Genomic DNA, 72089 nt, shown 5'->3' on the forward strand with positions numbered 1-72089 from the left:
GTGAAGAACTGTATCTTGCTAATAGATTTATAGCAAATGATATATCAGGACGTGTATAATTAGCAAGGTACATTAGTGCTCCAATTGCACTGAGATATGGTACTTCAGGACCAAGCAATTCTTCATCCTTTTCTCGAGGTCTGAAAGGATCTTTCTCCATATCTAATGATCTAACAACCATTGGAGTAGACAACAAATGACTTTTGTCCATATAGAAGCGTTTTAACACTTTTTCTATATAGCCTTCTGGATGTACAAATATTCCTTTGTCCAAATGTTCAATTTGCAAACCTAGACATAATTTTGTCTTTCCTAGGTCCTTCATCTCAAACTCTTTCTTTAAACAACTCATAGCTTTTGGGAGCTCTTCAGGAGTTCCAATAATATTTATGTCATCCACATAGACAACTATTATTGCGAATTCCTTTCCTGATCTTTTTATAAAAATACAAGGACAAATGGAGTTATTTGTATATCCTTCTCTAAGCAAATATTCACTGAGGCGATTATACCACATTCGTCCAGACTGTTTCAGCCCATAGAGAGACTTGTTCAATCTTATGGAGTAGCGTTCTCGAGACTCGGAGTTGTGCGCATCTGGTACATTGAACCCTTCAGGGAGTTTCATGTAAATTTCACTATCAAGTGAACCATACAAATAAGTTGTTACAACATCCATCATGTGCAAATTAAGCCCTTCATGTGCTACTAGGCTTATTAGATATCGAAAAGTGCTTGCATTCATTACAGGTGAGTATGTCTCATCAAAATCAATTCCAGGTCTTTGGGAAAATCCTTGAGCGACAAGTCGAGCTTTGTATCTCACAATTTCACCTTTTTCATTTCGTTTTCGTACGAAAACCCATCTGTATCCAACTGGCTTCACACCTTCAAGTATTCGGACTACAGATCCAAAAACTTGTCTTTTGTAGAGTGAGTTTAATTCTGCTTCAATTGCATCCTTCCATTTTGGCCAGTCCTCACTTTGTCTACAAATTTTGATAGACGTTGGTTCCTCATCCTCTTTGCCATTTATCTCATTTAGCGCTATATTGTATGCAAAAACATCATCAATGTCGACTTCGTTTCGATTCCATTGTATTCCATTTTGGACATAATTTATCGAGATCTCTTTATTTTCATGAGTTTCAGGTACCCGATCAATCTCTTCTAGAGATGAAATGTCTATTATGTCTGACGATTCTTTTAGATTTTCTATATCCTTGTAATATGGTGAACTGACTTTTTTGAAATGTTGCGGATAGCATGAGTCACCACCGACTTTTATTTTATCCAATTTATAGAAAGGCTAAAAGAACAGAAAAACCTTTTAAATAAAAACTGAGTTCGGGGGGTAATTTATACAAAGGGAAGGTGTAAGGCACCCTTTGCATCCATGGTTTTCCTTGGGCTCTTAATTGCTTAGCTCACTTTGTTTTCAAAATGTTTGAATTGTTTGAAAAGTGGGGTGCGAATAGAAACTTAAATAAGAACTTTAGCTTGTAAAAAAGCGTAGTATTTTTGAAAAGATTCGTTGAAAAGAAGTGGGAAAAGATTTTTGAATTTGAATTGAGCAAGCAATTAAAAGTTACCTACCCTAAGTTTGAAAAATCGTTCTTTTAGCTTTTCAAGCGAAAGGGTCTATCCATACCATGAGAGGGCAGGAAGTCTTTCAATTGGATGTGAAGGGTCATCGAGAAATTATCGTTCGCCACAAGACTGTCCCTTGCCATAAAAAGGGCAGGTAGTCTAAGGGAAGGATATAATAGTCATTTGATTTTCTTAGGCATCGTGCGAGGATACCTTAGCAATTGGGACAATCATCATGTTTCCGAGGCAACATCGAGGGACTAGATGATTTTTAATTTCTTTAGGAAACCTTGCTTTAGGTATCCTCGGAATCGAGGGACATGACTATTTAGTACAATTAGAGGCAACAGGCAACGAGAGGGGTTCCCCTAAAGTTGTGTGTGTGGCACAATCAAGTGGTTAACTTCAATTACATCTATCTTGTAATTAGTGATCTAAGTTATTTAGCAGGCTTGCACTCCCTAGGATTACTAACCATGGCAGAAAATAAAACAGTTAAAATCCTACGCTATTACAATAAACACCTGCGGGGATGGGGGAAATTAAAAGGCGAAAATAAAACCTAACCTATTACAATAAAACCCTTATAGGGTAACAGAAAAATAAAGGCAGAAAATAAGAAAGAACAACAATTAATTTACACATCTTCAGCCTTGATCTTCCTCGAACCTTCGATTGACTCTGAACATCTGAGAATTAAACGGACAATAATAGGGGTGAGTGTAGGAGGAATTCCTTGGCATTGAAAATAAACCCTAATTTAACCTACAAGGCAAAAATTAAAAGATAAAATAACATTTAAATAAGAAAAGGATTAGAACTTAGCTTTTTGATTGGCATGGCGCGTAGCTGACGGATCTTTGATTAACCCTGAAAATCTGGGTATAAAGAAGAGAAATGTTAGTGCATTAACTGATCTACAACCCTGGTTTACCGGGATAAATCAGGGTTAGAAACCATTAAATAATATAAACAATTTTAAATAATGGCAAAAATTACAGAAAAAAATCGAAAGTTTGATTTAATATATCAATTAAATAATTATTGGATTAAATCCTAATTATTTAATTGATTAAAAATATTTTCGTAAATAGAATCGAATTTTAGAATAGAAATAATCATTAATAAAACAAAAATTGAACTTTCGATAAAAGAAATAAATTAAAATAAACAATATAAAAAAATAAACTTTTATGAATATATAAAAAGATTTTAGACAATAAATATTTAATAAACCAAAAGAAAAATAAAAAGAAACTATGTAAAAGAAATAAAAAAAAATAGAAAACTTAGCTTTTGATTCCATGTGGTTGGTTGAGAGTCCATGGAATGATCCTGCAGCTTCCTGGCGTTGGATTTGACTGGGTGAAGATCGGATGGTTGAATATTGGGAGGCGTACTGTGGACTTGCGTATGTGCACAGCATTGGATCTGCAATAGAAATCACTCAAAGAAAATTATAAAAAAACAATCTGCAAGAGGCAGGGATCGAACCCCTGCCCTTGCACACGAAGACCTTTAAACGAGCCCTTTTGCCACTGAACCATGCTTCGCTTGCTGTCAACAGAACAAGAGCCAAATAATATATATCAAAACACAAGCCTTTTAAATTTAAAACGAAACATAGCGCGCCATCTACTGTTCCTCCCTTCCAATGATTCTGATTTTTCTTTGCTACGATTTGGCTTTGAGTTTGCTGCGAACTCCTTCATAGTTAAAACCTGTTAAACTCTATCTCAACGAAAACATCAAATAAATTATGTTTCATGATACGGTTCGACTACAAATCATCTCCCAAACTCAATGGTACCGTTAGTTTTGTCCAATTTCGCCTGCACCTTAAAGCCCCAAATCAAAGCTTTTGTGACCTAACAATGGTGGATCCTCATCCTTGCCACGAATCGCAAATCAACGTATCCAGAAACATTAGAAACAAGCGTCTTAGGCATACCAAGCAATCAAAACATATTAATAATGCACAAATATACGAAAACGAGATTGAGTTTGGTGGAGACAAACCGTGACCTTATGTGTGCGGTTCAGCGTGTTGTTCGTCTGGAAATTGACGTGAATCGTTTCCCCACTTTCCAAAGGTCGCGTTTAGATGATAGAAAGTCATTCAAACCTCCCACAATTGCAAAACGATTTTGTGTTTCTTTGAAAAAAGTGAAGCTCTGATAGAAGGCCAAATCGTATTAAGAAACAGCCCACATGGATGACAGGATTTGTGCCCAAATAATCACTTTTATTTTATAGTTTTTATTTTATTTCATTGTTGGGCCTGACCCGTTTTGACCCATTAAGGTTATGTTTGTATTTAAGACAGCTTGCCTCATGGCAGCAGCTTTAAGGAAAAATTCAGAATTTTATTTCTTTCTTGTTTACGTATTTTGTGTGCTATTCAATGGTGAATTCCTATATTTGGTAGTATAGTTGTTCAACCCTCTTTATCATTGGTGCTTTCATTTAATTGTTCTCATGGCTCCTCCAAAACCCCCAAACCCATCTTCCAAAGAAATCATTGATGAAGCTGTCCAAACAGCTTTACAAACTTCCACCCTTCATCTTAATAACGCTCTACAAGAGACACAACAGCAGCTTGATGAAAGGTTTGCCCTTGCATCGACGGACATGCAACAGCTGAACACAAGGATGGAAAATGATAGAGAACTTGCAGATAAAAGGTATGATTCTATGATGTCCATTCTTACAAAGCTAGTAGCTCAAAAAACCACCCAATCTACCCCCACTATTCACACAGCAGCGTCAGCATTCAGTATTCCTCAAACTACCTCTTCCTCATCTATGACCACATCTACAATGTCCACTATAATTACCCCCACACGCACCCCTAATAGAAACTCCACTATTTATTCCCAACCACCCACTCAACCCGCCGTCCCTAGTAGTTCTAAAATACCCACCTCCCAAACACCTGCCTTCATACCTTACAGCCATTATATTCCTCCCTTTTCAACAGCTCAGCACTTTGTTCCTTCATTGGGAATAGCAGCCTTTTCAACAGACCAGACCTTCATCCCTTCACTTGGGACAGCCGCTTTTTCCCCCAATCATTCCATCCCTACATTTTTTCCCCAGCAAATTCCATACACCCAACCGTTCCCGATTCCGCAATTACCCACTTTTCGCACCCCAAAGTTAGAACTTGCTGTTTTTGATGGGTCTAACCCCCTCGAATGGCTATTTCAAGCTGACCAATTTTTCACTTTTTATCAATTACCACCCGAAAATCGACTTTCTATGATGTCTTTTTATATGAAAGGGGAAGCTTTAGGTTGGTTTAAGTGGATGCACCAAAATAATTTATTGTTGGATTGGTTTTCTTTCACAAAAGCCTTAGAACTAAGGTTTGGCCCTTCTACTTTTGAAAACCATCAAGCGGAATTATTCAAATTGAAGCAGACAAATTCTGTTGTGGAGTACCAAGCTGCTTTTGAAAAATTGGGCAACCAAGTGGTTGGTCTATCGCATGAGGCTATCTTAAATTGTTTTATTTCAGGATTGACACCTGAGATTCAACATGAAATTGCTATTCATAAACCCACTTCCATCTCTCAAGCAATTGGTCTTGCCAAATTGATTGAGTCTAAGCTAAGAGAATGTAAACCTAAATATACAAAACCCTTTTCACCCAGCCCACCAGCCCGCCAAAACACCCAGCCCCACCTCACAACAACAAATGCAACTCACCCGAAACCAGTTTCACACCCTAATCCAACCCGTTTACCCATACGCCGCCTTTCAAACAGTCAACTCCAAGAGCGTCGCGCACAGGGCCTATGTTTTAATTGCGATGAAAAATTCATCCCAGGTCATAAATGTGCAGCAGGAAAATTCCTTTTACTTTTGGTTGATGATGATGACTCTATCATGGATGATCAAGTAGAAGCTGACCAATCTGTTACTAATACAGATTCAGCTGAGACCTATTTTCAACTATCCCCTCAAGCAGCTATGGGACAATTTTTCCCTAAAACCCTAAAGTTTAGTGGTTACATCAATGGGCTAACAGTTACAGTTTTAATTGATACAGGCAGTACCCACAACATCCTTCAACCCCGCATAGCCCAGCACTTAAAATTACCAACTACACCTATCCCAAACTTCTCGGTCATGGTGGGTAATGGTTCTAAATTGCGTTGCTCTGGCCTATGTCCCCAAGTACCTATTACACTACAAAATAATTTGTTCACAATCCCTTTTCACTTACTGCCCATTGAAGGCGCCGATGTGGTGCTAGGCATGGAATGGCTTCGTACATTAGGACCACTTGTGGCTGATTTCTCTATCCCAAAAATTTCATTCACCCATAACAATAATGACATCACAATCAAAGGGGATCCTAAATCGCTACCCACACCATCTTCCTATAACCATTTATGTCATCTTATAAACACAGATTCAGTAGCTTCCATCCATCTACTCTTATTCCAACCCTCTTCAAACCTTGATCAGAACACTACTGCCCCCACATTATTATCTCTTGACTCCTTACCTACCTCAATTCCCAAAAACATCTCCACTCTCCTTCACTCTTTTTCCAGTATTTTCCAAAAACCCCAAGGTTTACCACCGCCTAGGCTACACGACCACCACATACCCATTTTACCAAATTCTGCACCGGTTAATGTTAAACCATATAGGTATCCCCATTCCCAAAAAGATGCTATGTCTAGTATCATTCATGAAATGCTTCAAGAAGGCATTATCAAACCCAGCAACAGTCCCTATTCCTCACCTGTCCTATTGGTTCGAAAAAAAGATGGTAGTTGGAGATTCTGCGTTGACTATCGTGCTTTGAACGCAGTTACTGTTCGAGATCGTTTTCCCATCCCAACAATAGATGAGCTATTTGATGAATTGGGTTCTGCAACTATATTTTCTAAGATCGATTTGCGATCTGGATATCACCAAATAAGGGTAGCACCGGAGGATACACACAAAACGGCTTTCAGAACGTTTGACGGGCACTATGAGTTCTTGGTTATGCCTTTTGGCTTAACTAACGCTCCTAGCTCCTTTCAATCGACAATGAATGATTTACTTCGCCCCTACTTAAGACGGTTCGTTTTAGTTTTCTTTGACGATATATTAATTTACAGCTCTTCTCTTTCTGATCACATTATTCATTTAAAGTTGATTCTTGAATTGCTTTTAACTAATCAATTTTATGCCAAGTTATCCAAATGTGTTTTTGCTGTCCCTAAGGTTGATTACCTAGGTCATATTATTTCAAGTGATGGTGTAACCCCAGATCCTGATAAAATTCAAGCTATTCTAGAGTGGCCAAGGCCTCGCTCGCTCACGACACTCAGGGGTTTTTTAGGCCTCACCGGATTCTACAGACGTTTTGTTCGTAACTACGCCTCTCTCGCCGCTCCACTCACCGATTTATTACATTCCACTAAATTACATTGGCATACAGCAGCGGAGACCGCATTTACAAGTTTAAAACAGAAAATGACAGAAACTCCCGTCTTGAGGCTTCCAGATTTCTCCCAACTCTTTGTCATCGAAACTGATGCTTCAGGTGTAGCTGTTGGCGCAGTTCTTTCACAGCAAGGTCACCCTCTCGCATTTTTCAGCAAAAAGCTTTGTAACAGGCTTCAGGCTTCATCTGTTTATGTCCGTGAGATGTATGCGATTACGGAAGCTGTAAAAAAATGGAGGCAGTATTTAATCGGCAGGCATTTTCATATATATACAGATCAACGGAGTCTTAAAAACTTACTGGTACAGACAATACAAACACCGGAACAACAAAAATGGGCAGCAAAACTACAGGGGTTTCATTTTGATATATTTTACAAACCTGGTCGTGTAAATCTGGTTGCGGATGCTTTGAGCCGCCGACCAACTGAGGACAATGCTGTGCTGCTCTCCATTTCTTCACCAGTTCCACACCTCATAGAGCAATTAAAAACACATTACAACACATCTCAAGAAGGACAAGCTTTTATCACAAAAATACAAAATGACCCAACACTGCAAACCAAATTCCAAATCACAGAAGGACTCGTGTTTTATAAAGGTCGTATATTCATACCTTCTTCTGCAGATTTGCGTGAAGTATTGCTTGCCGAATATCATGCCACACCTTCCGCTGGTCATTCCGGTCTCCAGCCCACTCTGGCTCGCATCTCTGCTGCTTTCTTATGGCCTGGTATTTACAGAGATACAAAAGATTTTGTGAGAAGATGTTTAGTTTGCCAACAAAACAAATATATGCCACAGAAGAAACAGGGACTATTACAACCACTAAATGTACCAGAAATGGTTTGGGATGAGCTAAGCATGGATTTTATCACCCACTTACCAAATTCGTTTGGACACACCACTATCTGGGTGATCTGTGACAGATTGACGAAATTTTCTCATTTCATTGCGCTTCCAACTAACTTCTCAGCTAAGGATCTGGCACTTCGGTTTTCGGTTGAGATTTGTCGTTTGCACGGTATACCATCTTCCATTGTTTCAGACCGCGATCCTTTATTCCTCAGCCACTTCTGGAAAGAATTGTTCAAAGCACAGGGTACAATGCTGAAGTATAGTTCAGCTTACCATCCTGAAACAGACGGACAGACAGAAGTTACTAATCGTTGTCTCGAAACTTATCTAAGATGCTTCACGAGCGACAATCCAAAAAAATGGTTTCAGTACTTACATCTCGCCGAGTTTTGGCATAACACGGCTCATCACTCTGCCATTAACATGACACCCTTCGAGGCTCTCTACGGACGTCCACCACCATCTCTTCTCCGCTACACTCGTGGTCGCTCGAACATTCCAACCTTGGAAGACAACCTGCAACACCGAAAAGAACTTTTAGAAACACTTAAACTAAACCTCAAGCGCAGTAGACAGAGAATGGAATCACATGCAAATCAGAAAAGATCCGATTGTACCTTTACCGAAGGAGATTTTGTTTGGCTTAAACTTCAACCTTATCGCCAAGTCTCCGTCAACCGCCGGACCTCACAGAAGCTTTCGAAGCGTTACTTTGGTCCCTTCCAGATACTACGACGAATCGGCAAGGTCGCGTACCAACTGGATCTACCGTCATCGGCCAAGATTCACGACGTTTTCCATGTCTCCCAACTGCGCGCGTACCATGGCAAGGATCCGGCTTCGCACTTCGCTCCGTTTCCAACTGAGATGCATGCAAAAGATACAGAACAACCTTCAGTCTCAGACCTCACGAGAAACAAACCGAATATTTTAGATGGAGAAGACAACAAGAGAAAAGGGGAGTTTCAAAAAGAAGGACAAAGGCAAGAGAGTTTGGCGTGTACCTCTCAAACAAGAAAAGAGAAAGATATTATGTTTATGAGCAAACAGAAAAGCATCCAAAGTCATTTAAGTCCCACTTCAAGTACACCTCTGGCCAACGTATCTATCACAAACAAATCTGCTCCATCCATTACCCCACCTACCTCTATGCCACAATCTGGACCGTTGATTGCTGTAAACTCTTCACGTGACCCAACTTACTCCATGGCCCCAAATATCTTGGTAAAAGATACTGCAATTAATTTTCAGTCTCCCCATACTCCTTTACAGCCTGGCGCCACCTACCCTACTGTTACACAAAATCCAAGTCTGCCTACAGCTGTTTCCCACCGCCCAAATTTCAAATTCTCCACTATGGGAGCTGCATCCGCAAGTGGACCTTCAAATTGGGCTTTCCCCACCAACATTACACACAACCTTGAGGACAAGGTTGTTATTGGGCCGGATAGTAGTGATAGAAGGCCAAATCGTATTAAGAAACAGCCCACATGGATGACAGGATTTGTGCCCAAATAATCACTTTTATTTTATAGTTTTTATTTCATTGTTGGGCCTGACCCGTTTTGACCCATTAGGGTTATGTTTGTATTTAAGACAGCTTGCCTCATGGCAGCAGCTTTAAGGAAAAATTCAGAATTTTATTTCTTTCTTGTTTACGTATTTTGTGTGCTATTCAATGGTGAATTCCTATATTTGGTAGTATAGTTGTTCAACCCTCTTTATCATCGGTTCAAGTTTTCTGTCTGCAAAATCCTCCTCTCCTGTGTCTGGGAAATTTGCACATATATATTGGATGAGATTAGGTTAATGAAAATTTGTTGAATCTTCTTGAATCCATGATTGGTAGCTTGATTGAAATTGATTTGCAAATATTTCTAAACATACTCAATCTCAATCCAATCTCACCAATATTGTTATGCACAAAATTATATTGGTCATGAGGTATTATTGATGATTGAAATTGATTAATATCACATCTCCAACCAAATATTTGGTTTCTTCTTGATTTATCTTTTGATTTAATTTGAATTTAAATAAATAAAAATCCAAAATAAATAAAATAAATCATGGGAAAATGCAAGGATGGGCTTGGAGGTCGTGGACCATATTAGAAACCAATTTCCAACATAAAAAGTTAGGCCCACTTGGAAAAAATTCAATTTTAACCCTTATTTGTTTCATGTCTTTCTTCAAAATTTCACCAACTTCGACAAGTCGTAACTCCTTCAATTTTTATCATATAAAGGTGTTCTACGACTTTTTGGAAACCTCAAGATGTCCTCTACAAGCCACTTTGGAAGCTTTTTTTCACTTGAGGATTTTATCTCGATGATATTGGCTTTGACAAAAAACTGCTTTTGGTTGACTTTCAATAAGGACCTGTAATGTTTTGATCCATATCTCTCAAATAAAGCATTTTTAGACTTGGCATGTGAGAGACAAAATTGTAGAGAATTCAATTTCCTTCAAAATTAGCTTTGGATGGGAAATTTCTGATGTTCCATGTGGGAGTTATGGTTGGTCAAAGTTCAGTTGACTTTCTCCTATGAAAACCCTAATTTAGAAACTTAGGTTTTTGATGATTTTGGAGCTTTTATTGATGAATCATGATCAATCCTTGATCAAATGATGAATGATACTTCAAAATGAGATCGTTGACAAAAAATCAGAAGTCTTGACTATACTTTGACCACATTTGACTTTTAGGTCAAACTAGTCGACTGTTGATCATTTGAACTTTTGACTGAACAATCTTATGAATTGAAGCTTGAATTTTGTCATGAGGATACTATGAGTCATATGAGAGGCCATGGGGTCCATTTGAGGCATTATAACTTGATTTTACTTTGCAAAGATCAAAACCCTAGTTTAGAGGTTGTTGTTTAGGAGAGAGTACAGTCAGTCAAGTCTTGAGCGTCTGATATTCAAATGAGCTTGAGTATAAAATTGTGGTGAGCAAATTTTGGGGTATGACAATCCTCACTTGGGCCTTCTTAATTCTTAGCTCCCTTTCTTGTTCGAGGATTTTTATCTTTGGAACCGATTGGTCTACCACGCTTCAGGCGTGGTTGAGACTCATTAGAGTGTCCAACATGGATATCAATTTTTATTGGAGCATTTGCAGCTGGTATATATGATTTAGTCACACCTTTTGGATCAGTGAACGCATTTGGCAATTGATTTGCTAAGTTTTGCAGGTGGATTATCTTTTGAACTTCTAGTTCACATTGTTTTGTTCGAGGATCAAGGTGAGATAATGATAATTCATTCCAACTGATATCTTTTTCCAGCTTCTTATTCTCTCCCCCTAATGCTGGAAAATTTGATTCATCAAAATGACAATCAGCAAAACGAGCAGTGAATAAATCTCCTGTTGTTGGTTCAAGGTACTTTATAATAGACGGAGATTCATATCCAACATATATTTCCATCCTCCTTTGAGGACCCATCTTATTGCGATGTGGTAGAGAAATTGGAACATACACTAGACATCCAAAAATTCTTAGATGGGAAATATTATGTTCTTTACCAAAAACTAATTGTAAAGGGGAAGAGGTGTGGTAACTCGTTGGCCTGATGCAAATTAATGTTGCAGCATGCAAAATTACATGTCCCCAAGCAGAAACTGGGAGCTTGCATCTCATAATCAGTGGTCTTGCAATTAATTTTATTCGTTTAATAAATGATTCTGCAAGTCCATTTTATGTATGAACATGTGCTACTAGGTGTTCAATGCCAATCCCAATAGACATATAATACTCATTAAATGCTTGAGATGAAAATTCTGCAGCATTATCAAGACGAATTTTCTTGACAGAATAATCGAGGAAATGAGCTCTTATTCGATTCAGTTGAGCTAGCAATCTCGGAAACGCCTGGTTATGAGTTGACAACAAACAAACATGTGACCATCTAGTTGATGTATCAATTAAAACCATAAAATATCTAAATGGTTCACATGATGGGTGTATTGGCCCACAAATATTACCATGTATACGCTCTAAAAAACTGATAGATTCATTTCCAATTTTTGTTGGTGATGGCCGAATTATCAACTTCCCCTGTGAGCAAGAGCTGCATGAGAACTTATTTGATTGAATAATTTCCCTACTCATTAATTGATGACCGCATGAATTTTCAATTATTTTTCGCATCATTATATAACCGGGATGGCCCAACCGGTCATGCCAAATTAGAAATTTATCATTATTTGTAAACTTCTGGTTTACAGTTGCATGTGCTTTAGTTGTACTAATATAAGTGTAGTACAGGCCAGAGGATAAAGTCGATAGCTTTTCCATTACACATTTTGTGTCTGAATTGTGTTTTGTAATACACAGATGTTCAATCCCTCCATCATCTCCTGTTTCAATATGGTATCCATTTAGGCGGATATCTTTGAAACTTAATAAATTTCTATGGGACTTGGGGGAATATAATGCATTATCAATGTGCAATATTGTTCCACCACGTAACAACATATGGGCTCTTCTGGAGCCTTCAATTATTTTTTAGGTGCCAGAAATTGTACTAACATCAGTTTTTCGATTCACTAAATTAGAGAAATATCTTTTATGCTTGAGAATTGTGTGGGTTGTTGCACTGTCAGCAAGGCACATATCTTCATTACTGGAGCTAGTGTCCATATTCATTCTAAGAACAATAATAATTTTTTTAACAATAAGTTATAAGCGCACACTAAAAACACAAATTATTTAAATAGTAAATTATGTAAACAAACAAGTAGAAAACACATTTTATTATTATTAGAAAATAAAATTAAAAACATCCATAAAACTTAAAAAGAAAATTTCCATAAATTTTATTTCTTGACACTTCCATCTCCAATAAGGTGATCAATTTTTCCATTTGGATCAGCAAAGAAGTCACCAATATCTAAATGGGTAACATCCATATTACCGTAATCTTGATCATCATCTTCATTAGCAAAGTGAGTCTCGATCCTTTCCTTTTTATTTTTCAGTGATTTTTGATAAAGATCAACAAGGTGTTTTAGAGTACGACAAGTGCGACTCCAATGACCTTTTCCTCCACAACGATAGCAAATATTTTCATTTGTTTTGCTACTCTGACCCTCTTTTTCATTCTTTTCAACATTTTTCCACTTCGGGTGGAAATATGTGTTTTTATGATTCCCATTGCGACCACGATCAAAACCAAGACCATGAGCATAATTACGACCACGACCACGTGCGTATGCACGATCGCGACCACGATTTTTCCTATAGTGGTCGTGCCTTACCACATTCACTTATGGGAATGGAGTTGTACCAGTGGGACGGGCCTCGTGATTTTTCATCAATAGTTCATTATTTTGCCCAGCCACAAGAAGACAAGATATTAGGTCAGAATATTTAATAAACCCCTTTTCTCGATATTGCTGCTGCAGGAGCACATTGGATGCATGAAAAGTGGAAAATGTTTTTTCTAGCATATCTTCATCAGTTACTTTTTCTCCACATAATAATAACTTAGAAGTTATTCTAAACATTGTAGAATTATAATCACTTACACTTTTAAAATCCTGCAAACGTAAATGCATCCATTCATATCGAGCTTTTGGTAGGATAACCGTTTTTTGATGATCATATCTATCTTTCAAATTTTTCCACAAGACATGTGGGTCAGTTACGGTAAGATACTCATTTTTAAGATCCTGGTGAAGGTGACGACGAAGGAATATCATGACTTTTGCCTTTTGTTGATCAGATGATTTATTTCCTTCTTTAATAGTGTCACCGTGACCTTCTGCGCTTAAATAAATTTGGGCGTTTAGGGCCCATGTCAAATAGTTCTTTCCCGAAATATCAAGAGCCCCAAATCCAATTTTGTGAGATTTGACATACTTAGTAGTTCTATCATAAAAAATAAAAGAAATAAAAATATTATAATGAGATAATTATCATAAGGGCAATATTAAATATTAATATTTAAAATAATACTTTTGTAAATTCTAATATTTAGAAATAACACAATAGTAAACTAGATTGTCACATTAGTCTTAAAATCTGTTTTTTTTTTTATAAAAAAAATATCAATTTAGTGACAAAATACATCTTACATATACAAAAAAAATAAAATAAATAAAGCATTATGAGTTCTTCATGAACCATACAATGTTATTTCGCTATCCTTTAGGGATGCTTTGCTTTTGTTACAAACAATAATCTAAAAATTATAACCATCCTTCTAGGATGCGTTGGAATTATAACCATCCTTATGGGATGCAAAAAGTTATTTCTTCTTTCTCTAATTCAACTCCACCGAATAAACAAAAATAATTCTTTCATGCTTTAAGCCAAATCCACCTTTTAATCCTTTGACACAGTTAAATTTTTTTGTGCATTATCCATCAAAATTGGAATCATTGTAAAGCCACATGTGTTATCCACAACCTCAACAACATCAACCCATCTTACTTAGAGTTGAGTTGCTACCTGAGATTTTTTTTTATATAATATTCTTAAGGGTTAATAGTAATTCAACCCCCTGTAATGTTAGCGAATTTTGCTTTTCTCCCTCCTTACCTTTTGGCAACGGTTTTTTCAAAAAAACCGTTGCCAAAACCTGCCTTTGGCAACGGTAGGGGGTAAACCAAAACACGCTCATATTACAGGGGGGTAAACTACTATTAACCCTATTCTTAAACATACATCAATTCTATGACAAATAAAATTACATAATCTTAACCATAAAATTACAATAAAATCATTGAACAATAAAATTACAAAATTTTAAATGTCCTAATATGATTATATTTGCTGAATATCATAAATATAAAAAAAAAACAATGATCTCCTCCAAATCATACCTGAGAGCGTCGTGCTGATAACGTATTATGAACTAAATGAAACTATATAGAGATCAAAAGATAGGAAGAGAAGAGAACAAGTAACATTGTATTATATTCTTCTCAAGGGTGAACTTTACATTGTAATATGGGTCTTATTTATAGGACCCAAGGGAGGTAGAAAATCATGTACATTGAAGTGGAATAGGAAGATGAACAATAAGAAGAGGGATGGACATCCACTAGTATAAATGTTTATAACAATTTTGTTTTATTTAGAATATTTTCATTCTTTTTTATAAAGCTTTTTGTTTCTATTTTTCATTCACATCTTCCATTCCACTTAACATAAGTCTACATGGGTGCTGACTTGGCAATTTTTTAAAATTTTGAAAATAAGTCATGTTGAATAATTAGATGTCATGTTGAATAATTAGATGTCATGTATTTATTATTAATTAGACAAATTAAAACACTCATATATTCACTTAGAGTAAAATTAGGATTTCAATTAGCACAGAAAGGGGGTTTTCGTTCTTGCTGGAAATCCTAATCGAGTCCATCACTTTCTTGTTCAAGTGCAAGGTCTGAGCAGAAGGTTCGTTCTATACTCCTTTCCTTTCTTCTTCAAACAAATGTTTCCAGTTGGTTCAACATGGTTATTGTAACACATTGTATATTTTCGTTTCGGTTGCAGATATTTGTTTCCAAGTTTATCACATTTGCTTTATGGTCCCGGAATCATCCTGAAAGGTGCATGCTTGTGGTCAATCGACATTGAATCTGAGGTAGGACCACATGTTTAACTTTAGATTCTATTTTATTGAAGTTTGGTCTAGGGTTCGTATTTTACTTGTAGTGTATTTAGTTAATATGGCTTTCTACACAATAAGTCAAATATGCGGGTCCATTGTTGACTGCCAATTTCCCTCCATTGTGTAAGCATAGGTGTCTTTAAGGTAGTATTTTACACAAAGGATGTTTTGTAAAAGACCTTATGTTAAAGCATGGAGGTGGGGAAGTTTACACAATTAATGGTCAAGATCTTGATTGATGGTCTTTTTTTAGGCGTGTGATTTAATTAAGGGAATGGATCTTAGGTTTGAATACAATAATGTTAGAATGTGGTGGAAACATGGTGAAGGTAGTATAGAAACTGATCTAAAACCATTTAGGGATGATGGTGATGCATTTGAGTTAGTTGTCTTTGTTCAAAACTACAAATGTGAGGTTGAAATATACATTGAGCCAAAACCAACTATAAGGGATGCAACATTTATGGAAAATGCAAGAAAGAGGAACAATGGGATAAAAGGTGAAGATGATGTTGATTCATGTACTCATGATGATTATAGTTATAAGTCTGTGAAGGATATCAAATTTGAAGATAGTGAAAAAGAAAGGATGAATGGATTCGATGGGCGTTTTGATGAGGCTTTTGTTGGTCAGCCCACAAACATACCAGTTGCACATGGTGCAGGCTCCAATGAGGGAGTAAACATAGTTTTATTACACCAGAGATGGGTAAGGAACATGTAATTGAAGATGAGTACAAGACTGGTGAGCTTGATAGTGGTGTTAAAGATGACAATGGTGATGATATGCTAAATATTGTTAGGTTCAATGAGAAAAATAGAATTACAAAGGATTTTAAGTTCAAGGTGGGAATGAAATTTTCATCATTAAAGTAGTTCAAGAGTTATATTTTGGAACATAATGTATTGAATGAGAGGGATGTGAAATTTGAGAAAATTGATGCAGTGAGATGTAGGGTGGTTTGCAAGGAAAAATCACAATGTAATTACACTGCATTGTACAATAAAGTCTTAACATCAACAACATTTAAAATTAAGACATTGTATGCTAAACATAAGTGTGGAAGACAATTTTTTAACAAGAGTGCCAAAGTTGATTGGGTTGCAAAAGTCATTGTTGATAGGATGAAGAACAATAATAAAACGAAGTTGAATGATATAATTGCAGATGTTAGGGTGAGGTATGCTACTGAAATCCCTGGTTGTAGAGCATTTAAGGCAAGACAGATTGCCAAAAGGATAGTGGAGGGTGACTCTAGCAAACAATACAGTTTATTATGGTCATATGGGCAAACTCCATGTCTAGGTTTACTATCAAGGTTTGAAAGGTCCGGATTTTCCACCTCTTAAAGTTGAATTAAGACCTATCAAACAAAAGTCTGTTGTAAGCCAAGGCCCTTCAAAGATATGTGGTATCAGAACGTTCTTTGGGAGCGCATAAAAAGTCAAACCTTCCAAGGTCTTCAAACCTCCAAGAAAAATGTCAAGGCAACTTGCAGTGATCCTGTAAGTTTGATTATACATGCTAAAATGATTTACTTTTTTTTGTCATTTAAGTTTGATCATGACTATTAATTGACAATTTAGGTCAAGTGTATGGCTCCAAAGAAGAAACAAGTCAGAGTTGTTGTGGTTCCTACTAGAAATAGTGACTCAAAACAAAAGACATCAAGGGGCCTGGAAAACACCATAAAGATCCAGTTGTACTCACAGAAGAGGATACCTCAAAACAACCAATCAAGAGGGGTAAAAAAAGTAGGGACGAAATTCAAAAAGGCTTGACTAAATGAGGATAGAATTAGAAGGATTTGAATTTTATGTAGTATCTATGAGCAGTGACTTGTATTTTGCAAATTTTTAAGTTGTATCCATCAGTGTATTTTGAAGAAATTGAATTACTATGTAGTTTGGATATGTTGCAATCTATGAGCAGTGACTTGTATTTTGGTTAGGCTACAATCTAAGACCATGTATTGGATCATTTTGGGTATGCTACTTTAATGAATCAATTTGTTGTCATATTGCTTGTCAAATTGTATGGTGCAACATCTTTTATTGACCTCAAATTGTTGTTCGTCAATTTTTAGGAACATTGTGTCAATGTTTTAGGCCATAGTATGCCATAATTGAGGAAAACTATGTCAATATTGTACAAGTGACTATGCCAAATTTTAGAAGTGACTATGCCAAATTTTAGGCAAATTGCGTCAAACTTGTAGCATAACTAAGGCAATATTCATGGACTGACTATGCCAAAATTTAGTCAAACTGTGTCAAAAGTTTAGTAGAACTAAGGCACTTTTATGTCAGTATTTAAGCTAAACTCTTTCAATTAAAGCAACAAACTATCAAAATTACACAATCATCAAGTAAAATTCAACACAATTCCATTAGAAACACGATGATTACATTGCTCAAGCAACCTTACTTCAACAATTACATTTCATTATTAGGTACAGATTAATCATATAAGAAAATACAAAACAGAAAAACTTGATTTCTCCAGCCCATGCCTCTTATCTCAATTTTGCTTGTAGCTTCATGTTCTTCTTCTTGGAACCTTCATACAACTCCCTCAACAGTTCAACCATCTCCAATTCCTCGAACTTGTTAATATCTACCTATTCAACACCGTTATCATCTTCTTCAACCAAATATTCATCCCATATGAATAAATCACAAGTTTCTTCACTATGCTAAAATGGACATCTTCAAAAGAGCCTTCCTTTATTGCGACCATTCTTGCAGGCGTATGAAATCATACGAGCTTCACAACCACAATTCCTTCCTCGACGACATCTCATAGAGGACAGAGACATGCTCATGGGTTTCGTATCACTTGTTCTAGAATATGACATCAACCTTCCTTATATGATGACGAATTAGATCTAGTAGAAAGAGACGAGGAATTAGGTCACGAATACAAACAACGTCTGGTTACAAGAAAATTGTACTTAATAATGAGTTGTAAACTATTTTCAAACGTGAAAATTAGAATTTGTCCAATTATTTTTAAAAAATTGTCAAGTAAGCGTCCACGTAGGCTTCCGTTAATTGGAACAGACGACAGAGACAGAAAATGTTATGAGGCTTTGAACGAAAATTTCTTAGGGACTAAAACTAGATTTTAGGTTAATTATAGGGACCAGTAACATATTTAACCCTAAAAAAATTAGATGACATTTTTCTCTATAAATTTCCCTTCAATATATCAACTAAGTGACGTCTAAGATGAAGGTTCAATTAAATATCTCACTAGTGAAATTATTGTTTTAAAAACCGAACTGGTCGATCGAATCAGTTAAACCGAAAATCGGAGGGGGCACCGATTAAGTCTGATTGTTGGATCGGATAAACTATTGAACCGATGTAAACCAGTCAGAATCGGTCAAAACCGATAAAAACCATAAAACCAACTATTTTAGAAAACTGACGGTTTAAATACTTGTTTTTACAAAATGACGTCGTTTTGATAAAAAAAATTAAGTAGATTTTGTTCAAAACTTATTTGGATCAACTTTTCTTTCATAAAATTAAATTTATTAGACAAGTTATTTTGTTATTCAAATTTATGTAACAATTAGACTTTTGTTCAAAGTTTATTTGAATTTATATTTTATACTATTTTGTTGTGTGTGATGACTACTTTTTTTAATTTTAATTTAAAGATTGAACTTGTGAAATTATAATATTTTTAAATTTAGAATTTTATCAGGTCCCACGGTAGGCGCCAAATGTACTTGTTATAAGTACAATAGAGAATATCTTACCTTCAAGGAGATGTGCAACAGGGTTATTTTTTGGTTTTGATATTTGAAAAACTTAATTATTTTTAGACTTAGCCCTTTGGCCAAGTTATTGCTAAGGAACCAAATCTAAGACCTGTCCATTCGGCCAGGTCTTCGGGATAGGAGGAATCAGTCCCCCCTTAATAGAGGATGTCGTTACCTTCCTAGATTGGTGGGTATTATAGTTATTTTTTCTATATGTGTCTTCACACGTCCTTATGTGAACCGTTGTTGAAACACACTGAATTGGATCGGGTGATCCCCGTCCAAAGCATATTGGGCCAAACTGGGTGACATCTCGTGCTCGTCGTGTGATACCGCCCTTTAGCGTCCAATTTCTTCTCATGTTATTTCCGGACTAAGTACTTAATAGACCGGCCTCTTTGAGGCTCATTCAAAGTTATTCGAGTTCATTATCATTTCTCTTTCTTTCAATTCTCAATGATTTTCACTCAAGAGTACAAAGGAAAAAACATAAATAATTGGGTTAATGAACTTTTTGGTCCCTCTAAATATTGCAGATTTCGTTTTTAGTCCCTCCAAAATTTTCCTTTAAGAAATCATCCCTTCAAAATTTTTCGTCTAAACTATTGGTCCCTAATGTCAAATTTACTAGAGATTAGCTACGATTTTAGCCACCGATTAGCTACGAAATTTGACGTTAGGGACCAATAGTTCGGAAGAAAAATTTTGAAGGGACGATTTCTTGAAGGAAAATTTTGGAGGGACTAAAAATGAAATTTGAAATATTTAAAGGGACGAAAAAGTTCATTAACCCTAAATAATTTCTATAATAATTCCTAGTTTGCAATGTGTTTCTAAATCGAGAGTCTCACCAAAAATCTCTTAACACGAGAATCCTCGCACAACCTAGTTCTCTCTTTTATATTCTATATATGCTAGCAACTCAATTTTTATAAAAGAAACAAAGATGATTCGAATTATCTTAGACAAAATACCGTAAAAACTATTAGACAATGTTACTGGACAATGTTACTATTGAGCAAATTTTAGAACATTGTTATTGGACAATGTTACTATTAGACAGTTTCACATCTGGAATTCGAAACACATAACTCTTTCTCATCTCAAAATTTACAATGATTTATAATAGTATCATCCTGCTAATACCTTAGAGACATGCATGATGCAATGCAACTCACATGTTGAAAGAGAAAGTAAAAGAACCAAACATAAACCTTAGTAATTATAATTATTAATTAAGACATACATCTCTAAATAGAAAATGGAGATTTCACATGAAACATTTACCTTTCTAAGTTTCTTGCACAACAAGAAAATCAAGGAAAAACAGTATTAGAACTAGGAATGTTGCTCTTCTTAGACCAAAGCCATATCTTAGAAACAGAAAAACTCTCACCTTTGATTCTATTCCCTATCCTCTTCCCCTCCACATTTCCATTTTCATCTTCTTCACAACAAGATTGAGACAAAACCACTTGCAAATATGAATCACAAAACACATACTGATATGAACCCATTGAATAACATCTCCTTTCATCCAAACTACAACTACTACCATCCTCCAATCCATTGCTTCTGAATTTTCCAAGCTTCACAGAAAACACCCTTTTGTCACCTACTTGTTCCTCAATAATATTCTCTTTATCACCATTCACATTGAACCTATGTGACAGAACCAAAGAATCCTCGACAACATTAACGTTCTCCAAAGGGAAACTATTGTTGGAGATATTTGCTCTACAAAGAGGACAAGTAGAATTTGAGAGAAGCCATGTGTCAAGACAATTCATATGAAATGCATGGCTGCATATAGGAACCAATCTCAGCTTATCTTGTTCAGAAAACTCACAGAGACACACAGCACAATCAAAAGGCTCCTTCAAACCCAATAAATCTTGGTAGTTGAAAACAGGAAGAGTGTTTATGAAAGCTTGGTCAAGACCTGAATCATGCAAGTGGAATAAGTGTTGTAGTTGCCTCTGAAGAGATCGGGTTCGGGCCGATTCTTGGAATCTATTGGAATTATAATGAGATGAAGAGGATGGCCTTTTCATCAGTAACCATAAAATTAACTGGACAAGTCCATAGAGAAAGAAGATAATTGCTAATACTATTATAACTAACAAAATCAGTGGACTGATTTTGCTTATGGATGAAGAAGTTGTCGTTTCTTTCGCAGTACTAATATTTCCGTCGTTAATAGTTTGCGATGCAAGAGGCGATCGAGGAGATGGAGATGCTGCCATGTGACACAATATGGTGAATAACCAAAATGTATGTTCTTTATGCAGATTTTGTAAAGAACATTTCTCTCTTTTCATATAGTTAAAATGATGAATGGAAGAGGAATGAATAGGGGACAGAGATTGTGTACACCACATCTAGTGCATTGACAATTTCATGCAACTGTTACATTTTGACTTGTATGTGGAACAAGAAAGCTACAAGAGCAAAAACAAAATAAAAGTTAAAAAACCAAATGATTAAAATGTTGACTTATATAAGACAGCATGCTGAGTCTTAAACTCTAAAGCTGTTTATATTTGTTGGGTGGCTGCTTTTTAATAGAGTAAAATCATTGCAAATATTAGTGGCATGTAACATGCTCAGGAATTCAAGCTATTCCTACATGATTGCACCAAAATTACTATCCATGGCTTATGACAACAAAAAGACAAAACAAAACAAAACATAACAAGTTTGTTCATACACTGTTAGTTTGCTACAATGTTCCTCCAAAATTATAACATGAAAGTCAATGCGTTTTATACATGTAGGAAGCTTAGGCTTGGATATCTCATTTATTATAGTTAGAGTTGATTTAAATAATAATATAAAAATAGTTTGTAAATGCTCCAAAATTATAACATGAAAGCCAATGCGTTTAGTTTAGGGTTGGATATCTCACTTATTATAGTTAGAGTTGATATTTAAATAATAATATAGAAATAGTTTGTAAATGCTCTGGTCAATTTCAAGTTTGCACCACTGCAGCGACAAGATATTTTCCTCTTTAAGGATGAGAACTGTTATAGTTTTATTTTTTTAAAAAGACATCTCGATGGATTGAAGAGTGTGGAGGTTGTATATAAACAACTCTTAGTCTCAATTCTCATGTAATGTAAGACTATTTTGGTCAGTAAGGAACAATTGTCCCCTTTAATTTAGGCTAAGGAGCAGGGTGCAAGCATGTGAGCTCGACCCCCCCCCTTCTAGCGCCAATGTTCTCGTTGATTTAAAGTTTGTCATTGTGGCTATGAGGTATTATCTGTTTTTAGTGTGAGAACCCTCACGACTTTGTTTTTTAGAAAAGGTGTCTCGTTAGGTTGAGGAGTGTGAGTGTTGTATATAAATTACCTTTAACTTTGATTGTCAAATATTGTGGGACTATTTTGGTCAACCCGAAATAGTTTTCAAGTGGTGAAATGAAGTCTTGGTACGGTGGAGCAAGTTTCCAGCACGACGGAGAAGAGTGGACTTACAAGGTTAGCACTCCAATGTCCAAATGAGTTACTGAGTAAAAAGTAGTATGAGAGTGGGAATGAATTGATTACCTAATATGGCACAAAGTGATCATTATATATTATGGTGGTTAAAATCGTTTGTGTGTGATTCTGCATCTTGTGTGGGTTACCCTTCGATTAGATCCAATAATGAGAGATATGACGGAGAGTGTGATCATGTATCATTGGCAGGGGCGATGGTCCACCTATTTCGCATGTCTTCTCTTTAATGTTTGTTATCGGACCTTTTTGTGGGCCTTGCAAATGACCCAGTACATCTCTCCCAAGCCCTTATTCCTTCGTTGTAGAGTGAGGGTTTTTTAGGGATCGTCTTCAATCTGACCTATGGTGGAAGAAAACAAAAGAGTTTTGATGGGAAATTGGTGTCTTTGGAAAAAAGTGTATTAAATGTCTCTCTCACGATTAGCAGCGTTTTGCAGGTATGTCGCAACATGTGTTCCTACATTTGACGCTAATAATTTCTTCTAGTACTGCGGCATTTGAGTGCTCTTGAATAATATGCCATGTAATCTTAATTATTGATGGTGCGGTTTGCACTTCTCAATATCAAGGATTGCATGGTTCATCTCCCTTGATGGATATATAAAAAGATTTTTGTGGATACCATGTTTCCCTTTTCGCCATTTGTGAACCTTTGAAAGCTCTTCTCCCACTTCTGCAACCTCTTATATCGTTGCCAATCTTATCATTGGCCAACGATATGTGTTTGTGCCATTTTTAGTATATATGTTTGAGTTAATGTTCAAGTGTGAACATTCACTTTTTTTCCACTTAATTACTGCATTAGGGTCTTGGGGGAGTCATGGGTTTTTTTCCTTTCTGCTTTGTGCGCTAGTGAATTCTTTTGCTATAGATGGCTTTGGTAAGGCGCAATGTTTGTCTTTGTGTTGACCCTAGGCTTTTCTTACGATTATTTCATCACTATGTTTGACAACTTCTTTTGAGATGGACAACTTTAAATTTTGAGTCTAAAGGGCGACGATAGACTACTTATGCTTTCATAGGTGAAGGCGCATGTAGCATGATTTAACCAAACCAGATCCTTCCTCAAATTGGGAAGTGCTTTCGCTCAAAAGGGACAAGAGATTTGTATCAATTACAATGCGTGTGTCACCCCTCTCCATAAATATGTGTTTTCTTTGATAGGTTTTAGCCTCCCCTTCAACAATTTTGAAGTAGGCATTATAAACCATATGGTAATTGCTCTTTCACGGCTGCACCCTTTGAGTTTGGCTCGTATAAAAGTCTTTTAATACTAGTGCAAACAAAAGAAAGGTTTTCCATCTTAGGAAATATTTTTCCACCTATATTTCAAGGTCCAATGGAGTTTTGGTTATTTAGCCTAAGTTCATGGTATGGTCTCCCTTAGGAAGAGTACCAGATGTATGAGGTTTATTCAGAGATTATGAAGGACTTAAGGACTAGTACCACCTAGTTATCCCTCTTAGCAGGGTGGCTCATGCTAACCATTACAATATATATATATTTTGAGTCACCTTATCAATGTTTAGACATCTTCTCCAAGTTATGGTGCCATAGCCATTTCTTGGTGGATGCTCGGTCTTATGTATGTAGTTACTTGTCCTAGGAAGAAATTTATATGAAGAGTATATTGGTAATCTTCTTTGAAGATTTGTGTTATATTGATAGTGTTGTTCCTTCAGGAGAGATACCAATGAAATAAAATAAGCGGTCCATAGAGACACAATTGTTAGTGGAAGTCACTTCGAGGGAGAACATGAAGGTCATATTCGTTGAGTAATATGGAACGCTTCATCTTTTCTATGGCACTATTTGCGTGACCATTATTTCTCTTTTTCTAATTAATCTTTGATTTTGCATATAAGATGAAGTGTTATAACACGATGATCCAAATGAAGAGGACGCCTGGGGTTGCCCTTTGCCTACAGTTGTTGATGCTAGGCTGACTTCTGGGAGAATCCTATGTACAAAGTCCCTTGCCAATCAGATCATGATTACCCTTCATGTCTTGTTTCAAGTGAAAGTTCCAGCTTCTTTAGATCGAGTCATGGTATAAATTAATCTATGTTCGTCATTGGTAATAACTAGAGGGAGCCTTGTTACTAAGCTCGTTGTTAGCGTGATTCATGGGAATGTTTTGTCTACTCATCATTGTATGCTCGGTCAAAATGTAGGGTGGACTGGCCTTCGTGTTTATACAACATCGTACATGGATGCATTGTCTCCTTTTCTTCTGACCTGTACTGGTTCGCAAACGGTTAGGAGTTTCGGTCCTCTATTTTTTAGGAGGATTACACATATTTTTTGGGCAAGGATGAGGCTGTTCGAAAATAGAATTTGGTTGAACTAGCGTACCAGACTTACTAGGTGTCAGTTATCTTGGCCTTTAATTTTGTCGGGAGAGGAGTTGTTTTCTTTCAAGACCATCTTCAGAAGGAGAAGAAAGTGCTTCAGGAACATGTACTGCTCGTACTATCGAGTGAGACTAATATGTAGAACAGCTTACCAAAACAACTGCTTTGTTGTAAGAGATAGGGACTGATGTGTAGAATTTTGGATAGCCCTACTTATTAGATGAAATGTGCAATCTCTTATGCAAGAGATGAAGAAGAAAGATGAAGTTATATCGTATGTGCGGTCGGTGTTGTCCACGACTAAGGTCGCTCTTGCAAAGGCGGGTCAGGAATTCTAGTTTTTCCGTAAGAGGGTGGAGGATTTGGAGTTATATCTGAACGAGGCTCGGGAAGGTTGGAAGACAGCTAGGGATGGTCTTCAGGAATGCGTCATGAAAACCTTGAGATATACAACGAGTATGTGAAGTCTGTGAAAGACTTTTTTTTTCGTTTTACGGGTTTCTTTTGATATTTCCCTGCAACAAATGAGATTTTTTCCATCCCACTATACACATATCTTGAAATCAAGTCTGTCATGATCAAGAGATGGTGGACGGGAAATTGGACTTTTTGGGTGCGGGTCGGCCTTGTGTTTTTTTTTTGTTTGGAAAAAATCTAACTAGTGTAATATTTGTTGTAAGTGAATTACATAATTATTATTTTGCGGCATTCTCTCAATTTGTTTGCTTACCGTTGTTTTTACCTGGTATGGTGTCGTTTTAATTCCCCCAGTATGTTTCTTTGAGAAATTTTTTATCTATGAGGTTGCGTCTAAATTTTTTACTGGACATCTATGGGGACTGTGCTCGACCAAAGGTCGGTACCACTTCCTTCCCCCAAGTTTAAACTTATTTTGAGGTAGATGTAGTGAGAGCTCACTTTTGCCCCTGAGGTGGCTAGCTAACAATATGAGGTAAGAATGGATTACGACTTTGTGATTAATTATTTTTATCAATGTGACTTTCACTGCAAGATTTTAATTGGTCGTACTCCAGTGGCATTTGTGACATAACATCCCTGATTTTAATTGTGGGGTTTTAATTGCTTTAGTTGTATACTTGTGGCATTTGCGATAAAACATCCCTGATTTGTGGATATCCTTTATGACCATAAAGAAGGTAATTTGATGAAACTTTACTCATTCATTTTGAAAAGGAGAGTATTATATACATATTTGATATGTTTAACCAAGCAACATGATCTCTGTTTATTATCCTTCAGATGTTTTAATACATCATTGCCCAATCTGCCATGGTTTTTAGTTAGATTTTTCTCCCGAATCTGTCAAGGGCTAGTTAATTCTTCATGCTTGTCAGAATCCCCTGTCCTTTATTTTAGGGGTTTGATTACCATTTCTTCAAATTACTTGATGAGGGAGGCCACATTGATCTTCATTGCCTTCTCTTTGTCTTTTCCTCTTTGGTCGCGTTGCAAGGCTTTGGGTATCCTCTGTTCTTCAACACGTCGATGCAAATTGTTATAGGTTCGTCGTGAACATTATGATACTTTAATTTGGGATGGACCGGGGAATCCATCGTATCCAAAATTTCTGCAAAGGATCTATCTAGGATGGAGTTGCCGACATTATTTTAGGGAATTACCAAGAATTACAGGTCGATCGTCTTGGTGTCCCTCCCTTTCCTAAGGTGACCATCAACCTCATATAGTCCTATATATGAGTTACCATGTCATTAAATGCATATAGATAATATCCCTCGTATGGACACAACTTTTATCTTCTCAGTCCAAGCTTCTTGAAAAGTTTTGTATACATAATTTCGCAAGACCTCCCCACATCTCCACCCACCCACCCCTCAAATCAATGAGGATCATGGATAGATAAAAAAATTGCCATTGGTGTATTTATCACCAATGGGAAAATCTCATTCAAGATTCCACCTACCTTTTCACTATCTCAGAACCCGAGGGATGTCCTTTTCGACTTCCCATTAGAGGGTTGTTCTTTCTTCTTTGGTGATCTCCATGTAACTCAGAAATCCTCCTATTCATAGTCTCCTTAAAGGGGGTTTTTCAATGAAGAGACCTCTAGTGATGGAAGAGACCTCTTGAAACTCAATGTTTGTGCATTCTCGACATATTTTTTGCCTTTATGTGTTTAAAGGAGTGTGTGCAGAAAATCTAGATCGGGGTCCTCACTTCCGTGTCATCTGTGTGACATTTATTATCCTTTTTTGGAGCCCAATCATATTTGGGGTTTCTCACTTATTGGATTTTCTTTTCATCTAGGATTTCTTCTTCATAATTGATATATGTTCGAGCCCTATTCATGAACTCGCTTAAATTGCAAGTTCCCTCCAACCCTATTTTCTCTAAGAACATACAGTGTGATCTGAGTGCTTTCTTAAATATTTAGCATTTTAATTTGTCACTTGTACCTCCCACTTCTATTACTACCTTGGTGAATCAGTTAATGTACTCTCATTGGGATTTTTTCATATTTTCCATGATCATGCTAAGTACGACCATTGTGGTGAGTTTCCTCTTTTGAGTTGTGAATTGAGTCGTGAAGAAACCGTACAATTCTTTCCGCGAGTCTATGATCCTTTTTGGGAGATTTTGAACTAATTCATAGCAGCTCCCTTGAGAGTTAACACAAAGAGTTCTTGCTTCACAATTCCCAGGGTGTAGTAATAGTCTAGCTTATTCTTCACATGTTCAACATTCTCGTTTGGATCCCCAACAGTCATATCTTTCCAGCTTTGACATTTTATCAAGGGGCCTTGAAATTCTACTCTCCAAAATGCGTGAGGAGAATAAATTCCTCTTCTTCTCAAAGGTCGCGACATATGTGATGACCTTTCCCATATTCTGGGAACGCTGTGTTGGCAAACTGTGAGGATGGTGAGTTTTAGATGGAGTGTGGTTGTCACTCCACCCTCTAGAGTTAGTGGAGGAGTCTAATGTCTTTTGGTTTTAAAATGCTTCGCGCAGTGAGGCTGCATCTACCAAAGTCGATTGTGACATGACTTTGTGGTCGTCGCGAGAAGTCGCCTCGCGCTTAATTTTGTTTCTTGGAGAAAATCATTGCATATTCTCTTCAGTTCTGAGTATCTTGTCTCCTAAAGCTTGCAAGTTTTGCTTTTGTACCAAATTGTAGACATTATTAAGTATATCAGCTTTTCCTTTCATGCCTAAGTTAGCCCTAAGTTGGCTTGTAGTTGTTGAATGTTCAAAAGTATCTCCTATCAAAGCATTAGCAATTGTGAAGGAGGTTCTTACAAAGGTTGGCCTTGGCAAAGCCCGTTACATAGGTTAGAAGAACATAAAGGCTTGAAATGTTCCCTGTTAATTTTTGGAGGAGCAAGATCTTCTTACGCATGAGCGGACAGAAAAATCACTAAAAATGGATCGTTCTTTACCGAATATAGAGTTGGAGCTTTGTTAGCTTCAACAGCCGCAAAAGTAGTGTGACATTTAATGGCAAGTCTGATAACTTTTGATGTCATCATGGCTTCAAGAGTTCATTATCTAATATATTTTAGATAGAAATTGGTGTTTTGCGAGACAAAGATTTGTGTTGAAAATTTGTTTGAGAATGAAAGAATTTTTCTAAGGATTTTGAGAGTGAAGCTCCCTTTGATCATGAGGAAGAATAACATGCAAGGGGGTGTTTTATTCAATTTCATGCTTAACATTTCCAAATATGCATCTTCAAAATGGTCACTGGGTTGTTAAAGAAATCAGTTCAGTGAATAAAAACACCATAATGTATATAAGATTTTACGGATATACATCCCAAATAATATACAAAAACGCGTCTCCGAAATAATTTTTTAAAAAAATGGGATGGCTGCATGAAATACTAGAACTAATGTAAATATGTCCCCTCTGAACTGATGTAAATATGTCATCTCTGAAAATTCGAAAGTGCTTTTGTTGTGTCCAGTGATACATCTCAAAACACAACAAAGGCATTTTTTAATTTTCAGAGGTGAGGGATGCACCCTATAGAGTGAGATGAGTGTTTTCTTTATTCTTTTTATTCATTTGCACCATAATTAAAATGATTAGCGTTGCAAATGAATCATACTTAATAGCAATAGGGTCTCCTTGTAGTAAATCTTTGTCATGTTTGGTGATGTTCAAATCAAAACATGAGAAAAGCAAAAGGAAAGGGTCCACTTTTCTTGCACGCGTGGCAACTAATTAAATTTATGCTTTTGTCTGTCTAAAGTAATGAAGTGTGCAAATGCGTCTAAAAATGGTTAGTGAAGATTAGATTGGCAATGCAAGAAGTCAGAAAAATAGACTTTCTTCACAGATTCATTCAGCTGATATATATAATATAGTTGTAACAAAACAGTAGGAACGTCCTGCTCTCTGCATGAGAACGTGATTTTGTAGGATAAGCCAAATCCCAGTGACAGTGTGTATGCTTAATGACGATCCAATAACTTAAAAAGACATTGAAATTCAAATAATATTGGAACAATCATTATGTACTATTAACTTTAGTGAAGTTAGTGGCTCAGTGCCTATCGAAAAATCTGTTATAATACGAAAGTTAAAGCAATTCTAATTTTTTTTTAAAAGAACAAGTGATTCTAATGTCATGAACTAATGTTTTCAGTTTTATTCGGATCTATGCCAAAAAAAAAAAAAAAATCAAAAGTTTTCCATCTCTACTTTTGTGATGCAAACGGGGAGCCGTTTATTTCTTCTTTTCTTTCTTAATTCTTTTCAACCATTTTCCATAAAACCAGACAAAATTTCGGGTTTTAAATTTTAACAAATCTCACTTCAGTTTCAAGACCTCTCACCCATAAAGAAGATACAAATTCATGGGATTGCTAAGCTCATGATATTTCTTTAGCCCCATTCCCCTTCCAGCCCCTTAAGAGGTGAGTGCAATTCCACCCTCCTTTCCAAAAATAAGAAAGTATTGTACAAGATGAAGTATGTGTCTGGTATATATATTAAAGGAAAAGTTTAGTCTAACTCAAGCACATGAAAACTTACTAGAAACTTACTCTGCAGTAACTGTCCAGGACAGTTAGAACTGTTGTAACAATCCTTGCGCCTAGCACCTGCTATCACGGGTCATTAAAAAGTTCTATATATTTAGACCAATCTTTCATTCAATCATTATAACAGAAATTTAATTCTAAATGTTGATGTTGCCTGTCACGTCTCACATACCTCTTCTTTCGCCATCTCTGAGAAACTTAGCTGAGAACTACATTGGTGTCAGCAGGTCGAGTCAGTCATCATCAAAGATCATAAGCTTCGCCACTATCTTGTAAATCCAAAGCATTTGACGTTTGTGAGCAACAAGGCCAACTCCTTCCCACATGGCTTCCATTCCATATCATTTGATGTGAGAATTGGTGGCAGCTCTGGGATAAAATTCACATGTATTTCCAACAGCTAACCTGCTAAAACTATGCCAACTTAGCTCAAAACTCAGAAACACAACAATTGAAAATTGTTCAATCTCCAAATTCCTACTCAAAATTGATTCAACCATAAACTCAAACCATGCTATAGGTGAGTCAGTTTCACCTTGTGAACATTTAAATGTCATACTTGATGAATTACCTCAAAGTAAATCCACAAATTCTTGGACATGAAACGCCCCTTGAAAGGTTCAGGAAATTAGCTTTGCCAGTTTGCCTTCTGTAAATAGTGCTTCTTCCATAAATATTACTCCTGAATACAGTGAAAATTCACCTTCCTCTGGTTCTGACAACAGAGTCAAAAGACTTATACAAAGTATGAATGAGTCCAAATATTTATTACAAAGTTATGAATGAATGAAAGAAAAATATGCAATCTGTGAAGAAATTGCAAATGCTCATGAATCATACATCAATACAATAGCAAGGAAGAAATACATCTCAACAATTATAAAATAAAGTTGGCTAATTATGAGACGAAACTAAGACCTTCAACATGTATCTTTTACCGATACATTTCTGGTTTCCTTAAATTTGGAAAGAAAAATATGTCAAATATTAATATACAAATTACAATTTAAAGCTTAAAGCCCTGATAACATATTTTATAAGAAATTATTATACAGGATAACTGTTATTACAAGGGCAGAAAAATAGTACATAGAAATAACCCTACATCTTATGATTATAACTAAACAAGTAAATGTGTGTAATAATACATGGACCCTTAAACTTGAAGAGCACTATTTAAAGGTCAGCATGACCAGGAATTTCATCATCACTAGATTGGGTGTCTGCTTCACTGATGTCTTCCTCGTCGGTGTCTTCACCATCAGCTGTACCATTGTTGGAAATGTTTTCCTTCTTAGCATACCGCTCACAATACTCTGTCCCCATAAACACCACATTAACATTTTTAATAAGCTAAAGTAAATCAATACAAACGGACCCTTAATAATATCATAGAACAAAATATAGATGACTTAACCATTCTATCTGCAACTTGAACTCTTTAAATTTAGGAGATTGATTTTATGGATTACTGTAATAGATTTGAGGCAACCAATGCAGTGGGATCATTGACCCAAAAAACAATTTCATTATGTATAGTTCCTCTCTTAAAAAAAACATTATTAATCACCATAAATAAAAACATACTCACCTTTAACTTTTTGGTCATACAACTTTCTATCCTTCATCATTAAGGATGCTGCGTCGCCATTCAAAGGATCTGAAGCGTTTGGATAAAGCAATAGTTGTGGAAGAAAAACTTCAAAGACATTTAGAAGATCTGAAACAACGGAAACCTTGGTCATCTATACACATTAAGAAGATGGAGATTCCATATAATCCTGTTGAATTTTTGACATAATTATTTACCAACATATGAACAAAATAATATGACAGTTCAATAGAATTTGAAACTTCAGATACTTGAAACTTTTTACAATGAAAAGCCTGTAACAAAATTACCAAACATTGGACTCCATGATTGGTTAATTACGTCCAAGCATACAGAGCCAGATCTGCAGTGGAGAAAAGGTAAGTTTAGAATCAGTCATAATCCACAGGTTTCTGTGAAGAAATTGTATACCCCACTTGTAAAAACCCCAAAATAAAAGCTAAAAACAACAAAATACTGGTGTGTACACCAGATAAAAAAAAGAAAGCAGTTCATATATCATGGGCCCATGGATAGGAAGGATAGCTCAACTGGCATGAACTAATTGAACTAAGGGTTAAAAGGAGTTAGAGGTAAAGGGTTCAAGTATTAAATCCAGTGCCAACCCAGAACAGTGCAAAATTACATTAAATAGAAAGATTGATAAGCAAATGAAGTGCTCACAACTCATCAACATTCGGGTGGTATATTTTGTTCACGAAGCCGATAGAAGGGGATTTGTAAGGATATGCATCAGGAAGTTCAACACGAATCTTCCAAACTCCACCTTCATAAAGGCCTGCAACAATTACAAATGTAACAGATCAATGAATAACCGGATAACTTAAAGAGAAATATAACAAATGTATATCTTCAGGGATAGCAGAGATAAAGGAACTTCTAATTAAGGTTTGCCCCTTCCTTTTTTGTCCTTGAGGGAGTAAAAAAGGATTTTTTTAAAGAAAATCTTCATCTGAGAAGCACTTTATTTTTAATTATTTTTACTTTGAAGAGCAACACACTCTCCTAACACTCTCCCTCAGACACTTCCTGTATGCTTAAGTAAACTATACACAAGTCCCACCAATTTAAAGGATACATTTTCAAAGTGGTGGGTGGGACCCACGTAAATTTCACCTAATAGGAAGGGTGCTAAGAGGCGTGTTGCCAACACTTCTCTTTCTCAACTGTATGTGCAGTTTCATCAAGCAAAAGACTAGGTCAGCTCTAGAATATTGACAGTACTTTCTTTTGGACCGTTAAACTCCACATTGAATTCTGTAAGTCCATCATTTATCGTCTCCACTGTATAATCACTCATCATCCTGTATAAAGGAAAGGAATATTAGAGAAATATGACTGAAAACTTTTGCTAGGAATGAATCATGTTATAAACAATAATAGGTCAGATGTAAGTATTATATTAAGTGATAGTCTCAATTCACCTAATAGATATAAAAGTGAACAATCACACTCATTCACTTGCTAGCTCTAGACTGATCATAATTGGGCTTGTCTGAGCAATGTCAATTCTAGTATAATTAGGATTGTTTAAGCAATGCCTCAATAGTCCAATCCTGTTGGGACTTAAGATAATGAGGAGTTTGTTAGGATATGGGATAAGAGTGAAGTTTGTTAGGACATGTGATAAGATGAATTGGTACCAACATAGGATATTGAGGAGCTAATTCAGGAAGCTAGTTAGAATTATCTTATATAAATAAGAGATTTTGGAGTTAGAGAGAGGAATCATTGAAACTATAAAGATTGTGAGTTAGTGACTCTAATGTCAAGGGGGAAACCCTTGGAGGAGAGGTTCTCTCCTATTCTAATTTTCTTAATGCAATTGTACTTTCTATTCCATTCAATTCTTGGGTTCCTCCTGACAAATCCACTGCCAGCTTGGTCATCAGTCCTAATAGAATGCCTTTGAAGTATGTAACTTTATACTTTTATTCTATATTACTAAATTAAGTACATTCACATGCTTTCAAACTTTGGCCGCCCACTCTGATCAAAGTATCTACAACACCACCCACCAGTCTACTATGATACTATAGTTTCCCGTCGAAAGAGTGACAAAGCTGCACTAACTTACGGTATCAATAATGACACTGCAAAGTTAAAACTATATCATAACTAAAAAGGGACAACTGCAACGGAAAGATGTAATTAAGAAGATTGGTTTATTTTTTGGGAGGACGGTAAAGAAAGCAGGGAGAAGAATCATTTTGTAGTGAGAACGTACTTTTACTTGAACCTAAACTACACAGGGTTAACTAACAACAAAAATATCTTTAGTAAAGCAAGCTGGGCGAGCTATACTTCAAGGGATTAAAATGCCTCTTGCCTTTTATACATCATATACTTTCTTATAATGACTGTATTACTACAAACGGGTAGTCTATTTCCTGTCAAATGGAAATTTAGTTTTTAGAAAAATTCACCCACATTTTGAACTTAATTTAGGGATCAAACAATACCACCTCCATAGATATACCATATCAATGTGCCAAATTTTCTTCTTCACCACATTAATAGTCAAAATAAAATTCCATCTAGAACATATTTAATTTGATAAAATACAGATTTCACTGACTTAAAAAAAAATCAACATCAGTAAAATAGTTTACTCACAATTTCATTACATCCATTTCCCGTCTCTTGCTTGGAGATGACATTTTGACAACAATAAACCACTTATTTCAACCTGCCACAAACAATTAAGGAAAGTTACTTTTTTGGCCAAGTATGCATGTTTCTTATGCCTTCACTACAATGAAAGGTCTCTATCCCAATAAGCACCCTTTAAGCTCAATAAATTTCCATTAAATTTAGAATATAATGTGATAGGAATTAAGAAGAAAGCCAGGGTAAATGAGAAAAACTTTTGCTCACAAAGATGCACAAGATTATGGTAAATGTGATAGAGAAGTAGAAAGGCAGAGAAAAAATTTTGAAATTGATTTCATATTAAAACCTAGGATAAACAAACCGATGCATCAAGAAACAAAGGCATTGCATAATCATAGAAAAATAAGACTAAAACAGAAAAGAAAACTTTTGCAGTGAGTGTATGTTTGAAAAATTAATAAACCCCGGTGGAAACGTATGCACTTGAGTCTAGAATCATAGCTAACATAACATCATAGTCATATAGCTTTGGAACGTGAGAAAACCTAGCCCAACTAAGACCCATACATGCTATGAATGATCAAAAATCACTAGACAAAAGCAAAGACTTACAGATGCAAAAGCTTAAAATGAGATTACAAATGAAGGAAATAGCCTCAAATAAAACAAACTAAACATTTCCAATCAGCAATGTGGATCCAAACTAGACATATACATATAGGACAGCAACTTAAATCTCAGATAAACCAATAACTTTCACTTATTGAAGATGGATATGGATCCACTAACAAAAGGACATAGTATCCAAGGAAAGCATATACAAAATTGTCTCGGAACCATCAATGATCACTCTGACATTTAATCATCAAACCAGAACAGATAGAACAAAGAGGAGGTTAAGATCCATCTTAGAAAAGAAACAACCATTTCTTATAAAGTAGGCATCGCCCACTAGGCAATCACATCAACTATAAGTAAACAAAAAACAGCATAACATGGTCAAATTTCAGTCTCTTTATTTATAGCATATCACTACGCATTTAACAGATCACTATGCATATTAACTAACAGATCACTATGCATACCAACTAACAGATCACAATACATACTAACAGATGAGACAATTACTACTTAGTTATATTCATGAGTACAAAATCAAATTTACCCCAAAGTTAGATTTGATGTTTTTGATGCATAAACTTATATACTCATCACATCAATTAGTATGGTTGAATGATTGGATTATGAGTTCAGCAAAAGCAAAATCGGTGATTTTGTCAAAGCTACAAAGTGTATAAATCTTTTACCAAAATCATGCCAATCCAAACTTGCAATCAGAACTTTAATCGCAAATTTACACTAAACTCCAATAAAACATAAACTTGGTAAGAAAAGATGAATCAAATAGTAACAAAAAAATAATTGCAATGATAGAACCAATGTGGCACAAGTACGGCACAAAGTACAAACAATCTTTTGCAAACGAGTATGTCCATTTCAAAGTTCTAAATTCCCAGAAATTGTTATTTGACTATATTCAACTTCGCAAAAATCAATGCGGCGATAAAAAGTTAATAAAAAAATAATTAATCAAGAAAAAACAAAAAACAATCCACCGATTAAGCCATGTTCCGATTCAAAGATCTACGGAGGCTTATTGAACCAAAAACGAAGAAAAAGAATCGGTAATTTTAACTATGGTTCAAAATTCAAATACTAGAAAATCAAAACCCAGGAGAGGATTTATATAGAAATTGAAAAGGTTATCTGGGAATGGGGAAGTGAGAGTGAGAAATGAAGGCTTGCCTGAAACCCTAAACGGCGTTGGGCGATGGCGTTTGGGATAAGAGTGATTGGGAAGAAAAGAAGAAAGAAAGAAAGAAAGAAAGAAAGAGAGGTGGTAGAGAGAGTTAGGAAAAGATATATATAAAAGGGGGGAGAAGGTTGTGTGAGAATGAGATAAAAGGATGAACATGGAAAACCACGTGTTGCCAAAACCTTACGTTCGCGTGGCAATTATGTCTTTACCATTCTTACGTTTTATTTAAGAGCTTAAATTCATAATTTCTAGTCATTTTAAATTTTTGAATTATGTTATGTATAATTTTTATTTAAGTTAAAATTAATTTAATTTATAGGAGTTTTTTTTTAATAATTTGGAATTTTTGCAATGGTGGCATTCTGTCACATGAACTTTGGTAATGGCTACATTGTTTACACACACAAACTTTGGCAACGTGATGTATACTTAAATTATTTTTGTATTGAATTTTAGTTCTTACGTCAATATAGATATTGCCATGTTTGTTTATAAATTTCCAACCTGGAATATTATAAATGTTAGTAATAGTAGTTAAATGCATGTTGTTAGAAAAAAAATAGTTTTTTACATATTCACTTAGCGTTGAAGACAAGCAAATACTATCATATTTTTTTATATTTAAATTTTTTTTCTTAGTCAATCCACACAGTGAACCGACTAATCTGATTTTATGGTTGAGAGAGACGATTTACTGACTAAATTGTGAACCGATTAATCTGATTTCATAGTTCAGAGAGACGACTCACTGATCAAATTTTGTTTCTATCAAAAATCGAACTCGAATAATACTCGAATGATTCATCCTTAATAGAAGCTCATTTTTCACTAGAGCCCAAATACTTAATTTAATATTTAAATATTAGTATTATGATAAAAACTATTCATTATATTTTATCATCATAAATAACATTTTGAATATTTAAATATGTAATAAGCGGTTGACTAACTTTTAACCAAATCATATTCTCCCTTATTTATTTTTTAATATCCATGTAATTGTGAAAATACTCTCTTTAGTTATATTTATAAGAAAAAAATTATTTTTTAAAATTTATTAAAGACACAATATATTTAATCTACATATAGTATAAATATATATTAATTAATGTATTTAAAAAGAATATTTTAAATAAGATCGAAACTTCCTTCTTCTAGTCTCTATTATAAAAGAAATTTTATTTTTCCGAATATGGTCATACGTGGGGCACAACATATCCTAAAGTAGAGGGAACTTCCACGTTATCCGTGTAAATAGTTTAATGAGACAATATTTTGAGTAGGTCACAATTTATGGTCATTAGAAATTTTCCTCTATAAATACCACAACTTATTAATTATATAAATTACGTATTTTCTTTACCTTACTTTTATGCATTTCTTTGGTTAGTAGGTCAACATCCACATGCCCGTACTTAATACTTTCCTAAAAGCAATTGCTTGAAGACAAGGAAAACACTATTAACAGCTATCAATCGATTCTCGAATAGCTTTCATAGTCTGGAAACGAATTTAGAACGCTCAGTTAGACATTGCGACCAATATCACTAACAAATTTAGAACTCTCAATTGGAGTTGCATAAGTTTCTCCACTTGTGGAACCAATGATAATGCCGATGTCTTTCATTAGACAACTCTTAAATCTACAAATACATGACATCATATGTTAGGTGTCTCAAGAATTTGTTGAAATCGTAAGACATATGGTTTATAACAAGGTCAAACAAGCAAGATAATTTAAAACTAAGCAAACCAATTTAAATGACAGTTCAACCATGTTTACTACTCAAGAAATTCAAGGGAGACAAGGTCAAACATACATTTCTACTCAAAGTTAGTTGATAAATACGGTGATAGGATATTTTCAGGCCGAGTTGGTTCTGATACAATAAGTACCTTTAACTCTTTGTAATTTTTGCCTTAATACTTATGCTACGTCGAACCCTATAGGAGACTTAATGGTGAATGATATGTACAATTAGACTAATCTTCAATTTAGACACGTACATGTGACAACGACACAATCTAAAACCATATAATATATTGGTATGTCGCATGTATCGTCTTATGGAAACCCTATGCATGGGAACAACATGTGTCATGCCAAAGAACATGCATACGACCCAACAACAAAAATCCAAACAATAGTTGTAAATTAAAAGATTAAACAACCATGAGAAAATTAAACATTTTTATTAGCTTAACTCATAACATATCTACCATTACCTAATGTCTAAGTATTTTTTTTTAAAGAAAAATTATAATGATAAATTAGCTTTTAAATTTATTAAAATATATTTATAAACTATAAATTAGTTTATAATTAAAATGATATGACATGTTCTGTTTCGGCCAAAGGCCCAATACAAATAAGATTCAAATATCAAGCTAAATAATGTAAAGCTCAAATAAAATTATTCATCATATATAATGGGCACTCGTAAGACTTAAAGTTCATTTTTCTGATCTTATACTTTCACTTCACTCATTTTAGACTCTCTAACTGATTTGGACGTCAGAGTACTAACATTTTAGGTCCACCCTCGCGTTAGGGAACTTATTTGAACCTCCTGATCCAACAAATCGGTTTCAATTGCTGTAATTGAGGGGATCGTGAGGAAAATGCTTCAAAAATAACAACCTCTTAATGCCAGATCTTACCCTATTAGAAAGATAAATTGAAATCATGAGTCGGTGCTGATAGAGTAAATGAACCTCCGACGTAGATTCGATATTCGTCTTTATCATCATGATAGGTCATACCACTCTAGAATGCTTAAGTTGAAATAGGATCTTGACCGATCCAAATGTAACTCGAGATGAACATGAAAGTAGATTTCTAGCGTGTATACCAAGGTCGGATGAGAAGAGAGAAACTCCATGCATCCAGCAAGTTCGTCAACCTTCTATGAAATAGGGCATATCTAACGAATTCTTTTTCACTATAGATGGGAAGGAAATCGTCCCCAGATCTCCCGTGGGAAGAACACCCGAAAGAGAATAATAAGGTAGCTATCAATAGCTACCAGTCAAGACGAACTATCAAAATATACATCAACTCGATAATGATACCGAGATATGTCAGTCACCAAATCAAGAAAAAAAACTACTGGATCCACCTAAATATCTGAAATAAGCAAAAGTTTGAAAAAAAATTGGATCATGGTTTTAGGCAAATACTATATACGAAAACATATAGGAGAAGAACCCATAACTCAGCGTAAAAGGAAGAGACATATCAGGAAATAAATTTTGTTGATGTGAGCCCTGTTAAAGGTAAAGCTAACATCTAAGCCGACTACCAAATGGTTACATGTGGACTCCCTCGTGTCCCCTATCAAGGAATGCCCACGGAGCTTCACAACGTGCAAGATAACTATTTCATAAGGCTTTTCAAAAAATTAAATGAATGAATCTTTTACGTAACCTGATACATTTTGCACAAATAACATTATAATCCTCGTCGACGAGGCATATGTTCTCTTTGTAAAACAGGATCCTACTAGACAAAACGCGCTAAGGCGCAACTAGTGCATCCCCGTATTAAGAACTAGCCACTTTGAGAGTGTATGCGATGGAACCTAAGAGACTTCCACCTCGAACCGAGATAAAAACTTATAGAAAGGGACGGGAACCCCTCCTTTGGCTGGAGACGGTTCCTAATGACGGTGAAGACTTACCTTGACTCCCCTCAACGGGGACGGGTAAAGAGAAGCTTAGTGGTTTCACCAACTCCATTTGACATGGATAATTAACTACAAAACTTAGTGGTTACACCAGCTCTTATCGATGGGGACAGGTAGAGACAAAGCTTTATAGGTACCCCAATTCCCTCCAAAAGGGACGGGTAACAACGAGTTCCAAAGCTCATGTTGGTTCATTCCCAGGGAAAAGACCCAAGAAAGACAGTACAAATGACACAAGTCCATATTAAAGGGAGCTAATAAATTAAAGCATAATGAGGCACCTTTTCTAAAGGACAAATCCGTGAGAGTTATCACACCCAAAACATACAATACCTCATATCTGCAAGCTTACTCAAAGATAAAAGCCAGAGCCAAGAATAATCGGGCTAGTATAACATGAAGTCTATGGAGAATGGTGAACAAAATACGGTAAAAAGCTATCAGACAAGTAAATGTACGTTAAATAATGTTGTTTCTACATATTACAGGGAAACATCAGGGCATAATGCCCAATTCAAGTTATATAAAAATATAAAAGCATGCATCACCACCTTGCTTCCTCTTGAACAGACTTCATCTTGTCCACTTTTTTCTAAAGAGCCAACACTTTCTTTTGAAGTTGGGATCTCTCGCTCTCACCTGCCTCACATTTACCCTTCCAAGCATCCCTCTCCTTGGAAAGGTTTCCCATAGCTAGAACATCACCTCGGCCAGCAATAGCCAGGGAAAATAGAGAAGTCACCTAATAGGCATAAAAAGTCACCAAGAAGAAGCCATGTAAAGAAAGTCGCCAAAAACATCTCGAAGATTTTCTTCATGGAAACCATCTTATTTGTAAGAACAAAAATAAGTTATGTAAAAAGAAGGAAATGAGGGGATGACTCTTCATCCTCGCCAAAAATATATTTTCTTTCCAAACTACTAGTGGCTCCCACAATAGCATGGGTACCGAGTAAGCGCTTCCACTACATAGAGGGATTTACCTCAGAAGGACCAAACCTCTTTTAATGATCGATACCCTCGAAGAAGGCATCAAGATCTTCCATCATCTTAATCTGTTTAGGGGTAGGAGAATCCAAAAAGGCAACATACTTATGAGGCTCATATTTAAAATAAACTCAGGCCCAATTCAAAACCTATATGTACATGTGAACATAGGCAAGTCTTAGAAACCAACAGGAAGAGGTAACTCAGTGGGAACCTGACAGAAGGGTGAATGAGCTTCTAAAGTACGAGGCCTTACCAACACAAAACGATCCCAGAAATCATTGTAATACAATGAAATGAATCCCTGATCCTAGATATTACTTAGTGAAGCATGCATCACGATAAAAGGTGAAAAATAGTTGATATGAAGGCTACCAAAGCCGGTAATTAGTCCAAATTTAAAACACCCTTATCAAAGCCCAAGTGTTGGGATCAAGCTGTAATGGAGCAATCTTTAAGAACCTTAAGGCCTCCTCTTCAAATCCGGGCAAGGGCAGCCACAAATTTATCTAAGTAAATAGGCACTCATTGAAAAGGATAGAGCTTTCCGCGAAGTTGCTACAAACCCTTTCGCTTGACTTTACGGGAAGAACCAACCAATCTGAAGAACGACTCACTTCTATGTTACCCTCCCTCACAACCACATGATTATCTAAAGAGAATAAGGTTCCCAATATTTCAAAATCCACCTAGTTATATATGCTCGCATCAGTCGTCTCCGCATCTCATCAGCCTGAAATATATTTGATGGCTTGAGCTAATTAACACTAGCAAACTGAGTCACAGACTTGAGATAATCCCTAATCTCAATATCACTTGAATCCTGATCAAAGGTGAACCATTAAGTTCTAATGAATGTGACGAGCATCTTCCACGTTCAAGGCAATAACTTTCACATTCAATGAAGCCAAAGTAGGAAAAATTAAACTTCTAACGGCCAAAGAAGGAGCGAATGCATAATTGAGTGCACAATCTCTTCTAGCACCATCATCAGAAAGAAGAGTGTCAAAGGAAGATCCATCAAGAGAAGTTTCATATCAATAAAATCGTTAGAGGGCCCCTCTAACTCATAACTATCAAAGACATTTATAATAATTGGAGCAGAATGACTAGTAATTGAAAAGTTGAAATCTAAACTAGCAGAAGTCTCCATTCTTACAAAGGGAAAGGAACTGTGATGGCAACTTATCTTCTAACAGAAACTGCTATTTTCATAATGACTAGACAAGTTTATGGGGTGATCATTTATATGAGTCTTAGCAAAATTAAAACTAGAAATGAGAAAATGGGCTTAAGACAAGGATGGTAACATAGAGACTAGGAGAAGGCGAAGATAATAGAGATTGAATTCAAAGTGGAAAAGCTTCGTTCAAAAAAAAAAGGCAAGCGCTTAGGCAAAGATTTCTGAAAAAGAAATGAAAATTATTCTCACAAAAGGGGAAACTGGTTTTCAAGAATGGCCAGAAATTCACCGAAAGAACCATGAAACCCGTATATTGAAAAAGTAAGTGGCGGGTCAGATAAAAAGAAGGAGTAAAGTTAAAAATCAACGGTCAAATTTCACCTTGTGAATACAAGAGAACTCAAGTGCACTCGAATGTCCTAGAGAAGAGTGACAAACCCTAACCAGCGAAACTAAGATCACGTGCCTGAAAATCGGCAAAACGTCTTTATGATAGGAAATGCATTTAATGTGTTAGTTGCCCACTACTTTTGCAACTGCCTCATGGTTTTCACCGGCAGGCCTTGTGGACAACTCTTTTTGACCGGTCAAAGACCCAATATAGATAAGATCCAAATATCAATCACAATAATGCAAAACCCAAATAAAACTATTCATCATATATGATTCACACACACAAGACTTAAAGTACACTTTTCTAATCTCATACTTTCACTACTCATTTTGGACTCTAACTTACTTGAGCGTCAAAATGCTAACTTTGCAGGTTCACTCTAGCGTTGTAATATTGAAGATGCTAACTTTGCAAGTTCACTCTCGCGTTGTAATATTGAAGATCCGTGACACCGCATTATGAGTCAATTACCACCAATCAATCACAATCCTGATTTTAGTACGGAACATGACAAATTAACATCAATTTTAGTTGACTCTTATTTAATAGGATGAAGTCATTGAAATAATTAGTACAATTATCTAATTTCAGTAGTTTTAGTTAAACAATCTATTAAAAGTAGTATTAGATTAAAAATTCTAGATGGGCCAACCTGACAACATGTAATGAAGCTGGCTGGATGACCGTTTCGGCACCACTACTTTACAACTCGGGCAACACTCAATCACTGTTCAATTTCTAGTAAGGTATTTATGAATTAGGTTCCTTCATATTACACTACATTATCTCTAGAAACGTGTTAGGAGACAAAGATGATAAATCTTGATAACTAAATATTCCTAATACATTTTTTAAACGAGGGATGTGCAACATGACTTCTATAAAGCTTCAGTCCATATGTGATCCTAAACAATTTTCGTGTGGTTCAAACATGGCATCCAATTCCATTCTGCCTCCTCAAGACAGGAACAGTAAACTGAGAGTAGTTTACTTTATTGAAAAAAAATACTATAGTACATATCCCAAAGTACATCCATAACAACTCAATTCTCATGCGTTGAAATAAAATAATTGACAAAGATTTTGTCCTCAAATGAACAAATTCCTCTTCATGTAAACAAAGCTAAGACCAACAAGAAACAAAGCAATTACAAAGTTTATCTTTGAGTGTTAGGTAGCTATTTAAAGTCTATTTCTTCTGCCAAGGATTGTCTCCATAATAATAGGCAGTGCCAACCATGAGTGCCACAGTAGCACCTTGAACAACCACACGAGCCCTCATTAGTTTCTGGCCTAACTGAGAATTACCTTGTCTAAAGCTGATTAAGCCAGCCGTTAGTACACCGGCAGTAATAAACGCGCCTGAAATTAAAACAGCATGTTAATCAAAGAACAATACTATGAAACAAAGTTAAAAGAAAAGACGAGACAAACATGCGATTGAATCACCACAAGTAAAGAAAAATGTTATGTTCAACAATCTCCAACCATTGAGCAATGTAAAATTTTGATGTCTACCACTGAAAGGTAGCATTCTTAAGAGAGACAAACCCATACAAGTATTTTATCACTGCATCTTATGGCCTTCACATTATTTTCAGTCATGACAAACTGAACAAACTCCTTGTCCCCCAATCATAGAAAAAGGAGTGAAATTTTCAATATCTAAGTTATGAAACTCATTTCCTAAATCCATCAGCATTCAATGGTAAGCAACTTATGAAGCTCTGACACAAACACGATATGAACACCGATAATAATTTGATAAAATAAAAGTGATTAATCATAAGTGTCAACTGGTCGTCTTAAGTTTTCAAAGGCCATGTAGGTAGATCACGGTTTAAATGTTACAAAACAAATAGGGGCTCTATTTTGCCAAAGTTTAACTGTGATAAATATTGTATGAAACGCTATTTAGTTACAGATTAACTGTATCAAATTTTGGGCTGTATGTGGTAACTCGCATGCCCTTACAGACGGCTCATATGGTCAGACACTCCGAAAAAGCCTACAGTGTGGGTCTACATAGTAGGCAACAACAGCTGCAATCTTGCAAACTGAAGGACCACATCCAAAGTAGGAATCAAACAACCACAAAAAAACTTCTAGGAATAATATCTCACTGTTCACAAAATAATGATCTGGCAAATAATCCTATTGGCATAACAAGCAGATTCAGTACCAAACAAACAATGAAAATCATTCACATCAAGATACCAACTTAGGGCTTACATGCATCAATAATGGTATTGCAGCATCATAAATCTACAAATTTTCAACTCAACTAGAATTTCCAAATCACAACTTTTTCCCAATTTCTCTATCATTGCACAATTTCAATAGCATATCATAATCATCTTTCTCATAGCATTTCCCTAACTAAAAACCTTCTAAACTCTTTTATACCCATATCCTCGTCCATTAATTTCACAGTAAGCGAATTTAGGGGGAAACGATTATAACCCTAATTCCAAAATATAAATCAATAGAACTAATCAGATATGTAATGAATTGAAGTTGAAAGCGTTAAATGACAGGATGAAAATAAAGAGACGATTGACTTACCGACGGGGACAAATGGGTTCCTGCGCTTCTTGTCTTGAAGAAAATCTTCGAAACCGGGTTCAGAACTACCCATGTTGATGATGATGAATCAAGGTTCAGTCCGAATTGGACCAAACGAGAGAGTATTCGCCGAATCGATCAATATATTTCAAGTCGGTCTCGCGCTATTCAAAATGAACATTTGATTTTAGGAAATGTCATTTTTCTTTCCAGATTCTATTAAATACCGTGAAATAATTGTTTTGTCTCTACGTGGTTGTTTCGCATCCATTAACTTACAAAGTTTTATAACGTGGGTAACAATAAAGGGTGTTTGTGGATTGATTTGGATCGATTTTGAGATAAAAATTCATTTAATTTAAAAACAAAATTATTTACGATTTGATTTGATTTTGAATAAGTAATTATAACAATTTGATTCAATCCGATATAATTTTATGTGATTTAATTTAAATAAATTTTTAAACATTTAAATTATCAATTATATTTTTTATTAAAGTTATAAAAATATTATATTAATATATAATAGATTTGATATAATATATAATATATAGTATATGAAAAATTTAATATTACATAATAAAAATGATTGATTATAGTTGAAACAAATAAAATAATAAAAAATAGATTAAATTAAATTATTAAGTAGTTTTTAAAAAATAAGTATTATTGAATAATAAATTAATATTATATTATATATTAATAAAAAAATTAAATATGTATTAAAATATATACACGCACTTCAATTCGATTTAGATCAATTTTGAAAAATCAATATGATCCGAACCAAGTAATTTTTACAAAATGACATCCAAATACATTTAATAATATTCGGTTTTTTTATGGTTTTTGATTTTTTTTTTCAGTTTGCGACTTTTATTTGGATCAATTTAGATTTGAACATCCCTAATGATAATAACACGTGCTCTTAAGATATAAATTTAGAAAATTTATCTTTAAAAAATTAATTTATATTTGTAATAAGTTTTATACACAATTTACAAGATTATTATTATTTTTTTTAGAATGGGAGGGCCGAAATCCAAACTTAGAAAACAACTATTTAATGTGTCTTACAAAAGAAATATTGAGATCTTCTAATAGCAACTGATTCAACCAATTAAATCTCTCTTCAATATGCTCATTTATCCCAAAGCTTTCTCGCTTAGCCAACATATCCGTGCACCGATTAACTTCTCTAAAGATATGCTCGATTCTTATCTTTTCAAAACTGTTGCCAACTTCACAAATTTTCCTTAATAATTTTGTACCTTGGCCATGTTCCTTGTGATGCTCTTGAAGCTCAATAACAGCCCTCTTGCTATCCACTTGAACCACAATCTGCATGCACCCTCTCTAATGTGCCATAGAGAGACTAGTCCAAACACCCCAAAGCACCGTTATATGGTTGTTACTCTTACCTAGATGTTTGATGAAACCACTCATCCATTATCCTTGATTATCCCGCAAAACTCCCCTGCACTTGCCTCATTCTCCTTTCCCACAACCCCATCAGAATTAAGGCATGTCCACTCCCTTTTATGCGGTCTCCAATTAACTTGAATCTTATCATATTGACGCATGCTCATTTTATGAAGTAAGATCCTGCTTCTTCTATGCAGCTGGACATTTTCCTGAATGTCTTGCGCTAAGTTGAGAGGCATGATAAAATGGGGTTCATGATGCTGCTCTTTTGTCCAATACCATATGTTGTGACACATTTGCCCATATGGCTTCCCAATTATCGAAATAGTAATTATGGTTTTTCTACATATTAAGTTTTAACCAATCCTCCAAGTCAATTGGAACGAAATTCAGTTTATTTGGGTTAATAAAAAGTTGGACCCAAACTTATTTAGCAATTTTACAGTCCCTACGCGCATGAAGAATAGACTCCTCTTAGTTCATGCACTCGTCACAGAACTTGCTACACAGATTAAGCTACCAAAGATAAGCATTCAAAATAAGACCGTAATGAAAAACTTTCTAGATGAAACAACGAATTTTCTCTAGAACCTGAATTTTCCAAATGCCTGTCTAATTGCGATCATCGTCCCTTTTAACAACGGCTTCCATATTTACTCAATTGGTCAAACATAAAAGATATGTATAATATCTCAGAATCATTGCAACCCCATATGCACTTATCTTCAGACATCTCAGACCCGCTAGGAGGAGGAATATATTGAATTTTGGCCAAGGTGTCATGACCCAAACTTGTGTTCAAAAAAATCCTATTCCAGTCTCCCTGCCCATCCACCAAATCTGCAACTGTCTTGGTGTTATCCATTGTGGACTGTTGCAACAACAACTTATCTTTAAGCTTTAATCCTGGCTCCACCCACGCATCCTCCCAGACCCTAATGGTTGTCCACAGATTAATCAGATGTTTCCACATACTAGAATAAGTAGGATATGCCTTACTATTACCATTTCTTTGCTTCGCAGTAATATATTCACTTCTCATCACTTTACACCAAAGAATTTAATTTCCAAACTTGATTTGCTAACCTAATTTGGCAAGGCCTGCTTGATTCATGATGTTAGGACTCCTTATACCCAATTCACCTTGAGTTTTGGATTTTGCAATGTCACTTTACATTACCAAATGAAGGTTCCTCTTGTTATCATTGTCGCCCTAGATGAAAGCTTGTAGGCATTTCTGAGTATCCTTGATGCAAGGTTTAGGAACAGTCGTAGACTTCATAGTATAAGTAGGGAGGCTTCGATAACACTTTTTGCAACCGTAACTCTACATGCGAAGGACAACTTATTTCTTTTCCAAGTTGTGGGCTTATTTTGAACCTTTTCAATCAAGTAACCATATTCTTTTATGTTAGGATTTTAATAGGAGTATCTCAAAATTTTGATCCTCTTAGCGGAATAATCCCTATGAACGGATCTTGATAAAATCATTAATCACAAACCAAACACGAATAAATATTCAAGAATTACCTCTTGAAGTGTGATTTATCTTTTGATCATGAACGACGGAAGATATCGGCTCTCTACGTATTCTACGCGAGCGCAAAGTAAAAGACGGTGCTAGCCGTTCTTGCTCTGAGAAAATTGACAATTAGCATTTATTAGGGGAAAGAGCTCCTCTATTTATAGAGAGCTTCTAAAATTCTAATGCTCTTATTTTGGGCTTTCCCAAATTAAGCTCAATCTTATTTAATTAAATTATTTTAATTAAATAAATATTATTTATATTTTATCAAACTCTTTTAATTAAAATAAATAAATTTTTATTTAAATTAAATCATATTTAATTAACTGTCTATTCTCATTTATTTAATTAAATCATATTTAATAAAATAAATTATATATGTGCTAATGTATTAAACAAGTTAAATACTATTAACACATAATTAAAGTAAATCATATTTAATTTAATCATCTATTCTACTATAAGTATTTTATGTGTGTGACCCTGTAGATTCTCGTAATGTTGGCAATAATTTTAAATCATCTATTTGATATTATAAACAGTAAGCGGTATCTAGCAACACATCATTGCTACTTTATTGACGAGAATGTCGTACGATCTGATATAGCCTTTCTGTGATAATGGTCCTGTGTACAATTACCCTTTTGCCCATATATCTATATTGGACATAAGACGTAGAATGCGTCACCCTTGTATAGTTCAATATTTTTTCCTTGATCTCAGAGTATACTTGATAACCATAAATAAGTCCAATATCTGATATTGACTTATTTGAGCACGGCCATACATTTTTCAGTCATACGCTATCAATGGGCCCACAGATATTACTCCCATATATGTAAGATGGGTAAATCTCATCTAGTTCACTTATGTCCCTCATCATGATTTGTAAGGAACCCATAAACCATCTTTATGGTCCTCCTATTGCGGACAACATTTGATTGACAATAAAGTGCTTGATTCCACATCTAGGGTTCATAGTGGTTTCAGGTCGAAGAGTGGTATACACCACTATCACTATGAGAATAACTTATGACACTTACATAACAAACTATGTAGTATTCTCATGGTGGGTCTATCCAATATAAATATTACTCCTAATATTTATACATATGCGAAGACCTGATATCTCATATCCATGACCCGTGAGATACGGTCATCAGTCTACTCACATAATAGTCTATGTGCATGACTGTTGTCCTATTTGACAGTAAAGCTTGACTATAGATACTTTAAGAATAACGTCCTTGTCCTTATGTTTAATGAGGTCTCACGATTAAGTCACACTTAATAGATCATTAATAGACTAATTATTCTAAGGACTTTATCGTGTCATATACAAATAACATAATAAATACAATGCCTAATAAGTATATATATTAAGAAATAATATATATCAAGGTCATGATACAAAAGCATATTGAGTCAATATTGATTGGCTATTAGCGCTTACTCCAACAATCTCCCACTAGCACTAAATTCAATCAGATATTAATTTAACATCTATCTGCATATTGTGTGCGTCAAACATCATCTAAGCATAATAGTTTATTAGAGTATGAGGAACTCTTTCTTATGTTGGTAATATACACCTCTTTCAATTTTAACTTTCGATCCTCTTTAGTTTGACTAAGCGTTCAATCTTCAGATATTTTATCAGAGGATCAACCATATCCCATCTCTCACAACAAGAAGTAGAAGAGCACAATCCACAATGGATGTCTCTCACTTACTGAGAATAAGGCGGTCACAACATTTTTCAACAATTCAATCACAAATGTCACACAACTTATTCCCAAATGAGAAAAACAGAGAAAACAAAAAGCAAAAGAAAATCATGAATCAGAAAACAAGAAACAGTTGTCCGCTAAGTCAAAAAAGGAAAAACTTGAAAGCAAACGACTTAGGCAAAAATTAGGGCATATCTCGCTGGACAACGAAAACCAAAATCAAAAGGAACCTTTGTCCAGGAAAAAATTAGGGAAAGAAAAAGACAAGAACAAAAGAATAAGATCCTCCAAAGGACAAGTTGTTGTAACCATCAACAGAAGAACCAAAGGGTGGCTGCCACCTCCACCAAAACCATAGGGGTCCTCTTTCTTGAAAGGTGAGTACTCGTGTCAAACTAGCAGAACGTAAGACTGGAGAACATAAGGAAGAAAGGGTGGGTTGAGTAGAACTCGAGCCTTTATCCTTTATTTCTCAAACCGTGAACCAGAACACATTACAACCATCAAAAGTCCTAACTGAAGTAGGGTTCGTTCTGAAAGCATACAAATAGTAAAATCATGTTAAAACTGACTCCTAATATACTGCTTGTTATTTGTGTTAGTATCAGTACCACATTATGATTAGTATTCACAAGAAAAAAATAATCAATGTCATTCTTGATATATAAAAACTTTGACTTTGAGATTAACATGTGCAGTGCGTCCTTGTTATCTTTTTCAAAACAAAATCGTCTCTAATCTGAAAGTAAGTACTTGATAACAAGGAAGGTTCATACAATGTAATTCCATTGAGTAGTCGTACAAGGGAAAAGGTTGGTCATTCACATAAGAGATACCTGAAGAATCCATTGAGTTGAGCAGTTCCTCTCAATTTGGGGGTATTCTTGACGATCCCATGATTAACACTGGGGCAGACCATTGCAAATCTCTGTGATTCATGCGCATTAGAGTTATTTCTCAACAGACCTTGCAGGCTGGGGCAGGTCAGTAACAGTTCATTTCTTCATACTCATCAAGTATCATATATCAATACAGTTGTCGAGGAGTCAGGCCAAACACCTTCATAAATACTTTCCACAAGCAATAACCTTTCCGCAAGGGAACCCTTCATCCATTCCCCATATCTTAGAAACGAGAACTCCATTTATGATGATCATAAATATATCATGCATATCATCACATTCTCATAAAGCCAAAATCCAATCCATCATTGGTAATTCCCAGCGCACCAGAGCCTAATTCATTGGCATGTATCCCATAGTAATCCAATCATCAATGATGCAGGGGCATCCACCCTGCTTTGATCCCCACTAAGAGTAGCAGAACTCTATCTAACATATTCCCCCAAAAAACAGAAACCTTGACCAATCAATCAGAGCACTGCATATAATCATTGTATTGCATAAAATAAATCAAAACATGCATGTGAAGCATAAGCCACAAGTCCCCATACAAAGCATTCAGTTGATATTCCATCAAGTTTACTCAGAGTTACCATTGTGGTGTCATTTTCCAAAATAAACTATGTTTATCTGTCTCCAAGTCTAGGCCAGACTGATATTCTCCTATCAATTTCTTCCAAATCCATGTCAGACTGATATCTCCCTCTTAGTCCAAGTTAGATTGGTATTTCTTTCTCCAAGTCCAAATCAGGATGACATCTCCTATTTTCCTACCTAGCTTAGATAGGTATCTTTCTCCAACCCAGAGTTGTTATCTCATTTCTTTCCAATCCAGAGTTAGTATTCATTTTCTCTCCAACCCAGAGTTGATAATCAGTTTCTTTCCTACCCATAGTTGATGTTTATTTCTTGCTCAACCCAAAGTTGATTTTCCTTTTCTATTTCAACCCAGAGTTGTTATCTAGTTTCTTTCCAACCAAAGTTGATTTTCTTTTTCTTTCTCAACCCAAAGATGATTTTTATATCTTGTTAAATCCAGAGTTGATTTTCCTTTTCTTTCTAGACTCGAAGTTGATGGTCAATTTCTTTTCAATCCATAGTTAATTTTTTCCTTGTTTAACCCAAAGTTGATGTTTAAGTTCTTTTCAACCCATAGTTGATATATACGTCAATCCAGAGTTAGTGTTTTCTTTTGACAACCCAGAGTTGTGGATTTCTGTTTGTTACCCCAGAGTTTAAATTTGTTGACATTCAATCCAAAGTTGATGTCCTTCTACCATATCCCATCCCTCCAACTCAGAGTTGATATTTTTTCTTTGACTTCCAACCCAACGTTGTTAGATGTCTCTCTTTTCTATTGCAGTTTGTGTTCCTATATCCAACCCAGAGTTGGTGTTTATTTCATCTTTAACCTAGAGTTAATCTACTCAACCCAGAGGATCCCATCTTTCTTTAGGCAAATTTTCCCCAGCGGATCCCATCTTTCTTTATGCAAATAACTAAACTTTCTCTTCTTTTTCTTTTTCAACCTTCAAGACACCTAACATATAACGATGCGAATCACACGTCCACGAGTCGTAAGTAATGGAAAAGAGTGAGCAGGTGCATTTCTTAACTTATTCTTCTTTCATTCGTAGTCTTTTGTGTGTTTCAAATCACAAACTCTTTCCATAAAAAACACACAACAAAATTCTCCTCAAGTCACTTAATAAATATTGATGAGAATCACACTTTCATGAGCCTTAAGCAATGGAAAAGGGTGAGCGGGTGCACTCCCTAACTTATTCTTCTTATATTCATAGTCTTTTGTGTGGTTCTAGTCTCAAATTTTCAAAAATTAGAGAAGGGTGAATGTCCTTACATTGGGATTAATTCACCATTATATACATCAAAAACGCTCAACAAACAATTCTCTTCTCTCTTGCCATCAGGAGTTTTTTCCCCTTAATCAGACATGCTATTTCCTTTTGACCGCAGACAGGTAACGCATAAGACTCCACTCAGCCAGTAACTATCCTAATGCTAGAATGCTAATGTGATTTCGTCCACTAAAATACACAAACAAACATAAACTTTTGAGTCGGACTATGATGCTTTGATTCCTCAAAAGGAATACGTAGGCATTAGGTCGTGGGGCCTAAGCAAGCACAATTTTGTAAAAACTTCCTTTTGTTATCCCCGTATTTTATTTTATTTCTTTTGCATGCATTCCCTTTTAACATTAAGCTTTAGACTCATAGATTACACCCTTAGATTAGAACAAACTTGAGTGGATCCTGTGGAGTACCACAGACGTGAGGGGTACTGATACCTTCCCCTTGTGTAACCGATTTCCTTACCCGGTCTTTGGACGTAAGACCTTTTCTTATCCTTTCTTTCTTCCGGGTTTTCTCGATATTTTCCCTTCCCTTCTAAGATAAATAAATTTCGGTGGTGACTCCTTTGTTGTGTTATTTTTTGCGAGCGTGCGACACTAGCGAATCTAAATACACCTTATTGGTCGTTTCTTTATGCCCTGTTAGATAGGACAACTCCACCAACATGGTCAAGCTCCCTATAGAAAGCCACCAACTTATTCTTCAAGTATAACTCCTCTAAGTGTCCGTGTAAGAATATAATCATGCCCTCTTCAATTTTTGGCTTTGGGACCAATACTTACGGAATACGTATGTGCACACGAGAGAGGACCTGGTTCTAAGTTGCAGATCTACGCATGCGCTTTTTTGTTAAGAGGAGTAACCAAGTAAAATTTATCCTTGAAATCCTTCACGTTATCGAAGTCTCGAAGTACTTGGTGTGTTGCCTCACGGAGAGTAAACTTTAAAAGTGCATGTAGTATAGATTATTTTGAGTTAAAAAACGATTAAAGAAAAATTTCATGGTCAACTTACCACTCTTAAACTCAAACCAGTGCTGGAAAACTTTGAAAAATGTCTAGCTCACTTGATGTAACTGTGTAGGGGCAATAAGCAAATGGGTTAATATGTTAACTTCAAATTCATTAAAAGGAAGATGATGGCCTATGAGGGTGAATAAGCATTCATGAAAAGGGATAGCACACCAATTATATTGGCTTCATATCCTCTTATCTTCATCTGGGCAAAACACTCCCCAGATACTTACAGGTTCGACGTCAGTCAAAGCTTTCTCAAAAACATATGCATGACAAAAGCAGAAACATTTGTCAATATGTCTGAATCCACACAGTTACATGAAATATCATTACTAGTCTTCTTAATTGAAGTTGACGATCACAATGATTAAAATGTTTTGTGAAAGAAAACTAATGTAGGTACAATATATCAAGGAAGCAAACTAGAATGTCCATTATCTTAGAAATTCTAGAAAAGGAGAAAAATGACTAAAGGAAAACGTTGAACTTTGGGACTCAAAGGAACAATCAAACATGTCAGACCAATATTAATGAACAAAGTTGTTTGAACTTGATCCAACGTTGAAACAAAAACGCTCTTAGAGAATAACAATAAAGGAAACATTGATACTCTTTTTGCAGTTCGTTAACAACAGAAAAGATAAATGATGCTTCAAAAACCCTTTACATCTCACTCGAGCATTACGGGTCGTACAATCACAGTGTCACCAAGGTTTGAGATCTCCTCGAAAACGGTTCAAAAAACACATGAGATCTCCCAAGAATTGCATTGTCTCGTTAAAAGCCTATGCGCCCACATGTTTCGTTGTCGGGTAAAAATATGTGTCATAAACCCCCGCTGCAGAGCATAAATAAGGTCTTAGTGGGGCATTTTTTCTAGGTCGTTCACAAGGCCCAAAAAACAAAGGCCAAATAGTGAAACAACAAAGTACTTAACAAGTAGATCCTCTCCATTTATTTTATTAGGGTATTTGTGTATAAGAGACATATTCACCTGAAATCTTAAGATAAATATGTGTGTGAGTTCTCTCACTTATAAATGCGCAAACCTCCATTTTTCTAATTAGTGTAGAGTTTTCCCACACTTATTTATCAACACTTTCCACTCAGATTTATTTTTCCCAACAACAACAATAAACAAAAATAAAATATCATATCATCAAACACGAATAATCACGTAAATGTGTGGCATAATAATCTCTAACATTATTAACTATACTAAATCTTAAGGACAATTATTCTGATGTTTGAAACAATAGTACAATTTAGACACTTCAAACTTAATTACAAATACTAGTACATACTGATTTGACGCTTCAAAATTTCAAAATAATCTTCAGAATTGAACACGTGAGAACTTCCTAGCCTTTATTTAATTGGTTGAATTTTTATTCAATAATGCAACGAGCCTTACACACTTTAAATAATTTCATACCTATAAAGTTAGGTGGCAATGAACTTCCATCTGAGAACAATAGTGAAGACAAGACCGAGACTCATTCGGAAATGGAACTGAAACGCTGTTTGTTGGAATGTATTCCATTTGCAGCAATGGTGATCGTAGAGATTCTTGACGTTGGGTTGACCACATTGAGTAAAGCAGCTATGTCCACTAGAGGAATGAATCACTTTGTCTTTGTTCTTTACTCCAATGCTCTTGCCACTTCCATTCTGCTCCCTTCCTCTTTCCTCATCAACAGGACAACAAGACCACCACTGTCTTTCTCACTTCTTGTCAAATTCTTCCTCCTCGGCCTTGTCGGGTATGTCCGTTTGTTGTACTCCATTAGTTGTATTGTTTAAGGTTTTACATCGCGATCGAAGTGAGATTCGTCGTAGTTATTGAAATTGCGATCAGATATGACTGATGATGCTAGAACATTTTTGTTATAGCGGCCGGCTGCAATTGCGGTGGTCGATTGTCTTATAAATTATATTCCTTTATGAGATTAAAAAATATTGAATATAAATGAAGGATGTTGATGATTGGAGATTTTTTGCAGCATAACTATAATGCAGAACTGTGTGTTCACTGGCATAAGCTATAGCTCTCCCACTCTTGGATCTGCTATGAGCAACTTGACTCCAGCAATGACTTTTGTCCTAGCAGTCATCTTCAGGTAATGTGCTTCTTGTTTAGAGCTTCTTGTGCAAAATAATTGGATTATTTTGCTATTTTCAAAACCATTGTAGGATGGAGAAGTTGAATGTTGGAAGCTCAATAAGCCAGATCAAAATGGTGGGGACAGTACTGTCTATCTCAGGAGCATTGCTAGTGACCCTTTACAAAGGTGCTCCCATTCGCAGCTTTCGAACTCAACCCTCGACACCGCAACAGTTCCCGACTCTTTTTGAAGAAACCAGTAACTGGGTCATTGGAGGTCTCTTTCTATTCACTGCCTCTTTATCTCTTTCCATATGGAATATTGCTCAGGTGAGATATTTAGACAAATCAATAGGTGCAAAGGACTTAGATTCTAGTGATGATGTATGAGAATATGAATCTGATTTAGTCGAGTATATTTGCAGGCAGCAATTCTTAGAGGATATCCATCTCAACTGACCATAGTAGCATTCTATTGCCTGTTTGGAACAATCCAATGTGCAGTACTTTCTCTAATTGTAGTCAAAGATCGAAATGCTTGGAATCTCAGTGCTGGCATTGAGCTTATCTCTATAATATATTCAGTAAGCAAGTAGTATGTAGCAACCAATACAAAAATTGTAAACCATACATGGCTTTATAGCAATGCTCATTCCTCTATGTGAAAACAATATTACAGGCTGTTTTTGGAAGTGTGGTGACATTTTCTGTGATGACTTGGTGCATAGAGAGGAAAGGACCTGTATTTGTTTCCATGTTTAAACCTGTTGGAATTGCCATTGCTGCCTTTATGAGTGCTGCCTTCCTTGGTGAAACACTTCACGTTGGCAGGTAACTCTCATTTGAAAAATATCCTTTGTTGTGGTAGTGTTTGAAATTTCAACATAATCACCATTTCAAACAAACATCTGTAAATTTTACTAAAATCTGTTTTCAATGGTTTTGTTGTTGTAGTGTCATTGGAGCAGTGGTAATCGCCATTGGATTTTACACAGTTATGTGGGCACAATCAAAAGAGGGAAATGTGAATGGCCCAGAAGTTAATGGATCATTATCATCCTCATCTGCCGAAGAAAGTCCTCTACTAGAGTCTCGGTGAAAGCAAGCACACAACCAATGACTACACAGTCTATTAAGTGTGTTTGGTAAAATATAAAATCAGTTAGGAAACCAGTGGGACAAAAGTTATAACTTGTAGAATTCAATAACAGTGCATTCACCTCCACACCTTGGAAACAAACATGCTACTATTCATTTTTGTCAATGTGTGGAAACAGACATGCTGTAGTTCATTTTTGTCAATTTGTATGGAAACATGCATGCTAAAATTCATTTTTGTCAATTTATTTGAAACAACATGCATTGGCAATGAAAGCATTTCAATTTTCAAGAGTATAGCTTGTTTTTGCAACTCATATGTGAGTAATGAAAGCATTTCAATTTTCAAGAGTATAGCTTGTTTTTGCAACTCATATGTGAGTAATGAAAGCTCTTCACATTGCTCGGTGCCCTCCAAATTATAAAAGTAAAAACCACCAATTTCAACGAAAGACAATCATAGATCCGGCTTTGCTATCTACCATCCCTTTCAAAAAGTGGACTCATCATTTCCAAGAGGACATTAGTACATAAAAAAATAAAATTCTGCAGCTCCCAATCACATGGAGAGAATTAATCTAACAAAATTAAGTCAAGCCTACACGTCTGCATCTTTTAACCAGTATCATGCATGAAACATCAACCTAGATGCATAATGTACAAGACTATGACTTGAGATCGTCAGACATTGCTGATGGAATGCAATGTGTTGCAAGAATATCCAGCGTAGCAGCTTTTGCAGTTTCCGTGCGAAGGACTACTATCTGCATAGAAATGAAGATGGTTAGTTAAAAAGAGTTACTTAAAGCCATTTTCCATATGCACCACAAGACAGATTAAAAAATTAAAGACGGACCTGTTCATAATCTAAATCAAATTTTAGATACTCGTCATCACAGCTCTCAACCATAGCAGCCAAGCTCTTGAGATTTTTCACAGGTTTACCATTAAAAGCAACGACCTTCAGAAAATACAGAGTAAAAAGCAGTGAATAATAAAGTGGTTAAGCGAATAGAGTTATCAGGTTCAACAAGGAAAGCAGAAACACGAAATAAGATCATTATCAACCTGGGTATTAACTATTTCTTCATATCCAATGTTGATATCAGCCACCAGCACCTAAATGTGTCAAAGAGATGATCAGACTTGAGAAGGTACTCAATATAATTAGACTTGATAAGGTCAAAGAGACTAACAGAAGAAGTGTACCTGAGAAATCACAACAAGTTGTTCATCTGGTGATTGTGGCATTGCATACAGCAGTTTATCCAAAATCTTGACTGGAGCTTCATACTCATAATCTTTTCCGTACTGATCATAATGAAAATTTGAGTTGGAAAAGAATGGATCCACAAGAAAGCTTAGCAAATTTGTTTTAATGAATTTACAAATTAACGATATAAGTATAGTAAAATCAAAGTAGGGGTAATTTGGTTTTAAATTTTGCTAAAAGTATAGTAAATTCATTAGTTAACCCAAAACTACCCTTAAATCGTTTTAAATTTAAGAGGTAATTTTGTTTTTTCAGAGGGGAAAAGAGCTATAGTATTCTGCACCGCTAAGGCTCTTCCCATTGCAGCTGGCCTACGTCCACTATTGGCCACTATTGACTTCTGAGTTAAATATAAAGCTACAAATTACAAGGACTATATTCTATATACAGCTATTATCCCAACACCTTAGAACGACCCCAACTTCTAACAAGCATATTGAGAGAGGTGGAGTAAGACATAACCCAAGTTCTAAGAAAAACAAATAGTACCACAAACCTCAGAACGAAGATAAGGAACCGAAACCGTTGAAAAAACAAATCCTGCAATGATATAATATGAGGGAGGCTTGCCCTTGCTGTGTGCTGGAATAAGCCTTCTGTGACCATCAAGTTTTATATTGAATTTGAGAACATTTGAATTTCGCAATACTTTGATTGCTGCATCATCACCGGTATATTTTTGTGATATGAGATAACTGAAACCAATGCGCTCTCCATGGCGAAATGGAACTGAAAAATAACAGCAGGAGCACAAAGCTTTATTAAACACTACTAAACTCAAACCATGTATATATTCCATGTTGGCCACAGCAAAGTTGGTTAATTCACCAAGCCTAAGAAAAAACAGAGAACAATATAGGCAAGACTTCATAGTTAAGCTGGCATAATGAGATCTAGGAGTGGTTGAGTAATGTATTTTGACTGATGAGCAATGTCAGAGTTGCGTCTCCTCTTGTTCATATCTAAACTGAAATAGTAAAACAAACCTAAACAGCAACTGCTAAATATAGACAGATATGGAGTGTTGGTGTCTAGGTATTAAAGATCTTTCAAAATGCACTTATTCACAACTTGTCGATGGCGGATGGCGGTCCATGGCGGATAGCCAAAATCCTGCCATAGCTATCCGCCATAGCGGCCATGGCGCCGCTATTTGATAACACTGATTCACAAATTTTATAGCTTATGCAAAAGATCCAAATTCATACAACCTATTGATGAGCTCTGGCATGGCATGCTGAATGAATTTAATCATTGTGTATAGAAGAGGTATATATAAGTTTAACACTGTTTTCTCCTACTATAGTTGATGTCATATATAAACCGGTAAGTCCTCCCAGAAGGCTTTTAGTAGCCAGCTAAACAAAAATAAACAGCAGAGTGCATAAATTTATAACGAAATTGGAGAATAAACATCACCTGTTCCATCATTGGCAATATCAACCCCGTCAAAGCTAAGGATAACATCTGATGGTTTCAAAACCTTGGATTCAGGGGAAGTAGGATCGATTCTTCTAATACGCACACCTTTCTGGTTAGATTTCATGCCCATTGACATTCGTAGATCGGGATTTTCCATTTTCTGCCACTCAACCCCAAGAATAGGGAACCCTATAAAAGAAGATTGAGAAATTTTGGTCTAAGCAAATAAAACTTCAATATTTAGATTTTACGATGCTCAGCTAAAGATTTAATAGTAAAATCTTCATCTTAGTTCACGGCAACCACATTACCAGTATATCCTTTATTCTTCTCGTAATCCTGGATGAAATGCGTGATAACTGGCGTAGGAATAACATAACCTATATTCTCCACATCTTCATGTTTGAGAGATTGAAATGCTATCCCCACACAGTTTCCTTTACCATTAAATGCAGGTCCACCAGAATTTCCAGAATTTATAGCAGCGTCTATCTGCAAAAAATAACAAAATTGATGAAGGAAAACCAGGCTACAATAAACCACCACTAAATGATGAAAGTGGACGATCAATTATTCCAACCTGTAAACCTAGAAGTTCTGTGGAACCATGGACGTAAGATAAAATCTCAATACGTGATACAACACCACTGGTCACAGAGATAGTGTCTCCTCCAATTGGGTAGCCCACAACAGTTACTGCATCTTGAAGGGTGGGCAAATCCCCAAACTCCACAGGTGACATACCTTGCCAGAACTCATCATCATCAACGGTAAGCATGGCTGCAAATGTAAAGAAACGCATGCATTAATAAGAATTCATATTAAAGTTCAACAAAATTCCCTCAAACTCCCCACGTAAATCTATTAAAAATATCAGTCACCAATTTGGGATAGCATCATGGGTCCATTGGGTGGTAGACCACAAAACGCTATCGTAATAGTTGCTAACAAGATGGCTGCTATAACAAAGATGATAGATCCAGCATATGAACATAATATGTTGCATATGAGTGCTCAAAATTAAAGTAATGAACACCAACAAGTGGGGGACCAAAATCTTCCAAAAAAGGCCAGCAATCGACAGAGGCACGAGCCTCTAAGGATGACCAAAATGAACAAAGGCTTGTTTCATACATGAATGATGATCAGAAATGACAGAGGAGAGTTCCCTAAAATTTTATGCCAAATGTCCAGGGATTGACAAAGCTAAGAAAAATTTAAAAGAGGCAAAGTAATCTTATCAACAGTAGTTTGAATAAGACTTATAGCCTTTAAAAAGGAATACTGGCATTAGAATAAACAAGAAATCAATTTTTAGTAAAATATGTGTTAGTCTAGGATAGAATCTTGGGATGTAAATAACCAAGCTATGTAGATGATCCAGAATGTTGGTATTTATACCCTTAAAAAGAAATGGGTTAGAAAAAAGGCTTTGAGAGATTTTTCCCTGAAACCCTAATAGTGGCTGAGATGGCAGATTGGGGTCGCAATAATGGCGGCTACACAATCAAAACATTGTGCCGAACCCTACCACCGCTACGCTGTTCTACAATAGCACCTCTATAGCGCGCTATCGACAACATAAGAACCAACATGAAAATAATTAAGTGTAGCAGAGATGAGGATGTTGTGTTGGATGTGAGGTAAGACAAGACAAGATAAGGCTAGAAATGACAACATTAGAAAGAGAGTTGGGATAACACCTATAGTAGAAAGATACCTTTAGTATAAAAGATGGTGGCAATAGGCTAAGGTGGTATGGGCATGTAGATGTAGAGAGAAGACATGTGGATTTGTAGTAAGGAAAGTAGATTGGTAGAGGGCACAAGCCAGTGAGGATGACCAAAAAGATCAAAGACGTGCTTCATACATGAATGGTTTCCATAACACTTATGCCAAATGTCCCGGGATTGAAAAAAAATTAAAAAATTAAGGTAAAAAATAAGGAGAAAATAGGGCTTTGACCTCCCCAAGATGCAATAGTGATTTGAAAATTTGTGATTATAATTTTAGTCTCAAACCACAAAACAACATGAGAGACATAAAAACACAACGTAATCTGTCACCAGTCAGAGTGTACTGCAACACCAGTATATCACAAAATTAACAAGATATGATACATGACATATCACCATGAAAGAATGCAGTATCTTATATCTTGAACTGCTGATTTAGAATATTCCAGCTTTAAAACTCTTGTTAATTAGGTTGCTGAGTGGGAATACTTTATTTCTTTTAAATTTTGAAATTAAAGTTTCTATATCTTGGTAAGATTGTACATAACAGGATTCTTATCAGTTATAGTTTTGGTTTTTATTACTTTAACCTGATAAGATTCTACATAAGAGAAACCTTATCAACAGTAGTTTGAATAGGATTTCTTCATAACTTATAGTCTTTAAAAAGGAAGACTGGTATTAGAATAAACAAGATATCAATTTTTAATAAAATATGTTTTAGTCTAGGAGGGGCTATGTCAAGGAAAAGTTTACTTGCTGTGACCTCAGGTTTAAAAAAATATTCTACAGCATCTAGACCTATGACTCATCCCTTGCAAAGATTTATAACATAATAGTAACTTATAGAGCTAAAAGCCATAGCATATAGTGAGAAGGATCCACACAAATTATTCATATCACCGTTATTGTTTTATGATTAATGATTTTATAACTGTTTACTAGTTTCATGCAATATATCTTCCAATATCATCAATAAGCCACTTTTTAACTATATTCCATCCATTTGGCAAATATAAGTTATTAGTCTGTAATGAATAGAAATGTGGATAAAATATATATACAGATATTCTAATCCCAATTATACAAGAAATAGTATATGCAGGTACCCTTCACTTATTATTGTCTTACAAAGTTTCTCATATTCTTCATTTCTACAACCTTCAATTCAAGTTAGTAGTAAATTATGTTTGACTTCTGGTCATCTTGTACAAATCGTAAACATAATGATTTGGTCTTAACAAACAAAACAAGGCGGATAAAATTGAAAATGTTTGCGAGTAATAATCATGCAATGATTACTACAAAAGGTACTCAATTCAGTGTTGCCTTCCCCAAACCTACCATGCACTATTCTTAGAAGATAGGGTATCCCAATGCCATGAATCACAAATACGGAACTAAGTTTGTTTACCAAACTTAATACACTTTCCAATTCGATACACATATAAAGGAGGAAAAAACATGCAAAATTGTAAAAAAATAGATTGATAAAAGTTAGTTACCAATATCACACTCAGTTCCAATGGCGAGAACAGTAGCCAAGTACTTAGTATCAGAGCCACGCTTCTTGAGCTTAACCTGAGTGTAATGCTCAACAGAATGCGCATTGGTGAGAACCCTCTTCCCACTTATCACAAACCCACTGCTACTGGAACTATACTGTCTCTTCCTCTGCCACGGTAACGAAAAGTTCGGCTCTGTGTGCACACAAAACACCTTCACCACCGAATCCATAGACGGTAACACCCTAGCCGAGATGCTCTCCCATATAGGGTCCGCATCCATGGCAGTAGCGCCTACTTCAACAGGAACCGTCGGGACAGCACCGTTGCTGTCTACAGTGCGAGCAGGGCGGCGACCAGCGGGTGGTTTGTCGGGATTTGTAGGGAGTTTCTTGGGGCGGCCGCGGCGGCGACCGAGATGGGAAGAGGCGCTGTTGTCGATGAGTTCGACGTTTCCGGCGGAGAAGTCGTCGTCTATGAGGGATGGGGAAGGGTTGGTGGCGACGATGGTGGTTGGGGCGGTGGCGGGGGTGTCTAGGGTTTCGGAGGAAGGGGTTTTAGGTTTGCGGCCTCTCTTGCGTTTGTTGTCGCCCATTTTTGTTCGAGTGTGTTGGTATTTTTTGGTGAAATGAAAAGAATAACACGGATTGTGAGTGTGTGTGTGAGTGATGTTACGGTTATGTCTGAATGCGTGAATTAGAAGAGAATGTGTATGAAAGATTGTTTCGCAGATAGAGAAACGACCAAGGTTAAGAAGAGTCGCGAAGGGAGAAAATGGGAAACCAGGAGGGAACTGCAAACCCAAATCAAACTTTTGTCTTTTTATTTTTATGTAATGTAATGGGTAATATTAATAATTAATTAATAATAGCAATAATAAATAATAAATTTTGGGTTGAAGAGTTGGTGGTGGCCCAAACATGGGCTTTCTGTAAGCTTATTAGTCACTCTTGTGAAATCTAATCTAAAGGGAATTTCTTAACACACTTTTATTGTTTTTTTAAAAAAATTTGACCAAAATTCTAAAATATATTAAGCATTCATTCAGATATGCATATCCGAACTCACTACATCACATATATTTAGAGGAGTTTTTGGATATGGATCTCTAAAACAACCTTTTTGTCGATATAAGGAGAGTTTCGCATGTGCATCTCCAAATCAACCCCATAATTTAAGTTCACAGGGTTTTCAGAAATGCATATTTGATTCGATATTAAGTATATATTTGGCACAGACAGAACCCCTCATTCTTCCATGCTCTCTTTTTATTCACACAAACAACCAAATCCTTCATATCCCCACTTTAAGCAAGTTACCGAAGCAAGTGTTTTAGAGAATTTGAAGAAGTAAGTGTTATTGAAGCAAGTGTTTCTCCTCATTTCAACAAGTTTTCAAAAGCTCCAAAGTTGAGTAAGTTTCTCCGAATGATTTGTTGTACATTGCATGTATGTAATAGGTAGTTTATTATCATTTAAAATCATTAGATAGAAGTTTATTCTGGAAAATATGGTCGTTTGGGTCATTATTCTAATTTTATTGGGGCATTTAGGGCAAGAACACACACATGTTCATCCATTGATATTCCCAGGAGAGTTTAGATGTGCATATCTAAAATCCCCTCTGAGTAATTTTCGGATCTGCCAATCTGAAATGTTGCCTAAGTGTTTTTTTTTTATATTTGTTTCATTGCTTCCCTTTAATTAATGTTTTTTTCAAGAAAATGACTGAGAACACTAGATTGAGAGTTGGCAAGCCAAGCCAGACAACATCTACTTGGAGTGAGAGAGCGAAGCAGTCTAGAAGGGCACAATGAGCATTCATTCCTGTTCCGAGAAGTCGTTTGGTTATGCGTTCTAGCCTCGGGATCACAGGGGTAATGAGAAGGACCCCGAGGAGGAACATGTTCAAGCACAGGCTGCTCCTAATACACAAGCTGCTCCTGATATGCAGGCTACACAACTACGTGCAACAATGAGCCAGGCTGCCCAGAAGTTTTCCCAGGAGTATCCAGGAGCGCCCTTTAACCCCTCATTTTTTATATATTACGACACTCATGTCGATCCGAGTGTTTGGGCAGGAGATGTATTTTTATTTACAATTTTTCATCCAAATGTTTCATAGACAAATATGTTAACGACTAACATTGATATTAATTATTATTTTTACAAGAATGACTAACCCTAAAGTTCGTGAACCAAATGGTGGTAAATATTTGATCTTGTTCGGCCCTAGGAGGATTGGTTCAGGGAGGTCATCCTCGGGTACGGACTTGTCGGGTTTTGTTGGTCCAGTTATGGGACTATCAGCCACGGCATGCAGGGGACATTTTCTGAGAGATGGCACAAGGAAACCTCATCTTTCCACTTTCATGTTGGGGAGATGGCTATCACACTTGATAAAGTGGCTTTCCTGCTACACCTTCTTGTTATAGAGAGGTTATTTAACCACTCCTGGATCAATCGTGATGAAGCGACTGAATGGATGGTCGAATATCTGGGAGCTCAACTAGAACACGCTTTTGACCAGTGTTCCTCAACTAATAGAGCTTATGCTAGGTTCTCGTTCCTGAAGGCACTATGTGTAGAGCACATGAATGTGGCTGAAGCATCTGCGAGCGAGGGCAGTGATTTTTTTGTTCAGTACCACCGTGCTTGTGCTTTGCGGTGTTACTTAATGTTTTTGGTTGGCACGTCCATTTTTATGGACAAAAGTGCAACCTACGTGGATGCTGTATACCTCCAATACTTCTTTGATTTTGATACAGTTAGCGAGTGGAACTGGGGGGCGGTTGTCTGGTATACCTATACCAAAAGCTTAATGAAGCTTCTAACTGAAGGACAAGGCAAATGACAGGCTATTGCACACTGCTGATGGTACTTTTCTTTCCAATTATTAATTTTAATTTGGTATCAATATTTTGTTCTTACATAGTTCTTATTAGTTTTTCAGGGATGGATCATTTCCCAATTCCAGCGCATTCATGGTTTCCACATTGACGAGGAGTATCGTGAAGAGTTACCACAGGCTGTCATGTATATCTTGCAAAGAGAGAATAATGATATGTTGTGTTCTGGGTGTATCTTGACTGGAGTGTTCATGATAACATCAACTGGATGCCTTACGAAGATCACGTGGAGATGGTCCACTTCGACCCCATCTCATTATACTCAGGATGGTTAGCATGTGGAATTAACATTATGGTCAAGTATCTTCCTGAGCGATGCATGCGACAGTTTGGCTATGTGCATACCATCCTTAGATCTCCCTTTCTGGTTGCTCCTAACACCATTGTCCGCCCGAATCTCGATGGCATATTTCAGAATTAGGAGCATCATATGGTGCTAGAGGAGTAATCCCTCTGTCCCAAATTATAAGAGAAATTCTTTTTTTTGATTCATTGAACAATTAATGTATTTGGTTTATATATAGACCAGATACATTAATTATTCAATGAATCTAAAAAGTGAATTTCTCTTATAATTTGGGACGGAGGGAGTATCATATAATGGCATCATCGAGCAATTGGCCTTGTGTGGAGTACATGACATGGCTCTACACAATGTCACACCCTATTATGACACTGGGCGCTCCTAGACGTCCACCTAGGCCATCTCATAATGAGATCTTGGAGAACCAGCAGGCCCAAGATGACCATGTCACTAATGTCTTGCTAATTTGTCAGCGTATATAGTTGATTGGGGAAGACGCTTTGGACTTAGGGGTGATTGAGAAAAGTGGTCCTGAAGCGGTGGCCATCGTAGAAAAGATGGTTAAAGAGGAAAGGAGTGTTGCGGGATACATAAGGTATAGGAAGGGCCAGAGGTTAAGATTAGGCATACGCAGTAGGTTATACGCTTCTTTTTTTATTTGCCAATGTATTAATTTTACATTCTATACTTTTTGAACAACATTTGCATTATTTTTTGCTTTGTCAGAACAATATTACCTATCTTCATTGTGATTTTTTTACTTGTCCCGTTTGCGTGTTTATTAACGGTTTTAACCAAATTACGGATCAAACCGACATTGATTCTTTTAAAAAAAAAAGGTCAAAGATAATTTTGTTTCTACCAACCATTTTGTCCAATCATATTTTCAGAGATGCATATTCAAAACATTTTTGGGTGTTTTGGAGATGCATATCCAAACCATTTTTTTAAAATTTATTATGGTGCATTCGGAGATGCATCTCCGAAGGGAAATTTAGGGTTTATAGAGGTGTGGTTCACCCTGTAAGAGTGTATTAAGAAATTCTCAATCTAAAAATACTCTTTAATGTTTGGAGATTGGAATCCGAATGCACTTATTTAACATTGAAATTATTTCATCAGAGAGATTCATTCATTCTCCCTAAAATTAATCTGGATATTAATCTTTAGATAAACTAAGAAGTGAGTATGGATAATAATCTTTAGAATTAGTCTGAAGGCACAAAGTTATTTGGTAAGTATCTTACAAATTTAATATTTTTTAATAAATAAAATATACAAAGTTTACATAAATGCTATTTGAATTAAATTATACATACTTGTCATACAATTAAAATATAATTTATTAAGTCAAAATAATGATAAGGATGTTACTGCCATAAATCATATGTTATCAAAAAAACAAACATCTTTGTTCACAAATTACATACCATAATAGAAATTATCAAAATGATATTATCAAAATACAAAGAAAATGTCAACTATTGAGTAATATTAGACCCCTCCCCTTTGTTCCTCTTTTATCTTTTGTATTGTAAGGCATGTTGTGTCTCGACTATCATGGCTTGTACAAGGGCCATTTCATTAGTACCTTCCTGAAAATCTCCTCTTTCTATGACCACTCTCCCAATAGCCAGAATACTTTGACAGATCAGGAACACATTAACGACATGATCTTCCATAGCATGTTTATCTCCTAAGATATCTTGATGAGTTGGCCTATTTGGCTCTCCCACTACATCAAGTGTCAACTGTCATGTAAGTATGTAGCATTCTATAAAACCATTAAATATAGCTATATAAAATACTCCATGGTTGAGGATCTCGCACAAGATATACATCGGTTGGGACTAGATGATTATATAACGCCTTAAATATAACATCAACATCTCTGCGAGTGACAGTGGAAGGAGAAAACATGATATAGGCTATAGGAATATCTCGCATATACTCGAACTAAGGCATGTCTCGCTAATGTTAATGTGGATACATTAGTCGTGACTCACAAGGCAGTCAACCAGAGTAAAAGGATATCACATCTAAGGGGTGTGTATGACGATGATCAACTTATGCCATGAAGCATATATCATATGCCGCGATGCAGTCAAGATAAACTCAAAACGACAAATCACTTGATTTCCTATGAATGGGGTGATGGAGCAAGCACGTGGCAAATCCTCATAATAGTCTTTCACATATGCAAAATTTTCTATGTATCAATCTTGTCTTGAATGAATTTCTAAGTAAAATTTCTAAATCTCTTTGTTTAAAACGACTTTGGTTATCTTGTAATTGATTTGCATTAGAAAGAAGCACGTCTTTAATGATATCTTGTAATACTCTTATTGGATTAATTTATTGAGATGCTTTGAAGCTCTCTTTGTGTTGTGTTTTGCTTATGCGTATTTTAAAATATCTAATTTCATTTTATGGGACTAAAACCTTCTTGAAATTGTCTTTTTAGGGATATGTTTATTCAACCCCCATTCTAGACCTTTTTATGTTCATATTTTCACCTAGAAATTGGTATTATAACAAGGCTTTTGATCAAAGTCTTGCGACTCCAAAAGTTGAGGATATGGTTCCTTTTTCGTTCTTAGATGGTTTTTTTTATATTCTTTTGGAAGCTTATGCAATTTAATGAATTCCAATAATATTACATTGATTTCCTAATGTCTGATCATTCATAGCATGCATTGCATAGATTAACTTAAAGTAAAACCTTACTAGTATATTCTTCAATCATTAGTTGTATTTAAGATATTCTCGAAGTTTTGATTCGTCCAGGATTCAACTGGCAAAACTTTTGAGGTTTGTGGAATGTAACCGAAAACCCGACATTGTGTCTTAAAGTTTATTCTTGATTAATCCTACTTAAAGATGGACATGCATTCATATGTTAACATGCTTAAAGTTTTTAAGAGATTAAAGAAATAAGCAAAAAACATACTCTAGTGACCTACTCTTCCAAGGTTATCATAAAAAGATGGTGAAGACAGTTTGAGATATTTGGCATTATTCTTCGAGTTCTCAACAATTACAAAAGACTCAAGGGTTACGAGGTGTCCCTTAAAGTGCTAATAATCTTCAAAGAGTTGAGTCATTTATCTGGGAGTGATAAGATATGTAAATCACAGATGATTAAAACATTTGTCATACAAGTTCATATGAAGTCTTACTGAGTGATTTTCAGACGTGCAAGAGGAGTTATATCCAATTCGTTTATGCTTGATCGTATTTTAGCTTATATTATTCTTGTTGTTGATTACTAATAGTTTTCGTGTGCAGCAAGTTAAGCTTGGATTGTCTAAATTGGAATGATTGTTTCAACCCTCCTCTATTCATTTTTTTTAGTATACATGTTTGTAATTATTTCTTTGCCTAGATGTATTATTTGTTTGAAATATGTATATGTGATATGTGGGGTCGAAAAACATTGGTTTAGAAAGATCACAACTGGGGTAGTCAAAATCTGCAGGAAAATTATGTGGGGACTTAACCAAATTTTACTTCAGATTGTGTAAGCTAGAGTTGGAGGTGTAGGCAGATGAAAAGGGCAGCTTTTTGCAAGTAGTTGTCAAAAGCATTTTTGCATGGAATGGATGCTTGGCAAGCTATGATTAGTCTAACGTTTAGTAGCAATTATTTTTTACATCTATATAAGTAGAATTTGCATTTAGTGTTAGGGATCACATTTTGTAACATTGCAAGAAAAACTCAAAGTATTCGCGTCATAGAAAAAAAAATGATTTATGAAAATATATGAATGTGTTCCAGTTTAATTTCAAAGCAATTTACCTTTCAATTTTCAATCTCGTATTTCTACTTTTCAAATTGTTTGTACTTTTGTCTACTTTATTTTCATTTCTCAAATTCTACCCAGTTCAATATCCAATTCAAACACTAAAACCATTTGAAAACTTAGTACTTTATTCTAAGATTTTGTAGCCGATTCTACAAGTCAACTTTAACACAAAAAAAGGCTAGATATTGTTTGCCATAAATCTTTGCAAATAGGTACCTAAAAAGAATCAAGAAAATGCCTAATTTTCTAATTAGATCTAATTAAAATGAATTAATCTCATTCGAATATTTTTAGTATTTTTTTTTTTTGAAAAAAAGAATTTCAAGTAGAAATTTAATCAAGAAAATATTCTAAAAAATCTAACAACATTTCTAAAAATTTCAGTGAACTAGAAATTAAAGAAGAGAAGTGCAAAAATTCTAGAGTGGAAAATAGGTGCCGAAAACAGTGTTTGTATGGTCTATTTAACTAAGCACAAGTTGATTTTTGTATTGTCTAGTAAACCAGCAAAAAAAAGACATATGGGGTTGTGCTGAAAAATGCAACTGGGTTAGCGTCTGTTTGGTTCAACGGAGGGGAATGGAGGGGAGGGAATTTAATAGAGGGGAGGGGAGGGAAAGGGAGGGGAGGGAATTTAACTAAATATATGTTTGGTTCAAGAAGGGGAGGGGAGGGGTTTTTAATAACATGTATGTTTGGTTCACAAGGGGAGGGGAGGGATTTTAAAATCAAATTACTTTTTTATCCTTATAAATTTTGTTATTTGTACTTAGTAAAAATAATTTTAAATAACAATAGTATTGAGTAAATTTCTCCAAAAAAAACTTGTTCGTTCATAAATCATACTATAACAGTAAACAACAACACACATTAGTTGAATTATAGATCTTCAACGCAAATCAAACCATTATCTGATCTTGATAATTCATCTAACCCAATAAAAGAATTTCTATAATTAAAAATAAATAAAATAATGTTAGAATGTTAAAAAAATTGAACAAATAATATTAAATTTAAATCTTTATTTATAACATAAACTTAATATATTTTGCATTATGTTATTATTATTAATAGTATAATAAAAAAATTATATTACTATTATATATTATAAACAAGAACTGATATAAGGATGTTATTATAATAAAAAAATAACATAATATTAAAAAGGGAAATTCAACAAAATAAAAAGGAAAAAATTCAATTGAGAGCAACAACACACAAATAGCTATAAGAAAAATGAAACATAAAATAACACAGAAAAATCAAGTCTTTAATAATTCAATAAGGACAATTTTGGAATTAAAAAAATAATTGAGGATAAAATAGGAAAAATAATAAAATTTTGATTAATGATCTTTCCTCCCCTTCAAATCCCCCCAATTTGGAGGGGAGCAAAAAGTAAGTCTAGGAGGAAATTTGCTCCCCTCCCCTCCCCTCCTCTCCCCTCATAAAAAATGAATCAAACATACATATTTATAAATATTCCCTTCCATCCCCTCCCCTCCCCCATCTACTTCCAACCAAACGGACCCTTAGAGAAAAACACAAAAGAAAGCGTACTGAAAAGAAAAGAACCTGAAAATTAAATTAATTAAAAAAGGAATATAATAAAATAAAATAAAACCGAACCGGACCGGACCGGAGGTTGAATCGGACCGGACTGGTCTGGTCATCACCCCTTTCCTCACGCTTCTTTGACGTAGAACTGGTAGAAGCATGGAAAGTTGTAAAAAATGGTGCAGCCCCTTTGTGGGGGCGGACAAGGTGGCTTGGGGGCGGTTGGCCGGCCGACGGCGGCGGCTCCCTTCAAGGGTGGTGGCGATGCTTTGATTCAAGTTCCTCTTCTTCTTCCTCACCAACTCTCCTCCTCCACTGACATACTTTGAGGTAACTTGAAAAACCTCAAATCTAGCTCAAATGGGATGAAATAAAGGTCTATTTTGCTTGATTTTTCATGGAAATTATGAATATATGATTAGTTTTCATTGATTTTGTGATTTGCGTGATTTTTGAAAACTCAAGAATGGTGATTTTTGTGAATATTACAAAAATGGGTTTTGATGTAAAAAAGTGATTTTTTTAGAAGCTAATTCATACTACTATGCATCTAAATCGTGTTAATGCTACGCAGTGCTTAAACTATGTTAGCTTATGGTGCACTTTTTTCATGAAGCTTGAATATGGATTTTTGATGCAAATAAGTGCTTATTTGGAAAAGTCATTTTATGTTCTACGCCTAAATCAATACTAATGCTATGCTAAGAATGCAATTATGCTAAAACATGCTTGGAAATGTTTATGGTGATTCTAATGCAATTTTTTAGCTACTTGAATTTATTTTTTGGTGGATGCATATAATATAATTGCTTATTTGAATACGTTATTCTTTAACAGTAGCTTAAATTAAACAAC

The 72089-nt window shown here is 35.5% G+C and overlaps 6 protein-coding genes and 1 long non-coding RNA gene across 8 annotated transcripts in view; 2 read left to right on the forward strand and 5 right to left on the reverse strand.

Annotated features, from left to right (window-relative positions):
* Positions 1-12724: 12724 nt before the first annotated feature.
* Positions 12725-13609, reverse strand: LOC131622376 (uncharacterized). The gene is made up of 2 exons (XM_058893403.1): positions 13287-13609; positions 12725-13145 (listed from the first exon to the last, which is right to left on the reverse strand). Exons 1-2 carry the CDS (start codon positions 13607-13609, stop codon positions 12725-12727), a joined length of 744 nt encoding a protein of 247 aa, XP_058749386.1.
* Positions 13610-20120: 6511 nt separating this feature from the next.
* On the reverse strand, positions 20121-31048 carry LOC131622396 (RING-H2 finger protein ATL46-like). Of its 2 annotated transcripts, none has more exons than XM_058893426.1 (2): positions 30760-31048; positions 20121-30593 (listed from the first exon to the last, which is right to left on the reverse strand). In XM_058893426.1, exon 2 carries the CDS (start codon positions 21680-21682, stop codon positions 20618-20620), a length of 1065 nt encoding a protein of 354 aa, XP_058749409.1. In that variant the 5' UTR covers positions 21683-30593; positions 30760-31048; the 3' UTR covers positions 20121-20617. The 2 variants fall into 2 exon arrangements, with proteins under 2 accessions (XP_058749409.1, XP_058749410.1); XM_058893427.1 differs by having other exon boundaries at positions 20121-30248; positions 30361-31048.
* A 145-nt stretch (positions 31049-31193) lies between these two features.
* Positions 31194-36362, reverse strand: LOC131622397 (ubiquitin-conjugating enzyme E2 4-like). The gene is made up of 7 exons (XM_058893428.1): positions 36220-36362; positions 34417-34489; positions 33025-33104; positions 32464-32578; positions 32091-32143; positions 31780-31908; positions 31194-31504 (listed from the first exon to the last, which is right to left on the reverse strand). Exons 2-7 carry the CDS (start codon positions 34458-34460, stop codon positions 31365-31367), a joined length of 561 nt encoding a protein of 186 aa, XP_058749411.1. The 5' UTR covers positions 34461-34489; positions 36220-36362; the 3' UTR covers positions 31194-31364.
* A 7089-nt stretch (positions 36363-43451) lies between these two features.
* On the reverse strand, positions 43452-45252 carry LOC131622398 (RING-H2 finger protein ATL48-like). The gene is made up of 2 exons (XM_058893429.1): positions 45048-45252; positions 43452-43844 (listed from the first exon to the last, which is right to left on the reverse strand). Exons 1-2 carry the CDS (start codon positions 45118-45120, stop codon positions 43672-43674), a joined length of 246 nt encoding a protein of 81 aa, XP_058749412.1. The 5' UTR covers positions 45121-45252; the 3' UTR covers positions 43452-43671.
* A 9718-nt stretch (positions 45253-54970) lies between these two features.
* Positions 54971-57053, forward strand: LOC131622400 (WAT1-related protein At5g40240-like). The gene is made up of 6 exons (XM_058893431.1): positions 54971-55285; positions 55526-55642; positions 55716-55956; positions 56052-56210; positions 56306-56457; positions 56581-57053. The coding sequence occupies exons 1-6, from the start codon at positions 55029-55031 to the stop codon at positions 56723-56725; spliced, it is 1071 nt and encodes a 356-aa protein (XP_058749414.1). The 5' UTR covers positions 54971-55028; the 3' UTR covers positions 56726-57053.
* Positions 57054-57102: 49 nt separating this feature from the next.
* Positions 57103-63473, reverse strand: LOC131622399 (protease Do-like 9). Its single transcript, XM_058893430.1, has 9 exons — positions 62661-63473; positions 60000-60199; positions 59731-59911; positions 59417-59608; positions 58494-58726; positions 57934-58035; positions 57793-57843; positions 57581-57685; positions 57103-57488 (listed from the first exon to the last, which is right to left on the reverse strand). The coding sequence occupies exons 1-9, from the start codon at positions 63253-63255 to the stop codon at positions 57390-57392; spliced, it is 1758 nt and encodes a 585-aa protein (XP_058749413.1). The 5' UTR covers positions 63256-63473; the 3' UTR covers positions 57103-57389.
* Positions 63474-71393: 7920 nt separating this feature from the next.
* Positions 71394-72089, forward strand: part of LOC131622372 (uncharacterized) — a 2255-nt gene continuing 1559 nt past the window's right edge. Inside the window, exons 1-2 of the long non-coding RNA XR_009289888.1 lie at positions 71394-71564; positions 72072-72089. The exon at positions 72072-72089 is cut by the window's right edge and continues 1559 nt beyond it. This is a non-coding gene — a long non-coding RNA (uncharacterized LOC131622372). The remainder of the gene's footprint in view (positions 71565-72071) is intronic.

The sequence above is a fragment of the Vicia villosa genome, unplaced genomic scaffold (assembly GCF_029867415.1).
Source record: "Vicia villosa cultivar HV-30 ecotype Madison, WI unplaced genomic scaffold, Vvil1.0 ctg.000029F_1_1_3, whole genome shotgun sequence".
NCBI lineage: Eukaryota > Viridiplantae > Streptophyta > Magnoliopsida > Fabales > Fabaceae > Vicia > Vicia villosa.

What these genes read in the sequence shown, in the direction of transcription:
- LOC131622376 (XM_058893403.1), bottom strand. Translation starts at nt 13,609, where the DNA reads ATGATATTCCTTCGTCGTCACCTTCACCAGGATCTTAAAAATGAGTAT. An exon ending in CAGCAATATCGAGAAAAGGG is followed by an intron (nt 13,146 to 13,286) that starts GTTTATTAAATA and finishes CGACCACTATAG; the next exon opens with GAAAAATCGTGGTCGCGATC.
- LOC131622396 (XM_058893426.1), bottom strand. Translation starts at nt 21,682, where the DNA reads ATGTGGTGTACACAATCTCTGTCCCCTATTCATTCCTCTTCCATTCAT.
- LOC131622397 (XM_058893428.1), bottom strand. Translation starts at nt 34,460, where the DNA reads ATGTCATCTCCAAGCAAGAGACGGGAAATGGATGTAATGAAATT. An exon ending in GAAATGGATGTAATGAAATT is followed by an intron (nt 33,105 to 34,416) that starts GTGAGTAAACTA and finishes TCCTTTATACAG; the next exon opens with GATGATGAGTGATTATACAG. An exon ending in GTATGACCAAAAAGTTAAAG is followed by an intron (nt 31,505 to 31,779) that starts GTGAGTATGTTT and finishes TTATGGGGACAG; the next exon opens with AGTATTGTGAGCGGTATGCT.
- LOC131622398 (XM_058893429.1), bottom strand. Translation starts at nt 45,120, where the DNA reads ATGGGTAGTTCTGAACCCGGTTTCGAAGATTTTCTTCAAGACAAGAAG. An exon ending in GAACCCATTTGTCCCCGTCG is followed by an intron (nt 43,845 to 45,047) that starts GTAAGTCAATCG and finishes TTTTAATTTCAG; the next exon opens with GCGCGTTTATTACTGCCGGT.
- LOC131622400 (XM_058893431.1), top strand. Translation starts at nt 55,029, where the DNA reads ATGGAACTGAAACGCTGTTTGTTGGAATGTATTCCATTTGCAGCAATG. An exon ending in GTCCTAGCAGTCATCTTCAG is followed by an intron (nt 55,643 to 55,715) that starts GTAATGTGCTTC and finishes AAACCATTGTAG; the next exon opens with GATGGAGAAGTTGAATGTTG. An exon ending in TTATCTCTATAATATATTCA is followed by an intron (nt 56,211 to 56,305) that starts GTAAGCAAGTAG and finishes ACAATATTACAG; the next exon opens with GCTGTTTTTGGAAGTGTGGT.
- LOC131622399 (XM_058893430.1), bottom strand. Translation starts at nt 63,255, where the DNA reads ATGGGCGACAACAAACGCAAGAGAGGCCGCAAACCTAAAACCCCTTCC. An exon ending in TATTGCCAATGATGGAACAG is followed by an intron (nt 58,727 to 59,416) that starts GTGATGTTTATT and finishes GTTATTTTTCAG; the next exon opens with TTCCATTTCGCCATGGAGAG. An exon ending in AAGAAATAGTTAATACCCAG is followed by an intron (nt 57,686 to 57,792) that starts GTTGATAATGAT and finishes TATTTTCTGAAG; the next exon opens with GTCGTTGCTTTTAATGGTAA.